Source organism: Dendrobates tinctorius, unplaced genomic scaffold (genome assembly GCF_039654945.1).
Source record: "Dendrobates tinctorius isolate UK_male_01 unplaced genomic scaffold, ASM3965494v1 ptg000322l, whole genome shotgun sequence".
Lineage (NCBI taxonomy): Eukaryota > Metazoa > Chordata > Amphibia > Anura > Dendrobatidae > Dendrobates > Dendrobates tinctorius.
In genome coordinates, this window is record NW_027361989.1 from 586,456 (window position 1) to 658,544 (window position 72,089).

Consider the following 72,089-nt stretch of genomic DNA (forward strand, 5'->3'; position numbering starts at 1 on the left):
CATTCTCAGGTGGCAGATCTCCAGCGATCAAATCATCCTCACTACCTCCTGTTACCACCAGAGGGAGTCTGGAAGGAGAACTCACAACTGGTGAACCAGAGAATGAACTCACAACACCACCCCTCTTATTTATTGTATTACGCTGCCTTTGAAACTAAATAATTACCGCATGATGAAAATCAGCTTAAAGTTTCATGGAGCAATGTATACCTTTCCCTCTTACCCCCCCTTAGTTCGTATGATCCCTATTTTTTGTGCTTCAGTTTTCCTTGTTTTTCCTTTTCTCTAGGAGCCAAGTCATATGTGATGCCCCTATCACCGACTCTATGGTCTCTGCGCTGACTGTAGGACTTGTAGCTGTTTAACATTTAATAAAAATTCATTGGTTATAAAGAAGCTGTCCGGTTGAGTTATGAAACGAGCCGTGTCCTCCTGATTCTCCCCTTCTGAATTCAGGTCTGACAATGACAATTTTACTTGTCCCTTGTTTCTACGATATCTACAAGTTTTCCTTTTACCGCTACATGTTATTGATACATAATAGTTTCAGGACTCGGAAACATTATTTTTGCAAATATAAAGATGCGTAATATTTTGTTAGGCCAATTGTCTGATACTTAGAGGAAGCTTAGCAGCAATTCCAATATCTAAGACATATCTAAACACTATTACGGATTACACACAGTCACAGAAATTGCATTATAAGCTGTGGCCCTCATTCAGTGACGGCTCTTTTTCTTGTGTCTTGTACTCCTGCACCGGGTCATCTCTTACAATGGTCCAACGTTATCTACAAGCATTGATGGATTCCATTGTCCTTGATCTCTTTTTTCCATAGGTGCAATATCTTGGTGAAATCTCTCACCGTGCTCATCGCTCACGACTTCACAGTTTGGTTGAAAAATGTCGATGCGAATGTAAGAAATGAATCTTTAATGACCTGTACAGCCAAGATCCTGACACAGTGCGGAAAATAAGTATTTGATACGCTGCCGGTTTGCAAGTTTTCCCTCCTACAAAGAATGGAGAAGTCACAGTATTTATCACAGGTACACTTCAATGGTGACAGAAAATCTAAAAATAAAAAACAGAAAATCACACTGTATGATTTTAAAATAATGAAATTGCATGTTATTGCATGAAATAAGTGTATGATCCCCGATACTTGCGGTATCGGAATGCTCAACACTACTGGCCACACTGGGGCAAGGAATACAGGTTTAGGACACTAGCCAAACTAGGACCAGGGGACCGCATAACTCACTAGTAGTACACCTTACTGACTAATGATTCTACACGTCGCATGGCGAATCCCTAAGGGAGAGGGAGTCTTTTATATAGGATGACTCCCAGCAATTAGCTGGAAGCCATCTTCCAGGCGTAGTAATTATACTAAATATCTCTGAGTAACAAGCTAAGGGTATTTAGTATATACTTGCTCTGCCCCTTTAGTGCGCGCATGTGTGTACTAGGTGCACCGCTGGGAGCTGCGGGGCTCACACAACCAGGAAGCAGGAGAGCGCTGAGGATTGTGCCGAGGGTCTGAGGCAGTGAGTAAGCTGGCGTCCCACCATGCAGGGGTTCCGGTAATAGAGCTACAAGCACACTATGCCATCATGGATTAACATCTTCCAGGGCACGCAAGGTCCTGCTACTCACACCAGCATATGTCAAGGCCCATTAGAAGTTTGCCAATGGCCATCTGTATGTTAGGAATCTGGTTTCTACCATGCCTATGCAGGAATCCAGATTCTCACATTTATCTCCAGAGGCTAAGTCCTTTGTGCCATCTTCTGAGCATGCTCACGAGATGAGCTCCCACTGGAGTTCAGGAGTCAGGTGCTCAGGTCCTGCTCCGGATCCTATTGGCTCCTTTTGGAGACCTGGAGATTTCTGGCAGGTTCCGTACGCTATAAAAAGTGCTCATGGCCGTTCCGCCATGCGCTAGTATTTTCAAGGGAGAAAACAAGGGGAACTGCTACCTTGGATCTAATCCTTATAAACAGGGAGGAAATGGTTGAGGAGGTAAAAGTGGCTGGGACCCTAGGAGGTAGCGACCATGCTATTTTAGAATTTTGGATAACTAGAGGCGGAAGACCTGTGAAGACTCAGACGTCAAGGTTAGATTTCAGAAAGGCAGATTTTAAGGGATTCAGAAAGAGAATTGGAGGGATCCAATGGCTGGATATCCTTAAAGACAAAAATGTCCAGGAAGGATGGGAAATCTTGAAAAATGAAATTCTCAAAGCACAGTTTTTAACAATTCCGAAAAGAGGGAAGCAGGAAGATAAAGATAGGAAGCATTTAAAGAAACCAGGATGGATGAACACAGAACTTAAGCACATGCTAAAAAGGAAGAAAAAAATGTTTATAAAATGGAAAGAGGGAGGCATATCTAAAGAAGAATATAATGCTGTCTGCAGAACCTGCAGGGCACAAATCAGATTATCCAAAGCTGAAAATGAATTGAGGCTTGCAAGAGATGTCAAAAGCAATAATAAAGGATTTTGGGGATATGTCAAAAGTAAAAGAAAAGTCAAAGATGCTATAGGGTTTTTACAGGATGAAAATGATGAAATGGTAAGACAGGATGTTGAGAAGGCTGAACTTTTAAATTCCTATTTTGCATCTGTTTTCTCTCAGAAAGGAAATGTAACATCAACTGTTATTCACTGTCCTATTAAGGGAATAGAAGAATCCAGGATATCTATAAACAGAAAGATAGTGAGGAAACACTTAGCTAACCTAAATGAATTCAAGTCTCCAGGTCCAGATGAATTACACCCCAGAGTACTGAAGGAGATAGCAGAAGAAATTTTTGAACCCCTCTCCATAATCTTTGAAAATTCTTGGAGAACAGGAGAAGTGCCAGAAGACTGGAGAAGAGCAAATGTTGTTCCTATCTTCAAAAAGGGGAAGAAGGTGGACCCAGGCAACTATAGGCCGGTGAGTCTGACTTCTATACCAGGAAAGATCTTTGAACAAATTATTAAACAACATGTATGTCAATACCTGGATAAGAATGAAGTGATTAAACAGAGTCAGCATGGGTTTGTAACTAATAAGTCATGTCAGACTAACTTAATTTCCTTCTATGACGGAATCACTGATTGGGTGGATCAGGGAAATGCTGTAGATATAGTATATCTTGACTTCAGCAAAGCATTTGACAAAGTCTCTCATACAATCCTTATTGAAAAAATGACTAAGTATGCAATGGACAAGGCAACTGTTAGGTGGATTCATAACTGGCTTAGTGATCGGACCCAAAGAGTGGTCGTAAATGGCTGCACATCCAGTTGGAAGAATGTCTCAAGTGGGGTACCACAGGGCTCTGTCCTGGGCCCTGTATTGTTCAACATCTTTATCAACGATTTAGATGAAGGAATTGAGGGTAAACTGATTAAATTTGCTGATGACTAGTGTTGAGCATTCCGATACCGCAAGTATCGGGTATCGGCCGATACTTGCTGTATCGGAATTCCGATACCGACTTCCGATATTTTTTCAATATCGGAATTCGGCATCGGAATCGGAAGTTCAGTTGATTGACGGCCTGACGTCATCATGATGCGCGGTGTGTGCGCATCATGATGCGCCGTCATTTCGGGCCTTCCGGGGGTCTCTGCCGGCCTGCCGGGGGGCTGTGCCGGCCTGCCGGGGGGCTGTGTGGACTGCCCGGGGTCTGTACCGGCCTGCCGGGGGGCTGTGCCGGCCTGCCGGTGGTCTGTGCACCCTGTGGGGGTCTGTACCGGCCTGCCGGGGGGCTGTGCCGGCCTGCCGGGGGGCTGTGCTGATGTCCGGGGGTCTGTGCAAGCATCGTCCGATGGGACTACAAGTCCCATCGGGCGATGCCTGCTACCATGACAGTGATTGACACATTAGCCAATGATGGGACAGTAGTAGTCCCATCATCCGGCTAATGTGTTAAATGTTAAAAAAAAAAAAAAAAATACTACATACATACTACATGCATGCTACATACATACTACATGCTACATACATACTACATATATACTACATACATACTACATACATGCTACATACATACTACATGCATGCTACATACATACTACATGCTACATACATACTACATGCATGCTACATACATACTACATATATACTACATACATACTACATACATGCTACATACATACTGCATGCTACATACATACTACATACATACTACATACATACTACATATATACTACATGCATGCTACATACATACTACATACTACATATATACTACATACATACTACATACATGCTACATACATACTGCATGCTACATACATACTACATACATACTACATACATACTACATGCATGCTACATACATACTACATGCATGCTACATACATACTACATGCTACATACATACCACATACATACATACATACTACATGCATGCTACATGCTACATACATACCACATACATACTACATACATACTACATACATACTACATGCTACATACATACTACATATATACTACATGCATGCTACATACATACTACATGCTACATACATACCACATACATACTACATACATACTACATACATACTACATGCTACATACATACTACATATATACTACATGCATGCTACATACCACATACATACTACATACATACTACATACATACTACATGCTACATACATACTACATATATACTACATGCATGCTACATACATACTACATGCTACATACATACCACATACATACTACATACATGCTACATATATACTACATGCATGCTACATACATACTACATATATACTACATGCATGCTACATACATACTACATGCTACATGCATGCTACATACATACTACATGCTACATGCATGCTACATACATACTACATACATACTACATGCTACATACATACCACATATATACTACATACATACAATACATTCATACAATACATACATAGACATACAGTACATATAACATAGAGTAACATACTTACCAATACTTGTCACATTGTTCCCCGAAGCCATTGTCGTTTCTGGAATAAATATTAACATAACAAACCACAAAAATACTCACCCACGATCCGAAGCAGTCCACGAGTGTGTCCCACGACGATCTTGGGTAGAGAACTGCAGCATCAGATGATGCTGCCGTTCTCTACGGGCTGCAGGAATCCAATGACGGAAGGTAGGTATCCTTCCGCACTGTATTCCTCCGCCACTTAAAAAAAAAAAGTCCCTAGTCTCACTTTATGCCATTGCTGCGTGGGAATTTCCCACACAGCAATGGCATAAAGTGAGACTAGGGACTTTTTTTTTTTTAAGTGGCGGAGGAATAAAGTGCGAAAGGATATCTACCTTCCGTCATTGGATTCCTGCAGCCCGTAGAGAACGGCAGCAACAGCTGATGCTGCAGTTCTCTACCCAAGATCGTCGTGGGACACACTCGTGGACTGCTTCGGATCGTGGGTGAATATTTTTGTGGTTTGTTATGTTAATATTTATTCCGGAAAAGACAATGGCTTCGGGGAACAATGTGACAAGTATTGGTAAGTATGTTACTCTATGTTATATGTACTGTATGTCTATGTATGTATTGTATGAATGTATTGTATGTATGTAGTATATATGTGGTATGTATGTAGCATGTAGTATGTATGTAGTATGTATGTAGTATGTATGTAGCATGCATGTAGCATGCAGTATGTATGTAGCATGCATGTAGTATATATGTAGTATGTATGTGGTATGTATGTAGCATGTAGTATGTATGTAGCATGCATGTAGTATGTATGTAGCATGCATGTAGTATATATGTAGTATGTATGTAGCATGTAGTATGTAGCATGCATGTAGTATATATGTAGTATGTATGTAGCATGTAGTATGTATGTAGCATGCATGTAGTATATATGTAGTATGTATGTAGCATGTAGTATGTATGTAGCATGCATGTAGTATGTATGTAGCATGCATGTAGTATGTATGTAGCATGCATGTAGTATGTATATGGTATGTATGTAGCATGTAGTATGTATGTAGCATGCATGTAGTATATATGTGTTATGTATGTGGTATGTATGTAGCATGCATGTAGCATGCATGTAGTATGTATGTAGTATGTATGTAGTATATATGTAGTATGTATGTAGCATGTAGTATGTATGTAGCATGCATGTAGCATGCAGTATGTATGTAGCATGCATGTAGTATATATGTAGTATGTATGTAGCATGTAGTATGTAGCATGCATGTAGTATATATGTAGTATGTAGCATGTAGTATGTATGTAGCATGCATGTAGTATATATGTGTTATGTATGTAGCATGCATGTAGTATGTATGTAGTATATATGTGGTATGTATGTAGCATGCAGTATGTATGTAGCATGCATGTAGTATATATGTAGTATGTATGTAGCATGCATGTAGTATATATGTAGTATGTATGTTGCATGTAGTATTTATGTAGTATGAATGTAGCATGTATGTAGTATGTAGTATGAATGTAGCATGTATGTAGTATGTAGTATGAATGTAGCATGTATGTAGTATGCATGTTGTATGTATGTAGCATGTAATTTTTTTTTTTTTTTTACATTTAACACATTAGCCGGATGATGGGACTACTACTGTCCCATCATTGGCTAATGTGTCAATCACTGTCATGGTAGCAGGCATCGCCCGATGGGACTTGTAGTCCCATCGGACGATGCCTGCACAGACCCCCGGAGCCTGCACAGCCCCCCGGCAGGCCGGCACAGCCCCCCGGCAGGCCGGCACAGCCCCCCGGAGCCTGCACAGCCCCCCGGCAGGCCGGCACAGCCCCCCGGCAGGCCGGCACAGCCCCCCGGAGCCTGCACAGACCACCGGCAGGCCGGCACAGACCACCGGAGCCTGCACAGACCCCCTGGCAGGCCGGCACAGCCCCCCGAAAGGCCCGTACAGACCCCAGAGAGGCTGTACAAGGGCAGGAAAGGGTTTTTCTTATTCCGATACCGGAAGTCCCATAGACTTGAATGGGACTTCCGGTATCGGAATCGGCGATACCGATACTTTTTTTAAAGATCGGCCGATACCATCCGATACGATACTTTGAAGTATCGGACGGTATCGCTCAACTCTACTGATGACACAAAGCTAGGAGGGATAGCTAATACTAGAGAAGAGAGAGAGAGGATTCAAAAAGATTTAAATAAACTGGAGAAGTGGGCAGCAACTAACAGAATGGTTTTTAACAGGGAGAAATGCAAAGTACTACATCTGGGCAATAAAAATAAAAAAAGCATATATAGTATGGGAGGAATAGGGCTAAGTGACAGCACATGTGAAAAAGACTTGGGTATACTAATAGATCACAGACTGAATATGAGTCAACAGTGTGATGCAGCAGCAAAAAAGGCAAATGCAATTCTAGGATGTATTAACAGAAGCATACAGTCTAGAGCACGTGAAGTCATTATTTCCCTCTACTCCTCTTTGGTCAGACCTCATCTGGAATATTGTGTCCAGTTTTGGGCACCACATTTTAAAAAAGACATCAACAAACTGGAGCAAGTTCAGAAAAGAGCGACCAGAATGGTGACCGGTCTGCAAACCCTGTCTTATGAGGAAAGGTTGCAGGATTTGGGAATGTTTAGTTTGCAAAAGAGAAGACTGAGAGGAGACTTAATAGCTGTCTACAAATATCTCAAGGGCTGTCACATTGTAGAAGGATCAACTTTATTCTCATTTGCACAAGGAAAGACTAGAAGCAATGGGATGAAACTGAATGGGAGGAGACACAGATTAGATATTAGAAAAAACTTTTTGACAGTTAGAGTGATCAATGAGTGGAACAGGCTGCCACGAGAAGTGGTGAGTTCTCCTTCAATGGAAGTCTTCAAACAGAGGCTGGACAGACATCTGACTGGGATGATTTAGCGAATCCTGCTTTGAGCAGGGGGTTGGACCAGATGGCCCAGGAGGTCCCTTCCAACTCTACGATTCTATGATTCTATGATTCATACGGCTGCTGTATGTATGGTGATGGATGCTTGGACTGGTGACTGACTTATTAAGAACCCCTTCCCTCTGATAATACGTCTGTGTGAGTGTTTGGGCGTCTGTCAGTATTAGCGTCAGCACCAGCGCACTCCAGCTTCATCTTTGCCAGCAGCTAGCGTCCTGCATCGCGCTTGCAGCATAGCGGTGCTTTCTCTGCGGCTCAGTTCACGCCGCGCTGCGGTTGCAGCCTGTCGGGCGTTCGCAGTTGTGACGTTCCGCATCCTATTTTTACGGTAGGTCTAGAAGGAGTAGTCCTGGTGTTTAAGGCTACTTCCGTGACCTTTAATACCGTATCTGCATCACTGGAAGTCTGTGACCCTGTACAGACTCAGCGTTATTTATGCTTTTGTTTGCAGCTCTGTGCATATAACAGTCTGCTTCAGTGCACTGGGTACAGCTAAAACCCTGTGCACATTACCGCCTTAGTGCTCTGCCTCTTTTAGCAGCGGTTATTCCATCCACCGCATGGTGGACCCTGAGTGACGAAGGCAATTTATTTATTTTTTATTTAGTGTCTTCCTTCACTCATAACAATGGATGATCCAGAGGAGGCAAGCGAGAATGTCACTTGGTCAGATAAGACCAAAATAGAACTTTTTGCTATCATCACCACCCGCCATGTTTGGAGGAAGAAGAAAGATGAGTGCAAATCCAAGAACACAATCCCAACCATGAAGCACGGTGGGCGGAAACATCATACTTTAGGGGTGTCTTTCTGCAAAACAGACAAGATGACTTCACCATATTTAAGGGAGGATGGATGGGTCAAGGATCGCGAGATTTTAGCCAAAAACCTCCTTCCCTCAGTTGGAACATAGAAAATGGGTCGTGGCTGGGTCCTCCAGCATGGCAATGACCCAAGACCCAAAACACACAGCAAGAGGAACTAAGAAGCATTTCAAGGTCCTGGCGTGTCTCAAATCCTGAACCCAATAGAAAATCTTTGGCGGGAGCTTAAAATCAATGTTGCCCAGCGACAGCCCTGAAACCTGAAAGATTAGGAGATCTGTATGGAAGTATGGGTTAAAATCCCTGCTGCAGTGTGTGCAAACTTGGTCAAGAACTACAGGAAACGTCTGACCTCTGTAATTACAAACAAAGGTGTCTGCACCAAATATTAAAACAGTTATCCACTACCCTAATTCGTTTAATTTTGTATTCATTAATCTTACTATTATGTGCCAGTAATGGATCCATACTCTTATTATAGTAATATATACCTTTATAAGGCAGATAGCATCACTTGGTGTCTGCCAGATGCAGCTCTGATGTTTATCAATCACTTCTTGTCCCCCGGCGTACTGCGCTCTAATACTACAAGCTCCGCTATGCGTTGCAGTGGCCTGTGAGCCAGCACTTAGCACGCCTTCTCCATTTTCCACACAAACTCCTCCCTGCCTCCTCACCATCACCATATATACACACACACTGTATATATGTATACATAGACATATGCATACACATTTCCTATTCTTTGGCATGTTTGTCACACTTACATGTATCAGATCACCAAACAAATGTAAATATTAGCCAAAGATAACACAAAATGCAGTTTTTTAATGAAGATCTTTATTATATGGGGAAAAAGAAATCCAAACCTTCAGGGCCCTGTGTGAAAAAGTGATTGTCCCTAAACCTTATAACTGGTTGGGCCACTCTTAGTAGCAACAACTGCAATCAAGCGCTTGCAATAACTGGCAGTAAGTTTCTGGAGGAATTTTGGCCACTCATCTTAGCAGAATTTCCGAGCATGGACCGCCTTGTTAAGGTAATGACACAACAGCGTTTCAATTGCATAGCTCCCAACCATCCCAGATTCAGCTGGACTGTCATGTCCCATCTCAGCTGTTCTCCCAACCTCTATATTCCTCTCTCTGACATTTTCATTGCTCCTGTAGCTCTTCCTGCTCGGAGGGATTGGCCGCTTCTCTGCTAAGTGCATAAATTAGATTATAGATTCACTTCCTCTCCCTTCAGTGATTGGTCTCCCCAGGAGTATGAGCTTCCATCTCAGTCTCCACAGGCTGCTGTTTTACCAGTGAGCCACAGCTCACAATGCTGGAGATGGGAGAATTTGGTCATATTGACCGCTATATTGCCGGCAATGAACTCAGAAGCAGAGTATACATATCCATAGCAATACATTGTGTATAAGAATGCTTTTTTTATGGTGCCTGTATACTGAGGGGAAGAAAAATATATATTTTTGTTCCTATAAAAGTATTTAAAATAATATTTTTTAATGTTACACTCCCAGATCCTGAACCCACAGCCTCAACATTACTGACAGGCACTGTAAGCTGCTGAGCCACAAGCTCCGGTGAAGTGACTGCAGGATTGTGTGCACTTGATCCATATTCCAGGCTCTGACTACAGGCAGATTATTCTGATAGAAATACACTGCTGTGTACAATGGATGTTTCTGTATTCTAGGAGAATAAGAGATTTTTTCATCCTATAACATTACTAATAATAATGAAAAACACTTGATAATGAAAAAAAATGTCATTTTAATGCGTTTTTTAAATAATAAGCATCACAAATCAGTGAATAACCCGGACATAGTTGTGCCAATATAACTGTAGTGACCCGCAGAACACAGCGATCAGATTATTTACAGGAATCGGTAAATTACGGGAGAAACAAAATGTGTAATTGATATTTTTCTCTATAAAACCCATAAAATAATGTGATAAAGCTGTGATGCGGAGGACGTGTTCACACGTAGCGTAAATGCTGCGTTCTTTCTTCTGTAAATGTCTGACCCAGATGACGTAGTGACAATCCTCCCTGATTATTGTGCGTTTGCTGCGCTTCTTCTTTTTTGCATTTTCCTCCATATTTGATGTTTTTTGGCAGATATGAAGCCGCATTTAACACTCTTTTATTAGTACAGAAAAGCTTTGATTCTGCGCTTATAAATGTGATGGCGGTTTTCTCTTCATACATTTTTTTCTTAATATGTTTTTTTCAGAAGAAGCCTATAATGGGAAAACGCATCAAAGCCCCAGAGGTCCGCAGGGTCTTCAGACCACAGAGAGCGCAGATTTCATGAGAACTGCGGCGCTATCAGACTCCAACACTCAGTATCTTCCATGGTGTAACAGTCAGTATTCCTCTAGATTCTCGTCTCTCCGCCTGGTTACAGCTGTTCTTCCTTTCTCCCCTTTTCTTTCCTCGCCTTTCCCATTCCTTCTCTTCCCCTCCCGCCTCTTAAATGTTTTATATATAAGGTATTACATGTGTCCCGTAACCCCTTTCCCGGCCTATCCGGTGCAGACCAATCTTTTTCATTTTCTTTCTATCCCTTTCATTTTTCCCTTTTCCCCATTTTCCTTAACCCCTCCATGACCGTACTAGTACGGTGCAGGTAGCTTCTCTCCCTTTGATGTCGGCTCCGGTGGTGAGCCCGCATCTTTCCCAGCACACGTCTGCTCAGGTGATGTATTCTGCTACATACAGGTGACCTGATCATCGCCTGTACGTAGCAGAGCCGATCGAGTTATGGCAGCTTCTAGTCTCCCATGGAAACTATTGAAGCAGGCCAAAAGTGAAAAAAAAGTTTTTAAAAATATAAAAAAATATAAAAGTTTAAATCCCCCCCTTTCACCCCACTCAAAATAAAACAATAGAAAAACCAAACATACACAAATTAGGTATCGCCGCGTTCAGAATCGCCCGATCTATCAATAAAAAAAAGGAACAACCCGATCACTAGACGGTGTAGTGAGAAAAAAAGGCAAAATGCCAGAATTAAGGTTTTTTGGTTGCTGCGACATTGAATTAAAATGTAATAACGGATGTTCAAAAGATCGTATCTGCACCAACATGGGATCAATAAAAACATCAGCTCAGCGCGCAAACAATAAGCCCTCACCCAATCCAAGATCATGAAAAATGGAGACGCTACGGACCTCAGAAAATGGCGCATTTTTTTTCCAACAAATTTTGGATTTTTTTTCACCACTTAAATACAAAAGAACTGAGACCTGTTTGGTGTCTATGAACCTGGAATGACTTGGAGAATCATAATGGCAGGGCAGTCTTAGCATTTGGTGAATATGGTAGAAAGTAAATCCAAAAAAATTTTTGGCATTACACTTTTTTTTGCAATTTCACCGCACTTGGAATTTTTTTCCCATTTTTGAGTACACGATATGGTAAAACCAATGATGTCGTTCCAAAGCACAACTTGACCCGCAAAAAACAAGCCCTAACATGGCCATACTGACGGAGACATAAAAAAGTTATGTCTGTGGGAAGAAGGGGAGCGAAAAACAGAAACGCAAAAACGAAAAAGGGCAAGGTCTCCAAGGGGTTAACAAACCCTATTTTTTCTTCCCCAGTCTCCTCCTTAACCCTTTCTCCCCTTTATTCTGCCTCTGTCTTTCATGACTTTACATTTCTCTTTTTTGCTGTTGTTTGGTTCTTCTCTGTATTACTGGGTATTTATAATCTGTCTCCACTTTTTCTTTACCCCATTTATGTAAATAAATCCTTAATAAAAACTACTTTACCATAAAAGGCGCCTGCTGTGCGCCCAAGGCACGCGGCTGATCTGTGCGGATTTGGGGCTTTTCTCACTCTAATAAAATCGCAGGTAAAAAACTGCAGAAACTTTATTAAGTGCAGAATCAAAGCTTTTCTGTCCTCTAAAAAGCGCAATAAAAACGCGGCTTCACATCTGCACCAAGAAAGCATCAAATAAGGGAGAGAAGATCGTTATTGTAGACGGTGCGGATCCTGCAGAAAACAAAAAACACCGTATTTCTGCAGTGTGTGAACACGGCCTTACAGACACAAATAAGCCGGGTGTCGTATAGTGACGCTACATAAAGAGGAGAACGTTCTGGAGGCTCCGACTGTGAATGACGGCACAAAAAATAATCCCCAGGTCCCACGCACGCTGGACCAGAGACCCATGAATCCACCTGCTCATCTGTACTCCCAACTGTCCCGGATACAGCGGTCAGTCCCGGATTTGGGTCTACGCCCTGCAGTCTCAGGCGTCTGCTGAATTTCCCTCACTACCAGCGCCCCTCTGACAACTCCTCCTGCCGGTAGAGAAAGCAGTGGTAAATGGCCATGGATTAGGGTGAGGCCAAAATTTGCTGCTATGTGCGCCGCATGATCTGTGCCTCTATCTGTGCTTCAAAAGTTGTGAGGTGTGCACAGTTACTTGGTGTAACACTGGTGGATGTGGACCCACTGCACCATCGGCCAGGCTTACCCTAGAGAGGTGTAAGTAGGTGTCCACCAGGACTTCACTAGAGTTACTGGTGGAGAGGATAGGCTGGACAGCTGGTAGACACCAGGAACTACTCCAGGGTAGTCCCCAAGACTACCTCAGCTGATTGGTGGGTCAGAGACATAAGTGTGAGGTGCAACAGGCAAAGTGAACTGCCTAGGAACCAACATCCAGCAGAAAGCGGATGGTGGAGCTGCCTAATATAGGATCTGCCGGCACGGGATAGGCTGGGGAACCTAATTTGTGAAGGACACAGCAGGGTTAAATTCCTGTAGAGACTGGCCAATCCCCCAAGGCTAAATGGAAGCAACATGCTGAGAAGCTGCAGTGGCCATAGTGAGTAGGGAGGCGCTGAGAGGGCATGTGAGGGACCACCATAACATCTGGTTAGGAGCCCACTCAGATGTCCCTGCGCTGAACCCCGCGCTGCACCTCGGAACAAATGTAATATTATCTTCACAGCAAGTGGTAAAGAAATCAGTGACACCTGTAAAATAAAAATGCCCATTACACCCTTAGATGACTTCCCTGATGGGTACAGTGTCTGAAATGGGGTCACTTTAGGGGATTGTATGTTGTCTACAATCATTGGGGGCCTTACAATTGGCCCCACAAGCGAGGACTGCCAAATTGCTCCAAAAGCAAAACAGTGATTCTCCCCATTGGAGCCCGGCCGTGTGCAGTCATTCCTGGCCTCAGGTTTGGGAGAAATTTCTGTGTAAACTGTGGCTCCATTTTACTCTCTGTGAAATTGAAAAATTTGATTCTAAAACATTACACCTTACACACGCGGCTCCGCTCCGTACACCTCGTACACACGCGGCTCCGCTCCGTGCACCTCGTACACACGCGGCTCCGCTCCGTGCACCTCGTACACACGCGGCTCCGCTCCGTGCACCTCGTACACACGCGGCTCCGCTCCGTGCACCTCGTACACACGCGGCTCCGCTCCGTGCACCTCGTACACACGCGGCTCCGCTCCGTGCACCTCGTACACACGCGGCTCCGCTCCGTGCACCTCGTACACACGCGGCTCCGCTCCGTGCACCTCGTACACACGCGGCTCCGCTCCGTGCACCTCGTAGACACGCGGCTCCGCTCCGTGCACCTCGTAGACACGCGGCTCCGCTCCGTGCACCTCGTACACACGCGGCTCCGCTCCGTGCACCTCGTACACACGCGGCTCCGCTCCGTGCACCTCGTACACACGCGGCTCCGCTCCGTACACCTCGTAGACACGCGGCTCCTCTCCGTGCACCTCGTACACACGCGGCTCCGCTCCGTGCACCTCGTACACACGCGGCTCCGCTCCGTGCACCTCGTACACACGCGGCTCCGCTCCGTGCACCTCGTACACACGCGGCTCCGCTCCGTACACCTCGTACACACGCGGCTCCGCTCCGTACACCTCGTACACACGCGGCTGCGCTCCGTACACCTCGTACACACGCGGCTGCGCTCCGTACACCTCGTACACACGCGGCTCCGCTCCGTACACCTCGTACACACGCGGCTCCGCTCCGTACACCTCGTACACACGCGGCTCCGCTCCGTACACCTCGTACACACAGGGCTCCGCTCCGTACACCTCGTACACACGCGGCTCCGCTCCGTACACCTCGTACACACGCGGCTCCGCTCCGTACACCTCGTACACACGCGGCTCCGCTCCGTACACCTCGTACACACGCGGCTCCGCTCCGTACACCTCGTACACACGCGGCTCCGCTCCGTACACCTCGTACACACGCGGCTCCGCTCCGTACACCTCGTACACACGCGGCTCCGCTCCGTACACCTCGTACACACGCGGCTCCGCTCCGTACACCTCGTACACACACGGCTCTGCTACATCCACCCTGTAAACCCCTCCTGACCCCACACAGAAACTTCCCCTCATCCAGCACCATGACAACCAGCACAGCAGAGTCCTGCACACACTGAGGCCCCTGATCATGTGACCCCTGACTCCTCCCCTCCTGTGACCTCATCACAGGTCCTGTGCGCACAGAGCAGCCATATATGTGGAGTGCGGCTCTGCAGGTTAGTGATGGGCAGTCCGGCTCTTCTGGCTCCTTTCTCCACTTTTCTCCCTCCTGTCCCTTCACTATAAAGCCTGGGCCTCATTATACAGCTGTACAGGGGACTAGTGAAGGCTTTTAGCCCTTTCCTCAGACTGTAGCTCCTGGGCACAGGCCCTCACTCCTGTCCCTTCACTATAAAGCCTGGGCCTCATTATACAGCTGTACAGGGGTCTAGTGAAGGCTTTTTAGCCCTTTCCTCAGACTGTAGCTCCTGGGAACAGGCCCTCACTCCTGTCCCTTCACTATAAAGCCTGGGCCTCATTATACAGCTGTACAGGGGTCTAGTGAAGGCTTTTTAACCCTTTCCTCAGACTGTAGCTCCTGGGAACAGGCCCTCACTCCTGTCCCTTCACTATAAAGCCTGGGCCTCATTATACAGCTGTACAGGGGTCTAGTGAAGGCTTTTTAGCTCTTTCCTCAGACTGTAGCTCCTGGGATCAGGCCCTCACTCCTGTCCCTTCACTATAAAGCCTGGGCCTCATTATACAGCTGTACAGGGGTCTAGTGAAGGCTTTTTAGCCCTTTCCTCAGACTGTAGCTCCTGGAAACAGGCCCTCACTCCTGTCCCTTCACTATAAAGCCTGGGCCTCATTATACAGCTGTACAGGGGTCTAGTGAAGGCTTTTTAACCCTTTCCTCAGACTGTAGCTCCTGGGAACAGGCCCTCACTCCTGTCCCTTCACTATAAAGCCTGGGCCTCATTATACAGCTGTACAGGGGTCTAGTGAAGGCTTTTTAGCTCTTTCCTCAGACTGTAGCTCCTGGGATCAGGCCCTCACTCCTGTCCCTTCACTATAAAGCCTGGGCCTCATTATACAGCTGTACAGGGGTCTAGTGAAGGCTTTTTAGCCCTTTCCTCAGACTGTAGCTCCTGGGATCAGGCCCTCACTCCTGTCCCTTCACTATGAAGCCTGGGCCTCATTATACAGCTGCACAGGGGTCTAGTGAAGGCTTTTTAGCCCTTTCCTCAGACTGTAGCTCCTTGGAACAGGCCCTCACTCCTGTCCCTTCACTATGAAGCCTGGGCCTCATTATACAGCTGCACAGGGGTCTAGTGAAGGCTTTTTAGCCCTTTCCTCAGACTAGCTCCTGAGCACAGGCCCTCACTCCTGTCCCTTCACTATAAAGCCTGGGCCTCATTATACAGCTGTACAGGGGTCTAATGAAGGTTTTTTAGCCTTTTCCTCAGACTGTAGCTCCTGGGCACAGGCCCTCACTCCTGTCCCTTCACTATAAAGCCTGGGCCTCATTATACAGCTGTACAGGGGTCTAGTGAAGGTTTTTTAGCCCTTTCCTCAGACTAGCTCCTGAGCACAGGCCCTCACTCCTGTCCCTTCACTATAAAGCCTGGGCCTCATTATACAGCTGTACAGGGGTCTAGTGAAGGCTTTTTAGCCCTTTCCTCAGACTGTAGCTCCTTGGAACAGGCCCTCACTCCTGTCCCTTCACTATAAAGCCTGGGCCTCATTATACAGCTGTACAGGGGTCTAGTGAAGGCTTTTTAGCCCTTTCCTCAGACTGTAGCTCCTGGAAACAGGCCCTCACTCCTGTCCCTTCACTATAAAGCCTGGGCCTCATTATACAGCTGTACAGGGGTCTAGTGAAGGCTTTTTAGCTCTTTCCTCAGACTGTAGCTCCTGGGATCAGGCCCTCACTCCTGTCCCTTCACTATGAAGCCTGGGCCTCATTATACAGCTGCACAGGGGTCTAGTGAAGGCTTTTTAGCCCTTTCCTCAGACTGTAGCTCCTTGGAACAGGCCCTCACTCCTGTCCCTTCACTATGAAGCCTGGGCCTCATTATACAGCTGCACAGGGGTCTAGTGAAGGCTTTTTAGCCCTTTCCTCAGACTAGCTCCTGAGCACAGGCCCTCACTCCTGTCCCTTCACTATAAAGCCTGGGCCTCATTATACAGCTGTACAGGGGTCTAATGAAGGTTTTTTAGCCTTTTCCTCAGACTGTAGCTCCTGGGCACAGGCCCTCACTCCTGTCCCTTCACTATAAAGCCTGGGCCTCATTATACAGCTGTACAGGGGTCTAGTGAAGGTTTTTTAGCCCTTTCCTCAGACTAGCTCCTGAGCACAGGCCCTCACTCCTGTCCCTTCACTATAAAGCCTGGGCCTCATTATACAGCTGTACAGGGGTCTAGTGAAGGTTTTTTAGCCTTTTCCTCAGACTGTAGCTCCTGGGCACAGGCCCTCACTCCTGTCCCTTCACTATAAAGCCTGGGCCTCATTATACAGCTGTACAGGGGTCTAGTGAAGGTTTTTTAGCCTTTTCCTCAGACTGTAGCTCCTGGGCACAGGCCCTCACTCCTGTCCCTTCACTATAAGCCTGGGCCTCATTATACAGCTGTACAGGGGTCTAGTGAAGGTTTTTTAGCCCTTTCCTCAGACTGTAGCTCCTGGGCACAGGCCCTCACTCCTGTCCCTTCACTATAAAGCCTGGACCTCATTATACAGCTGTACAGGGGTCTAGTGAAGGCTTTTTAGCCCTTTCCTCAGACTGTAGCTACTGGGCACAGGCCCTAACTCCTGTCCCTTCACTATAAAGCCTGGGCCTCATTATACAGCTGTACAGGGGTCTAGTGAAGGCTTTTTAGCCCTTTCCTCAGTCTGTAGCTCCTGGGAACAGGCCCTCACACCTGTCCCTTCACTATAAAGCCTGGGCCTCATTGTACAGCTGTACAGGGGTCTAGTGAAGGCTTTTTAGCCCTTTCCTCAGACTGTAGCTCCTGGGATCAGGCCCTCACTCCTGTCCCTTCACTGTAAAGCCTGGGCCTCATTATATACAGTCATATGTAAAAGTTTGGGCACCCTTATTAATGTTAACCTTTTTTCTTTATAACAATTTTGGTTTTTGCAACAGGTATTTCAGTTTCATATATCTAATAACTGATGGACTCAGTTATATTTCTGGATTCAAATGAGGTTTATTGTACTAACAGAAAATGTGCAATCTGCATTTAAACAAAATTTGACCGGTGCAAATGTATGGGCACCCTTATCATTTTCTTGATTTGAACACTCCTAACTACTTTTTACTGACTTCCTGAAGCACTAAATTGGTTTTGTAACCTCATTGAGCTTTGAACTTCTTAGCCAGGTGTATCAAATCATGAGAAAAGGTATTTAAAGTGGCATTTGCCTTTTTTGCTGCTGCATCACACTGTTGACTCATATTCAATCTGTTATCTATTAGTATACCCAAGTCTTTTTCACATGTGCTGTTGCTTAGCCCTACTCCTCCCATTCTATATATGCTTTTTTCATTTTTATTGCCCAGATGTAGTACTTTGCATTTTTCCCTGTTAAAAACCATTCTGTTAGTTGCTGCCCACTGCTCCAGTTTATTTATATCTTTTTGAATCCTCTCTCTCTCCTCTCTAGTATTAGCTATCCCTCCTAGCTTTGTGTCATCAGCAAATTTAATCAGTTTACCCTCAATTCCTTCATCTAAATCGTTGATAAAGATGTTGAACAATACAGGGCCCAGGACAGAGCCCTGTGGTACCCCACTTGAGACATTCTTCCAACTGGATGTGCAGCCATTTACGACCACTCTTTGGGTCCGATCACCAAGCCAGTTATGAATCCACCTAACAGTTGCCTTGTCCATTCCATACTTAGTCATTTTTTCAATAAGGATTGTATGAGATACTTTGTCAAATGCTTTGCTGAAGTCAAGATATACTATATCTACAGCATTTCCTTGATCCACCCAATCAGTGATACCGTCATAGAAGGAAATTAAGTTAGTCTGACATGACTTATTAGTTACAAACCCATGCTGACTCTGTTTAATCACTTCATTCTTATCCAGGTACAAACATACATGTTGTTTAATAATTTGTTCAAAGATCTTTCCTGGTATGGAAGTCAGACTCACCGGCCTATAGTTGCCTGGGTCCACCTTCTTCCCCTTCTTGAAGATAGGAACAACATTTGCTCTTCTCCAGTCTTCTGGGACTTCTCCTGTTCTCCAAGAATTTTCAAAGATTATGGAGAGGGGTTCAAAAATTTCCTCTGCTATCTCCTTCAGTACTCTGGGGTGTAATTCATCTGGACCTGGAGACTTGAATTCATTTAGGTTAGCTAAGTGTTTCCTCACTATCTTTCTGTTTATAGATATCCTGGATTCTTCTATTCCCTTAATAGGACAGTGAAGAACAGTTGATGTTACACTTCCTTTCTGAGAGAAAACAAATGCAAAATAGGAATTTAAAAGTTCGGCCTTCTCAACATCCTGTCTTACCATTTCATCATTTTCATCCTGTAAAAATCCTATAGCATCTTTGACTTTTCTTTTACTTTTGACATATCCCCACAATCCTTTATTACTGCTTTTGACATCTCTTGCAAGCCTCAATTCATTGTCAGCTTTAGTAAATCTGATTTGTGCCCTGCAGGTTCTGCAGACAGCATTAGATTCTTCTTTAGATATGCCTCCCTCTTTCCATTTTATAAACATTTTTTTCTTCCTTTTTAGCATGTGCTTAAGTTCTGTGTTCATCCATCCTGGCTTCCTTAAATGCTTCCTATTCTTCCCTCTTTTTGGATTGGTAACAATTGTGCTTTGAGAATTTCATTTTTCAAGATTTCCCATCCTTCCTGGCCATTTTTGTCTTTAAGGATATCCAGCCATTGGATCCCACCAATTCTCTTTCTGAATCCCTTAAAATCTGCCTTTCTGAAATCTAACCTTGACGTCTGAGTCTTCACAGGTCTTCCTCCTCTAGTTATCCAAAATTCTAAAATAGCATGGTCGCTACCTCCTAGGGTCCCAGCCACTTTTACCTCCTCAACCATTTCCTCCCTGTTTATAAGGATTAGGTCCAAGGTAGCAGTTCCCCTTGTTTTCTCCCCTACGTTTTGGAAGATAAAGTTGTCAGCAAGAGAGGATAAGAATTTCCTTGACCTGTTAGTTTTGCCTGAGAGAGATTCCCAACAAATGTCTGGATAGTTGAAATCTCCCATGACAACTATGTCATATTTCCAGGACGTCCACCTGACAGCACCATGGAGGACGTCCTCCTCCTCCTTACAGGGACAGGAAAGCACACGGGAGGTTAAAAGCCCATGTCCCACCCCCTTTCCCTCAGTGTTTTCCTGTCCCTGCATGGAGGGACACACGAGAGCTTACCGGAGGGGCTCAGGGGATCGTGCGGCCGGTCCAATCCTTCCACTGTCAAGAGGTCCCGGGGCCGAAACTCCCCGATGGGGAGTCCCTCTGCTCCAAAGGCCAGGAGCAGGACGACGCTCCTGGAGGGAGCCGTTCCTCCCGGTGGGAGGCTCTCGGCTCCAGGACGGGTCGGCTCCCTGCAGGCGGCTGGCCGAGCGGGCACCGACAGAAGAAGGCGCAATTGGGGCTGCCAGCCTGACTACCCGGGCAGAAGAGCCGGGCCCCGCGGCGGGCCGAGTACCCGCAGGATGGCGCCGACGACTGGCGCGCTGGGAGCCGCCAGCGGAACGCCATGGCAGGCGGGGAGGTGGTTTCCCTGCAGGCGGCGGGCACCGGGGACCGAGCGCGGTCGCGTGCAGAAGCCCGACAGGAAGTGGAGGCGCGGCTTACCAGCGTCACATCCGATGACGTCAGACGCCGGTTTCAAATCCAGGGCGCGTGCGCTCCTGGACCACAGCGCCTCCAGGGTCGCCACAGGCATTCTAGGCTGTGTGACTGCATTTGTTGGTGATTGGATACTCAGCAGCTTGAGCCTGGAGCAGGATGGAAGGCAACGCTGCAGCCGGTGGAGGGGTAAGTGCGCATAGCGCAGACCACCCTCCCCTCCCATCCCCGCAGCCCAGATCTGAATAGGTGCCCCTTATATTACTAGGAAAAGGGAATCCCGGCAGGATCCCCCTCAGGGAAGGATCCGGCAAAGGCCACCTCCAAATCGGTCAGATGTCCGGTGTGCAGAGCAAAGCTGCCAGACACCTATTGCAAGACCCTATGCGGACCCTGTACCTCCAGGGTCATAGGCGAGGAACAGCCATCCCTCCTTTCCGAAATGAGGTCGCTGATAAGGGAAGAGATTCAGGCCTCTACAGCCCGGCGTCAGTCCCCCAGCCCTGGGCCAAGTCGCAAGCGTCCAAGGTGGGAACCTGATCCAGTATCAGAAGTGAGCCCTAGCGAGGAATCCGACTTCTGGGACTCAGACCAGGAGGAAGAAGGCGAGATCCTGGGGGATAGACAGGATCAGAGCAGGAAGTACCTATTCAGACTGGAGGATACGGACGAGCTGGTTCACGCAGTCAGAAATACCATGCAGATGGAAGAAGTCCCTAAACCACAGTCCAGACAGGACTTAATGTTTGGAGGACTGGTGTCCCGCAAACAGGTGGTGTTCCCTGTAAGCGAACATATCAAAGCAATGATCCAGGAGGAGTGGAAGTAAGCAGAACGTTGGTTGACACTCTCCCGAGACTTTAAAAATAGACTGCCTTTCGATCCCGAGGAAACTCGGGCGTGGGAAGAAGTCCCTAAGATAGATGTCCCAGTCGCCAAGGTTACTAAAAAGACTGCTATCCCATCCGAGGACTCATCAGGTCTTCGAGACCGATGGATAGAAAGGCGGACGTCTTGTTAAAAAGAGCATGGGAGACGTCGGCGGCCCTGATTAGAGCCAACATAGCAGCCACCTCGGTGGCCAGGTCTGTGTTCTTGTGGATGGGGCAGTTGGAGGAACACCTAACCGACAAGACCCCGAGGTCAGAGATACTAGCATCTCTTCCTCTCTTAAAATCAGCCACGGCATTCCTGTCGGATTCGTCGGCTGAATCAGTAAGGTTCGCGGCCAGAAACAGCTCCCTCTCTAATGCGGCCCGGAGAGCAGTCTGGCTTAAGTCCTGGTCGGGGGATAGCTTTGATTTAGAAGGGTTATGTGCCATCCCTTTCTCAGGCCTGAGGGTGTTTGGTCCAGCCCTTGATAATATCCTAGAGCTGGTGTCCGATAAGAATAAGGGATTCCCGGAGGGAAAACCCAGGCGGCCCCAGTCCTTTCAGAGAGGCTCCTTCTTCAGAGGACAGTCGGAGTTTAGGGGTCGGGTGAGGTCTAATAGAAGCTCCTACAAAGGCCCCTTCAGCCAAGGTGGGAGGAACAGAGGTCCCCCATTTGCATCAACATCTAGGTCGAGGAGACAATGACGCCATAGGCATTGGGGGGAGACTTCGCCACTTTGCAGCAAACTGGTCCCGAGTCACCAACAATCAGTGGGTCCTCAGAACCATCAGGGAAGGCTACAGGATAGAGCTCTATTCACATCCCCCCCGACAGATATATTGCCCCCACCATGATCCGGGAGGACTCCGCAATGTGGTCGGATCTTCAGGACATGTTAAATTCAGGGGTCATAATGCCAGTTTCACCGTCAGAAAGAGAGAGAGGGCACTACTCTTCCCTGTTTGCAATCAGGCGAGGCCCGCACCATCATAAACCTGAAGCCACTAAATACTTGGGTCAGATACAGGAGGTTCCGGATGGAATCCATCCGGTCCGCAATTCCCCTAATAGACAGGGACGCAGTTATGTGCACCCTAGACCTAAAAAAGGCATACTACCAGGTCCCTATCCATCCCTCCTCCCAAAGCCTACTAAGGTTCGCGATCAGCTCACCAGCCCGGACCTGCCATTTCCAGTTCCAGGGTCTTCCATTCGGGCTGGCCTCAGCTCCCAGAATCTTTACGAAACTGGTGGTAGAGGTGGTGGCCTACCTGAGAGATCAGGGTATCGTGATTGTTCCATACCTGGACGACTTCTTGCTGGTGGCAAGATCCAAAGAAGCGCTCATCCGAGACAGGATCCGAACAACTACCGTAATGGAGTTCCTGGGCTGGGTGATCAACTGGGAGAAGTCGGACCTCACACCAGACACCAGAAAAGTATTCCTGGGAGTCCTCCTAGACTCAGCCGACAGAATATCATGGCTACCCGAGCAGAAGCAGAAGACCATTCAGGCCAGAACCAGAGGCCTGTTGAAGCGTCAATGCTCCATAAGAGAAGCAATGGAGGTCCTGGGCCTCATGACGGCCTGCATCCAGTGTGTCCGATGGGCCCAATTCCACTCGCAATCGTTACAAAGAGAAATCCTCGCAAGGTGGGACAGAAGTCAGGCGTCACTAGACAAACCCCTAAGGCTGCCAGAACGAGTGAAAGAGTCCCTTCGCTGGTGGACACAGTCCAGGAACCTTCAGGTGGGCGTGCAATGGACAACCTCTCCATACGTGGTAGTCACCACAGACGCAAGTGCGTGGGGATGGGGAGCCCACATAGAAGGAAAGATCTTCCAGGGGAAGTGGCCAGCAAGCATCAAGGCCAGATCCTCCAATTTCAGGGAACTCTTCGCGGTCTGGGAAGCGTTGCGAAGAAACCGGTCGGCACTAAAGAGTCGTCATGTCCGCATATTATCCGACAATATAACAACAGTGGCATTCCTGAAACACCAGGGAGGAACCAGACATCAACCGCTACAGGCACTGGCGGAAAAGATATTCACGTGGGCAGAACGAACAGTCCGATCCGTGACCGCGGTACACCTAGAAGGTTCCCAAAACGAAGTGGCAGACTACCTGAGCAGACAACAGATCCACCCGACGGAGTGGGAGTTGAACATAGAGATCTTCGACCAGCTTTGTCAGCGCTGGGGGACCCCCAGTATAGATCTTTTCGCAAGCCGGAAGAACTCGAAGGTTCCCAGATTCTACTCCCTAAATCCGATGGACCATCCAGAAGGCGTAGACGCCCTGAGTCAGACTTGGGGAGAATCCCTCTCTTATGCATTCCCACCACTGGCCCTCATACCGGCAGTGCTCAGGAAGATACGCGAAGACCATGCAAGAGTGATGGTGATAGTGCCGTACTGGCCGAGGAGAAGCTGGTTTCCCCTTCTAGGAGCCATGGCAGTAGAAGGCCCTGTCGAATTACCCCCGTGGAAGAACATCATCCACCAGGGCCCGATCCACCACCCAGACCCAGCAAGACTCCATGTATCGGCTTGGATCCTGAGAGGGACATCCTGAAGGCAAAAGGACTGTCGGATCAGGTCATCTCCACCCTTCAGGCCAGTAGGAAGCCGGTAACGTCGGCAATTTATCGGAAGATATGGAAAAAATTCTGTCTGGAGGGGGGCAGGTCCGAGCTCGTGGCAGGCACCCCTGATCTCCCTAACATACTAGGGTTCCTGCAGGCAGGTTTTAACAGAGGCCTCAGGCCCAGCACTCTAAAAGTCCAGGTTTCAGCTTTGAGCGCCTTCTTCGATTACCAGTTAGCTGCACATCCCTGGGTAATAAGGTTTATAAGAGCCACACAGCGCCTGCGCCCCACGATCAGGCAGCTCACCCCGCCATGGGACCTGGGCCTGGTACTTCGGTTCCTCTGCTCAGACACTTTCGCCCTTAGTGAGAAGATAACCATCCCTGCTCTCACTCGTAAAACGGCCTTCCTAGTAGCCATTACCACGGCCAAAAGAATAGGGGAGATCCAGGCCCTATCCACTAAGGACCCATACCTCCAGATAAGAGAGGACCGTATAATCCTAAGATTAGACCCGGCATTTACCCCGAAGGTAGCCTCTACAAAAAATCTGAACCAGGAGGTAGTGTTACCCTCTTTCTGCGATAACCCCCGAAATAAGAAGGAGCAGCGGCTCCACTCGCTAGACGTGAGGCGCGCAGTTATAGGCTACTTAGAGGCCACCAATAGTTGGCACGTCGACCCAAACCTGTTTGTCCTCTTTGGGGGTAAGAATAAGGGGAAGAAGGCCTCTAAGGCGTCCATCGCGCGTTGGATTACCTCAGTAATCTCGGATGCCTACCAAGCTGAAGGCGCCAGCCCGCCAGACTCCATAAAAGCCCACTCTACGAGGGCGGTATCGGCCTCATGGGCCGAGCAGGGGCGTCAGTTGATCAGATCTGTCGAGCGGCAACCTGGGCTAGTCTTAATACCTTCTGCAAACACTACAAGCTAGATGTGTTAGCTGGTCAACAAACCGCATTTGGGAGGAAAGTTCTCCAGGCGGTAATCCCACCCTGAGGAGGTGCTTTGGTACTCTCCATGGTGCTGTCAGGTGGACGTCCTGGAAAATAGGTATTAGACCTACCGGTAATGATGTTTCCAGGAGTCCATCCTGTCAGCACGGGTAGTTCCCTCCCGGTTGTGTTATACTACAATGTATTATGTCATGTCATATGCTGTAATATGATCGTTTCATTAAACCGTTTCTAGTATCATCCACCTTGTGGTACTTGTCAAATCACTGAGGGAAAGGGGGTGGGACATGGGCTTTTAACCTCTCGTGTGCTTTCCTGTCCCTGTAAGGAGGAGGACGTCCTCCATGGTGCTGTCAGGATGGACTCCTGGAAACATCATTACCGGTAGGTCTAATACCTATTTTTTTGGAGAACTTGGCCATTTGATGCATAAAGAGTTCATCCATATCTTCAGCTTGAACAGGCGGCCTGTAGTAAATGCCTACAATGGTGTCCTTTCCATTGTTCTGTACTTGTATTCTTACCCAAACAGTTTCCACAGAACTCCCAGTCTCTGAAGCTTCAATCTCTGTGCAGATATACGCGTTTCTAACATACAATGTGACACCTCCTCCTCGTTTAACAAGTCTGTTTCTTGCAAATAAGTTGGATCCTTCTAGTCTTGTATTCCAATCATGTGTATTGTCCCACCAAGTGTCAGTGATTCCAATGACATCATATTTCTTTTCCTGTGTTAGTAGTTCCAATTCTCCTTGTTTGTTGCCCATGCTTTGTATAGAAACATTTTAGTTTGTGATTGGTTTCTCTTTCTCCAATATTTTTATTATTTAGATTCTTTTGTCTTTGTTCTTCCTTTCCACTTCTAATAGCAGAGTTCTCAATAGCATTTGTCAGGTGTATGGCTTTTTCTGGTCTATCTAACATGACAGAAGATTCCAGTGCGGGGAAGACGGGAAACCTTCATATAGACGGCCGGTGGGGATGGAGGCAGTGACCGACTCTGGCCAAATCTGTCTCTAGAGCCGTAGTAGAAGATGGAGATGTCGTCCTCATCATGAAGGAGTTATTTCTCATGTCGCGTGTAATGAATATCTCCTGCAGTATCGCTAATGCCGATTCCAGTGTCGGTAATGAGACGAGAATTAGCGTTATGGAAGATGAGTCTATGAGGAACGTGTTCAGCTGCCGACTCCGAGGAGGAAACTGCTTGTTGTCTGTGGCCTAAATATATAGGTTTTATTAGTAGATGTCAGGGAAGAAAACTAAACCCTGTAAAATAATAAATCTCCTCATATGTTTCCCTTATTATCTCCAGTAATTGTATTATTACACAGGATTCTTATGATGTTACATCGGATCATCTTCTTCTCATTCAGGTCTCTACAATATCGGATCCTCTCAGGGAAGATCTTCTACAGAAGAGAATTTTCCTGATTTACCCATCAGGGATGGATATGGACAGAGACAAGATGGCGGAGAGGATGTTACACCTCACCCTAGAGATCCTCTTCCGTCTCACTGGAGAGGTGAGAGATTCTGATGACGTCACATTACATCATTCTTATCTATGGGAAAAACAGATGGACAGAACTGGAGAGGTGAGGACTCTGGAAATGTCTGTAGTGAGATTTATTAATGTGTCTCTCCATAACCAGGATTACACAGTGGTGAAGAAGACCTCTAGTGATCGCTGTCAGGACCCTGTGTCTGAGGGATGGGGAAGACTCCTGAGCCCAATCACGGGGCCTCCACCTCAGCCCCTGATCCATGAGGACATCAATGACCAGAAGATCCTAGAACTCACCTACAAGATGATTGAGCTGCTGACTGGAGAGGTGACACTGCTGGGAATGCTGGGACATTATACAGTAACACTATGAAGGGATCGGGGGATGACGGTATCATTGTATGTGTCAGGTTCCTCTAAGGTGTCAGGATGTCGCCGTCTATTTCTCCATGGAGGAGTGGGAGTATTTAGAAGGACACAGAGATCTGTACGAGAACGTCATAATGGAGGTTCCCCAGCCCCTCACATCTCCAGGTAATAGACAGGACTAAATACACACGGCCTATAATTATCTGTATGTAGAGAATGAATTCAGTCCCTGTATGTGTTTCCTCCAGATCTATCCAGTAAGAGGACAACGCCAGAGAGATGTCCCCGTCCTCTTCTTCCACAGGACTGTAACCAAGAAGATCCCAGTGCTCCTCAGGATCATCAGGTAGATGGAGAGAAGGTGTCAGGAGATCGCCCCTATGATGTGTAGACGGCTGTGAAGGTCTTGTGCTCAGTCTTGTTTTATCCACCAGTATTATATGTTTTATACTTGTGTAATGAGAGCGGTGGAGATGGCAGGATTAGTGCTGATCATAGATGGGACTTCTCCATCTGTCGGTGACTTTACAATATTTGTTTCAGGGTGAAGATCTGACCCATATTAACACTACAGAGACATATGTGAGGGGTGATGAGTGGTGTAAAGAGGAGATTCCCACATATGACTACTCAGGTGAGTAGTAACCACTGAATGCAGAGAAGTCACAGATTCCTCTCAGTCACCGGCTGTGGCTGCTTTATCGGTGGTGTAGTCCGGCCGTATTACCATGATCACCATTTTGCCTCTAGACCACAACATTCTCCTCCACCCAAAACTGTTCAAATGACTTTGGGCATTGAAAGCTCTTTTCTATAGAACTTACAGCCAATTACATTGTTTTTGATCCTAAGGAATTCAGATTACTGCACAATCTCTCCTGAAATGGGGAGCAATATTATTTTCTCTAATCTTCTGGTCAGGATCCATAGTAGCTCCAATGATCCACCATAAATGAGGGCAACTCTGGTTTACTGTTGTGTAATCTGTATTTGTAGTTTTCAGTAATGAGATTCTCGTGCTCTGGGGCGGGGCTGTGGGCGGGGCTGTGGGCAGGGCTTTATGTGGTGCTCTGATTACATATTCATCTGTATTGGCTTATGACAGGTCGCTGACCCCTCACTGACCTGCCCCCCATTTTTACATAATGCATATAATAGTGTTGATATTATTGTTGATACTATTGTGACTATTGTGAGGCTTAGAAAAAAATTACATCCAACAAAATGTCACTGGTGATGGCGGTTCCTGCGCAGTAGCCTCTATATCAACTATATCAAATTTTTTGGTTAGTAAGTTATAAGGGTTAAAAGTTAAACAGCGATTTCTCATTTTTACAACAAAATTTACAAAACCATTTTTTTAGGGACCACTTCACATTTTAAGTGAGTTTGGGGGGTCAATATGACAGAAAATACCCAAAAGTGACCCCATTCTAAAGACTGCACCCCTCAAGGTGCTCAAAACCACATTCAAGAAGTTTATTAACCCTTCAGGTGCTTCACAGGAATGAATGGAATGTGGAAGGAAATAATAAACATTTACTAATTTAATAAAAATTTTCATTTGCACCTAATTTTTTTTTACTTTTGCAAGGGTAACAGGAGAAAATGGATTATACATTTTGTTTTAGAATTTCTCCTGAGCATGCCGATACCCCATAAGTGGGGGAAATCTACTGTCTGGGTGCACGGCAGGGCTCGGAAGGGAAGGAGCGCCATTTGACTTTTTGAATGTAAAATATGCTGGAATAATTAGCTGTTGCCATGCCACGTTTGGAGAGCCCCTGATGTGCCTAAACAGTGGAGACCCCCAACAAGGGACCCCATTTTGGAAACTAGACCCCCTAGGGAACCTATCCAGATGTGTATTGAGCACCTTGAACCCACAGGTTCTTCACAGAAGTTTATATCGTAGAGCCGTGGCAATAAAAAAATAAGATTTTTCACAAATCTTTTGAGCTCCATATTTTGCATTTTCATAAGGGTAACAGGAGAAATTGCTCCATACAGTTTGTTGTGCAGTTTCTCCTGAGCTCGCCGGTACCCCATGTGTGGGAGAATACTACTGTTTGGGTGCATGGCAGAACTCAGAAGGGAATGAGCACCATATTGGAGAGCAGATTTTGCTGGAATTGTTTGTGGGTGACATGTCACATTGTCAGAGCCCCTGAAAATCCCATCCCAGCTGGTGCGGCAGCAGTGCTCTGTGCTGGAGCGGTGGCAGCACTGTGTTCTGTGGCGGCGGCAGCGCTCTGTGCTGGGGCAGCGGCTCTCTGTGCTGCGTGGGGTGGCTCCGCCGCCATTTTGTCAAAGGCGGAGGCCGCTGCAGCTCCATTGTTGCGATGCGGTGGCCTCCGGGAGAATGGCAGCTGGGGGCGGCGCATGCTCAGATTCAGATCTTGGCAACGAGATCTCGGGGCGAGTTCTGAATCTGAGCATGGGCCGTTCACAGCGGCCATTTTTCTGGAGACCACCGCATCGCAGCAATGGAACTGCGGGGATCTCTGGACTTTGACAAAATTCCGGTGGAGCCCTCCACGCAGCACAGAGTGCCGCCGCCACAGCATTTGTAAGTATATTCCTAATATAAGACACACCCCCATTTCCCCACAAAATTTTTTGGGAAAAAGTGCGTCTTATAGTCCGAAAAATATGGTACGTTTTTACGACTAAAATGTTGTTTTAACCCCAGATATTACATTGGAAATTAGGTAGATAGGTAAATGGTCACTACAACCATAGATGAATTCACAGAGGGGTGTCATTTCCAATTCCCAGAGGGGTGTCATTTCCAAAATGGGGTCACTTCAGGGGGGATTCTGCTGTTGTGGCACTTTGGAGAGCCGCTAAGTGCCAGAACAACAGAATCCTCTCTGAAGTGACCCCTTTCCAGAAATTACACCCCTCTGAGAATTCATGTATGGATATAGTGACCATTTTCATTTAGGTCATTATAGTGACCTAAATAACTCACCGCTTCCACTCTCTGACCACAACATTCTCTCCTTCACGCTCACAAATCCTCGCCCACCCCAGCTCACTCCTACCTACCACACAGCCAGAAATCTACAAGCCATTAACCCTCAGACACTTTCAGACTCCCTACACTCATCACTGTCCCCAATCTCCTCTTCTTCCTGTCCTAATCTGGCTGTTCATCACTACAATGACACTCTTAGAAGCACCCTTGACCAGGTAGCGCCCCTCACCCTCAGAACCTCCAAGCACAGAGTAAAACAGCCTTGGCTCACATCGCAAACTAAACTTCTCCAGTGATGCTCTAGGAGTGCTCAACGCCTATGGAGAAAAACCCGCACACCAGAAGACTTCATCCACTTCAAATTTATGTTAAGAACCTATACCGCTGCCCTTCACCTTGCCAAACAGACCTACTTCACCACCCTGATCTCCTCACTAGCCAACAACCCCAAGAAACTTTTTGACACTTTTCACTCCCTCCTCAGGCCAAAAGCACAAGCCCCTATCACAGACATTTGTGCTGATGACCTGGCCTCCCACTTTACAGAAAAAATAGATAATATCCGTCAAGAAATCTGCTCCCAACCACCAAGTGCTGTGACTCCCATCCCTTCCTGCATCTCCCCTGGCTCACTTTCCACATTTGATCCCATTACAGAAGAAGAAGTCTCCAGACTCCTCTCTTCTTCTCGTCCGACTACATGCACTACCGATCCTATTCCCTCACATCTCCTCCAGTCTCTCTCTCCAGTCGTCACAACCCACCTAACTACAATCTTTAATCTCTCCCTCTCCTCGGGCATTTTCCCATCCTCCTTCAAACACGCCATCGTTACTCCAATACTAAAGAAACCCGCTCTCGACCCATCCTGCACATACAACTACAGACCAGTCTCCAATCTCCCCTTCATCTCTAAACTTTTGGAGCGCCTTGTCTACTCCCGCCTTACCCGTTACCTCTCCACTCACTCCCTTCTAGACCCTTCACAGTCCGGCTTCCGCCCCCTTCATTCGACTGAAACTGCACTCATCAAAGTGACCAATGACCTTCTGACAGCAAAACGTAATGGTGACCACTCTCTGCTCAATCTTCTTGACCTATCTGCAGCTTTCGATACTGTTGACCACCGTCTCCTACTCCATAGGCTCCAGTCACTAGGCATTAAGGACACTGCTCTCTCCTGGTTCTCTTCCTATCTCTCTGACCGCTCCTTCAGTGTTTTGTTCTCTGGCTCCACTTCATCTCCTCTTCCTCTTGCTGTCGGGGTACCTCAGGGCTCAGTCCTTGGCCCCCTTCTCTTCTCTCTCTACACAGCCCCAATTGGACAGACCATCAGCAGATTTGGCTTTCAGTACCATCTTTATGCTGATGACACACAACTATACACGTCATTCCCCGACCTTACCCCCGCTGTACTACAGAACGCCAGTGACTGTCTGTCCGCAGTCTCCAATATCATGTCCGCTCTCTATCTGAAACTCAACCTCTCCAAAACTGAACTTCTGCTCCCGCCGTCTACTAACCTCCCTAAATCCGGGAGGGGGGGGGGAGGGGGAGGGGAGTTCATTCTAGTTGGGAAGTTGAGATAGGGGCTGGAGGTGGGAAGGTGGGGGGGGAAGACCGAGATTCTAGTTATAACGTGTCTAATGTTTACATGAAGCCTAGGTGGGTCATGCACAGAAATAATTCAGCAGAAAATCAGAAGTATCTTAAAGCAACATGGTCCTATTATTCAGCAAAGCCACTATATAGTGGTACAGTTTTGATTCTTGTATATATTCATGTGCCATATATTCTCCCCTTAACAGCATTGCAACATATCATGGGGGATAAGATTAAGATTCTGAGCTGGAATGTTAGGGGTCTCGCTAACGCTTCAAAACGGGGTGCAATTTTACAATATATGCTGAAACTGAGGCCCTCAGTGATTTGCCTCTAAGAGACGCACCTGGTAAATGATAAAGTAGCTATGTTACAAAAAAGATGGGTGAGGAAGGCGTATCATTCGACGTACTCGGCCTATGCAAGGGGAGTGTCGGTGTTAATCCACAATTCTACTCCATATGAAGAAGTGGAGGCTATAATAGATAGGGACGGGCAATACGTGTTTATTGTATGTAAAATTTTGAATAGATTATTATGTATTGTGTCCTTGTATATCCCTCCACCATTCTCTAGAAAAAAGATACAGGAAATTCTGGACTTATCTGGGAAATGGATGGGAGTCCCGCTGCTCGTAGTAGGTGATGTGAATAATATTGCAAATGATCATTGGGATAAAGGTAAACACACGGGGGGTGGGAAGGGGGGAACGTGACACCTTTTGGACATTACATGAGGGAAATTGGTTGGTTAGACTTGTGGAGAGTTCGGAATATGGAGAAATATATTTATTCGTGTTACTCGGCGACATATGGATCATTGTCTCGCATCGATGTGGCTTTGGGAAATGAGGGAATGAATGATTTGGTACAGGAAGTGGAATATCTGCCCAGGGTCCTATCGGATCATTGCCCACTGTTGGTGTCTCTACAATTGGGAGGACGAGGAAGGTTGACAGGAATGGGATGGAAGATTCACCCCTTTTGGTTACGGTTGCTGGATATGGAAAAGGTAGGAGAGGAATTGGGAGAATTTTTTAGGATAAATGAAGGTAGTGCCGAGTGCCATATAGTCTGGGATACTATGAAGGCCTTTTTGAGAGGGATTTTATTCAGAGAAGTATCTAGATATAAGACCAAGTCTCAAAATCAAGATAAAGCAGTGATGGAGGAACTAAGGGCAGCGGAGGAGGCATTGAGTGCGCAGAGTAATGCAGATACGCAGACCCGTATGAAAGTGGCCCAATCGGAAGTTAATAAACTTCATATCCGTAAGGCAGAGAGACGGCAGGCATTTCAGAATGAGGCATTCTACGCGGAGGGTGAAAAAGTGGGGCACCTGTTCTCGGTGGTGGCGTCGGCACAGCGGGAATCCTCCCATGTATATGCAATTAAAAATAAGAAAGGTATCGTGGTTTCACAGGGGGATCAAATCTTGGAAGTATTTAAACAGTTTTACAGTGAGTTATATTCCTCACAGGTACATAAAGGTCAAGAGGAGATGGATAGTTATTTGGGGGCGATTGAGTTTCCTAGATTGGGGGATGAAGATAGAGAGTGGATGGATAGGCCGCTTACGGCGGAGGAGCTGAGGGTGGCATTGGCGGACATGGTGGGTAATAAGGCCCCAGGGGCAGATGGTATTCCGACGGAGGTCTATAAAATACTTAATGAAGAAGTAATAAATAATTTGGTGACGGTATTTGATGAATCGTTGGGGAGGGGACTGTTGCCTACTTCTATGAGAGAGGCCATAGTTGTGGTCATTCCCAAAGCCGATAGAGACCCTTTGGATCCGGAGTCCTACAGACCGATCTCACTCCTTACGGCAGATATAAAGATTTTGGCAAAGGCCTTGGCCAACAGGTTGACCCGTGTGGTGGCTAAAATAATTCACCCAGATCAATCGGGTTTTATGCCCAATAAATCTACAGCAATCAATCTAAGAAGATTATATTTAAATATGCAAATTCCGGCCGATAATGCGGGAAAAAGAGTGGTGGTGTCTTTGGATGCACATAAGGCTTTTGATTGCGTAGAATGGAAGTACTTGTGGTCGGTCTTGTTGGGCTTCGGATTCGGGCCTAGGTTTATGTCTTGGGTGGGGTTGCTTTACTCCTCTCCAACGGCAAAAATCAGAGTAAACAATAAATTATCTGACAGTTTCTCACTACATAGGGGTATGAGACAGGGATGCCCATTATCTCCGTTGCTGTTCGCCCTCGCCGTGGAGCCTCTGGCCATTAAAATAAGGAATACACAAGAGATAAAGGGATTTGTTTATGGTGGGAAGGAGGAGAAGGTGTCTTTGTACGCTGACGATATTCTGTTATACCTGGGGGACTCTGGGGAGAATTTGGATAATGTGATGACATTAATTGAGGAATTTGGGGAATTTTCCGGACTCAAAATTAACTGGGATAAATCGTGCATTATGCCCATTGATACGGTGGATGGAGATATTGGGGAGATTGAAATATCACCGAAATTGAGAGTAATTTCGAGATTTAAATATCTGGGGATACAGATCGCCCTTCCTTTGAGTAGTTTTGAAGAACTCAATTTAAGCCCTCTGTAACAAAAAATTCGCTCTAAGGTCTCGGCGTGGAACAAATTACATCTCTCGGTGATTGGAAGGGTGAATCTTCTTAAAATGATTGTGATGCCGCAGCTGCTATATGTATTGCATAATTCTCCAATTTGGATCCCACAGAGTAGGTTCGGTAAAATTAAATCGTTGTTCGGCGACCTAATATGGGGGGGAAAAAGCCCACGGTTTAAACAAGAAACGTTGCAGAGGCCAAAAGAGGACGGGGGGTTGGCGCTTCCTAATCCCTGGGTGTATTTTCTAGCGGCACAATGTCAGCATATGGGAGGATGGGGGGAGGAGACGGGACAGGATCAATCGCCCAGTAGTTTGAGAAAGCTGTTTGGGAAATGGCCTCTGGGAGAGAGCTTGGAAGGGGGGCGGTTTCTTAAATTTGGCTCTAGGTTTCCTACGGTTTTCCTTATTCATAAGGTATGGGAGAAAGTTAAACAAATTAGGGGGGTCACGGGCCTTACTAAATACTCTCCAGTATGGGATAACATTAATTTGCAAGAGTTCCAACGAATGGAGGGATTTGGGCTTTGGAGAAAGGCAGGAATCAGAAGGATGAGTCAGCTTGTGGATCAGGGGAGACTAAAATCATTCATAGAGCTACAATCGGAGTTCCAGCTTCCACATTTTAATTTGTATCAGTATAAAAGAATTCAGCATGCATATCGGTCACAGTGCCAGGTGAGGCCTGTTGAGATCCAGACTGATGTCGCGCTGGCCTCCATTTTGGGGAACAGCGAGACGAAGGGGGCAATCTCGGAGGTGTACAGAGATTTACTTTTTACTTTTCTAGCTAGTCATCCCATCAAGGCTAGAGCGAAGTGGGAAGCTGAACTGGGAGATATAGGGGATGATAGATGGGAATCTATTTTAGAATATGTGCCTAAGATATCTATGAGCGAACCTGGGAGGATGTCTCAACTGTATGTAATTCATAGAGCTTATAGAACTCCTGATAGATTGTTCAAGATGGGTTTGAGGTCTGATTCCGATTGTCCACGATGTTCGCAGGAACGGGCAGATATGATGCACATGCTGTGGTGTTGCCCCAGATTGTCTACATACTGGACAGTTGTACTGAATCGGATCAAATGGATATATAGATGTGAAATCCCCAGGGACCCTTTGATTTGTATTCTAGGTTTTGTTGAAGAATTGGAAGTGACGGCTATGGTCAAATTGGCGATTGCCAGACTGTTGTTCATAGCAAGGAAATTGATTGCCCGGTTTTGGATCAGGGAAGAGCCCCCGACTAGACGGGAATTTCTTGTGCAGGCGGAGCATATAATTTCATTGGAAAAAAGTATCTATACTAAGAGAAATAAACTTGAGGTGTTTCACAAGATATGGCAGCCATGGGTAGATTGGAGTTAGAGGGGTGGGAGGGTGGCATTGGCTATGGAAGATACGCACATTGCATAACTATATATATGGATGATGGAAAGTGTACTGGACGAGGATCGGGGAAGACACCGAAGGGATCTCGGGGGGGGGGGAAAGGGAGGGGGAAGTTTTGTTAATATAAACATGATTGTATGTTAAAAAAAATTGCTTGATGTCATGCATATGATGTAATTGGTAATATTAATAAAAATTTATCTGATTAAAAAAAAACCTCCCTAAATCTGACATTTCCCTCTCCGTCAGTGGCACCACAATAACACCCCGGCAGCAGGCGCGCTGTTATGTTTGACACCAATCTCTCCTTCACATTCCATATACAATCTCTTGCCCGCTCTTGCCGCTTACACTTAAAGAACATCTCTAGAATCCGCCCTTTTCTCACCATGGGAACGACAAAAACCCTCACTGTTGCATTGATCCACTCCCGCCTGGATTACTGCAATGCTCTCTTAATTGGCCTCCCCGTCACTCGACTATCCCCTCTCCAGTCCATACTTAATGCAGCGGCCAGGATCGTCCATCTGGGTAATCGGTACTCGGACGTGTCCTCTCTTCGCCAGTCCTTACATTGGCTGCCCATTCATTATAGGATCCAATTCAAAGTGCTTGTTCTCACCCACAAAGCTCTCCACGGGGCGGCACCCCCCTACATCTCCTCCTTCATTTCTGTCTATCGGCCCAGCCGATCGCTGCGCTCTGCAAGCGACTTTCGACTAATCTCTGCACTAATCCGTACCTCCCACTCCCGACTCCAAGACTTCTCCCGTGCTGCTCCTATCCTCTGGAATACTCTACCCCAAGAAATTAGGACTAACCACAATTTGCACAGTTTTAGGCGCTCCCTCAAAACACATTTGTTCAGAGCGGCCTATCACATTCACTAATCAAAGTCATTCTCTGTGTAAGTGTGCGTGCGTAGCCCATTCACTATCTCCATCCATCCTTCACTCCTTCAAGATGGCTGGACCATCATTATAAATACACCATTGTAAATACACCCCTGTACTCTGTGTCTCCCCCACCTCATTGTAGAGTGTAAGCTCTCACCAGCAGGGGCGACTTATTTCGTCTTATTTTGCTTTATTTATTGTATTGTTAATGTTGTTACTTATGACTTGTGTTTTGAAACTGTTAAACTGTAAAGCGCTACAGAATATGTTGGCGCTATATAAATAAAGATTATTATTATTATTATTATTTTCACTACATGGATGATTTCCAGAAACTCGTAGTAGAAGTTTCAGAGCAAAAATTGCAAAAATGTCATTGTAGTGCCCAACATATTGTGCCCAGCTTGTGTCTCTGGAGACCTCCCCCCACCTACCCCCGGAAATTGTTAAGTCAGCTCTACTCAAATGTGTCTGTTACCAAATAATCCAAATGCTTGAATGTCAAAACAGTTCAAAAACGTGGTTCTGTGTGGAAGATTTTAACCCCTTTCTGCCATCTGATGTACTATCCCATCCATGGGACCCGGGCCCCTCTGCCCATGGACGGGTTACTACGTGGTGAGTGCCGCTGATCGCGGCCGGGTGTCAGCTGATTATCACAGCTGACACCCGGCACTATGTGTCGGGGGCGGTCACGGACCACCCCCGACATGTTAACCCCTGGCACACTGCAATCAAACACGATCGCAGTGGACCAGGAGTTTAGGGAAGCATCGGCAGGGAGGGGGCTCCCTCCGTGCTTCCCTGAGACCCCCGCAGCAGCGCAATGTGCAGTGCTGCTGCGGGGGCCTCCTTCCCTGCACGTCCCCGGATCCAAAATGGCGGCGGGGACCTTCGGGGGCCTGCAGGGAGCTGACTTCCTCAGAGCCTGCAAAGCGCCAGCATGAGGAAGCCTGCAGCACTGACTGTGACAGATCGCTGATCTGTCACAACGATCTGTGATGTGACAGTTATGTCCCCCCTGGGACAATGTAATAAAGTAAAAAAAAAAAAAAAAAAAGAAGTGTAAAAATAATTTGTAAAAAAATCACTAAATAAATTAAAAAAAATATATATATTCCCTAATAAATTCATTTTTTGGAAATAAAAAAAAAACCCAAAACAATAAAAGTACACATATTTAATATCTCCGCGTCCGTAACGACCAGTCCTATAAAACTGTCGCCCTAGTTAACCCCTTTAGTGAACTCCTTATAAAAACAAACAAGGCAAAAAACAATGCTTTATTATCATACCGCCGAACAAAAAGTGCAATAACGCGCAATCAAAAAGACAGATATAAATATCCATGGTACCGATGAAAACGTCATCTTGTCCCGCAAAAAACGAGCCACCACATAGTATCATCAGCGAAAAAATAAAAAAGTTATAGCTCGCAGAAAAAAGCGATGCAAGAATAATTATTTTTTATATAAAATTGTTTTTATTGCATAAAACCAACAAAACATAAAAAAAGACATAAATGAGGTATCGCTGTAATCGTACAGACCCGAAGAATAAACCTGCCTTATCAATTTCACCGCACGCGGAACGTTGTAAACGCCCCCCCCCCCCCCCCAAAAGAAATTCTTGAGATGCTGGTTTTTGTTCATTTTGCATCCCAAAAATCGGAATAAAACGATCAAAAAATGTCACGTGCCCGAAAATGGTACCAATAAAACCGTCAACTCGTACCGCAAAAAATAAGACCTCACATGACTGGGTGGGTCAAAATATGGAAAAGTTATAGCTCTCAATATGTGGTGATACAAAAACTATTTTTACAATAAAAAGCGTCTTTTAGCGTGTGACAGCTGCCAAACATAAAAACCGCCATAAATAGTAAATCAAACCCCCCGCTATCACCCCCTTAGTTAGGGAAAAATAATAAAATTAAAAGAAAATGTATTTATTTCCATTTTCCCATTAGGGTTAGGGTCTGGGCTGAGATTAGGGTTAGGGGTGTGTTGGGGTTAGGGTTGGAGTTAAAATTGGGGGTTTCCACTGTTTGGGCACATCAGGGGCTCTCCAAACGCAACCTGGCATCTGATCTCAATTCCAGCCAATTCTGCGCTGAAAGAGTCAACGGTGCTCCTTCCCTTCCAAGCTCTGCCATGCGCCCCAACAGTGTTTTACCCCCACATATGGGATATCAGCCTACTCAGGACAAATTGCAAAACAACTTTTGGGGTCCAAATTATACTGTTACCCTTAGGAAGATAGAAAATTGGGGGCAAAAACATAATTTTTGTGGAAAAAAATGATTTTTTTATTTTCACGCCTGGGTGTTATAAACTTCTGTGAATCTCTTGGGGGTTCAAAGTGCTCACCACACATCTAAATAAGTTCCGTGGGGGGTCTAGTTTCCAAAATGGGGTCACTTGTGGGGAGTTTCAATAGTTTAGGTACATCAGGGGCTCTCCAAACGCACATGACACCAGCAGACCATTCCATCAAAGTCTGCATTCCAAAACGTCACTACTTCCCTTCCGAGCCCCGACGTGTGCCCACATATTGGGTATCAGCGTACTCAAGAAAAATTGGATAACAACTTTTGGGGTCCAATTTCTCCTGTTACCCTTGGGAAAATAAAAAAATTGGGGACTAAAAGATCATGTTTGTGGAAAAAATATGATTTTTTTATTTTCACGCCCGGGCGTTATAATCTTCTGTGAAGCCCTTGGGCTTTCAAAGTGCTCACCACACATCTAGATAAGTTCCTTGGGGGGTCTAGTTTCCAAATTGGTGTTATTTGTGGGGAAAATTGGTGTCATTTGTGGGGGGTTTCCACTGTTTTGGCACATCAGGGGCTTTCCAAATGCGACATGGTGTCCGATCTCAATTCCAGCCAAAAAAGCCAAATGGCGCTGCTTCCCTTCTGAGCTCTGCCATGCGCCCAAATAGTCGTTTACTCCCACATATGGGGTATCAGCGTACTCAGGAGAAATTGCACAATAACTTTTAGGGTCCTCTTACCCTTGGGAAAATAAAAATTGGGGGTGAAAAGATCATTTTTGTGGAAAAAAATATGATTTTTTTAATTGTACGGCTGTACATTATAAACTTCTGTGAAGCCCTTGTGGGTTCAAAGTTCTCACCACATATCTAGATAAGTTCCTTGGGGGGGTCTAGTTTCCAAAATGGGGTCACTTGTAGGGGGTTTCCACTGTTTAGGTTCATCAGGGGCTCTCCAAACGTGAAATGGTGTCCGATCTGAATTCCAGGCAATTTTACATTGAAAAAGTCAAACGGCGCTCCTTCCCTTCTGAGCTCTGCCATGTGCCCGAACAGTGGTTCCCCCCCACATATCAGGTATCAGTGTACTCAGGATAAATTGCACAATAACTTTAGCAGTCCAATTTATCCTGTTACCCTTGGTAAAATAAAAAAAAATTGAACCTGACGTAATTTTTTTATGAAAAAAAGTTAAATGTTCTTTTTTTTAAACATTAAAAAAATTCATGTGAAGCACCTGAAGGGTTAATAAACTTCATGAATGTGGTTTTGAACACCTTGAGGGGTGCAGTTTTTAGAATGGTGTCACTTTTGGGCATTTTCTATCATGTAGACCCCTCAAAGTGACTTCAAATGTGATGTGGTCCGTAAAAATAAAATGGTGTTGTAAAAATGAGAAATCGCTGGTCAACTTTTAACCCTTATAACTTCCTAACAAAAAAAAATTTTGGTTCCAAAATTGTGCTGATGTAAAGTAAATATGTGGGAAATGTTACTTATTAAGTATTTTGTGTGTCGTATCTCTGTGATTTAAAGGCATAAAAATTCAAATTTGGAAAACTGCGAAATTTTCAAAATTTTTGCCAAATTTCCATTGTTTCACAAACACAAGTTATTTGAATAAAATTTTACCACTAACATGAAGAACAATATGTCATGAGAAAACATTGTCAGAATCACCGGGATCCATGGAAGCGTTTCAGAGTTATTAACTCATAAAGGGACAGTGGTCAGAATTGTAAAAATTGGCCCGGTCATGAACGTGGAAACCACCCTTGGGGGTTAAAGCAGACATGGAGGCATAAGGCTGGCAATGATGGGCATTGTGGGTAATAATAGCGGGTATCATGCCTCATTCCTCTCTTGGAACATACACGACATCTTCTCTGGGGGTTCTTTCTTGTTTCAGTCCCTGGGATGAGTACAATAAAATGTCGCTCAGTGAGTCTTCTGACATCTTCACATTCTAAAGGGTTGGCGGGGACAAAATTATCAAAAACAAGATTTTCAGTGACCTTTTCCTGATAATCAAGGAAAGTATCTGCATTTCCTGCTTTTTTGTATAACTCAAAAGAATTATATGTGGCCACCTGAAAAAAAATACATGACTAACTTTTTATGCCAGATATATGATTTTCTTGATACCTGGTATGGCTGTAGAACCTGATCTGCAAGGTCCACACCCCATATATTTGTTGTAGTCAATGACAGACACAGGTTTTGGAGTAGTGGATCCCTGTTGGTCTGCAGTGGCGCTTGTGGCATCTGTGTGGATCGAGCTCAGGATAAAAATATCTTTTTTTATCCTTATACTTAAGCGCAAGCAGCTCTCCATTGTGTAAAGCCCCTGACTGCCCCTTTCGGAAATTTTCTTTGACCAATCATTGTGGAAACCCCTGACGGTTTTTGCGAATGGTCCCACAAGTCCCTATGTTTTGTTCAACCAGACTTTTAAATAGGGGTATACTGGTGTAGTAGTTGTCAACATACAGATTGTAGCCTTTTTGTAAAAATGGAGTTATCAGCTCCCAAACGATTTTTCCAGATGTCCCCAGATAAGTAGGGCCTCCTGGTGGGTTTAGTTCGCTGTCTTTCCCCTCATAAATGTGAAAAGCTGATGTGTATCCGGTTGAACTCTCGCACATTTTATAGAGCTTTATTCCGAACCTTGCCCTCTTAGAAGGAATAAATGGCTTGAGGTGCAGTCTTCCTTTGAATTTTACAAGGGACTCATCAATGGAAATGTTTTCTGTTGGGGTGTAAAGCTTTAAGAACTTTTATGTCAAGTCTTCGATGATAGGTCTGATTTTGAATAGTCTGTCATGTTCTGGGGCATTTCTGGGCAGGCATTGACTATTGTCGTTAAAATGCCAAAATCTCATGAGCATTTCATAACGGGTCCTAGGAAGAACAGCAGAAAACATAGGGGTGGCTTGAACAGGGCGGTTGGACCAATAGGACCGAATGCTCGTTTATTTAACAAGCCCCATAGCGAATATAAGTCCTAAAAATGTTTTCATTTCTAGGACATTAGTTGGTTCCATAAATGTGACCTAGCATAATAGGATTGTGGATTCTGGCTGATGAATTGGGACGCTTATAAATTTGTAGGACAATATGCTCTAGCAAGCTGTCTGTCAGAAACAAATTAAAAAAATAATTGGTAGATAAAAATAATATTAGGCGCATGCAACTCGGATACCGGCTCCAATAGCAGCAAAATGTAGACAGTGCCACTAAAAAAGTCCCAGGGTAAAAATCAAAAATACATAAAATTAATTTGCGCTTACATGGAAAGCCGAGGGTATACTCAGTACATGTGCCTCTTATTCATATAAATTGATAGTAAGGTTTGGATAAATTAAAGTGATTAGTGACTACTAAAAATAATTTTTTATAAAAAATGGTGTTTTTGGTCCTAATTAGAAGTATTAAAGATAAAAAAGGCAACAGTCCAAGGAATCCTAAGCAGCTGAAAGATATGTCTTAATTGGTGACAGGACTGGTGGTTTTGGGAGCTAAATGTTCACATCAAAATGCAAATTAATGAATGCAAGCATAGAGCCATACCTGAGATCATGAATAGTAGCGGTTGGAAAGAGTGAGAAATGTAGGTAACTTGGTCCTTTTTTCAACGGTGATGATAGCGCTGAAAGTTCCCGTCCACAGACAGATGTCTGAGTCTCCAATCACATGTAGTTACTGCTGATGCCGTAAATCCTGAGATCAAGGCTGTCTTCCAGCGAAGAGTGCACGTGGACGTGCTGTCAGGAGCAAAGTCTGAAGAGCAACGATGGATAATCTGACACAATGGGTTCTGTCACGGCCAATGACAGATAGCCCACCCGCCGCGTAATCGTCGTTGCAAGACGGTAATTTAGGCAGCGTGTCTGGATAGTAAACCAACAGGGTATGCCTGGATAGTGCAGGACCCTGCGTGACGTCACGGCCACGTGTAAAAGCACGTGAATGGTTAGCAGGCACTGGTTGGACCTGACAAATTTCTGACGCGTTTCAGAATCAGCGGATTCCTTCATCAGAGAAGGTCCGTTAGAGTTCTATCAGTGCTTATATATCCACGGCTCTCCTATGACTAAGTTCAGACATTAAAAGCGAACAGCTCAATTTCACTGTTTAGGCCATTCGGGATCAAGGTGTTCATCTCAAAAATAATTTTACTCTCCTCCCTGGACATTTGCTGAATAAAGTTCCCTTTCCTCCAGCTCCTTTTAACTATTCATATACCAGTGGTTATAATGCCCTTAATAGAACCCCCATGGTGGGTAAGGAAATGCTGAGAGAGTGGGTGGCCAGTAAATCTGTTAGTAATATTGCGCAAATGCTCAGCTATTCGAATATGCATCGGGCGTATAGTACGGCCAATGTATATCTTGCCACAAGGGCAAGTAATACCATATATAACACCAGTTGAGTTGCATGTGATAAACTCCTTTATGTGTAGCTCTGCAAATTTATTGGCAATTGACTTTTGTTTCTTATTGGCCAGTTTTTTGCAAGGTCCACATTTTTTACAGGGAAAAAAACCGGCTGGTAGTGTAACCTCATTATTACTGCCCGTTTCGAAAGGTTTAGAAATAGAGGGGGCTATCATATTGCCCAGGTTTTGCGCTTTGCGAAAAATAAATTTAGGATATGGTGGTAAAGATTCTCCTATAATCCTATCATTTCTCAAAATATTCCAATTTCTCTTAACAATTTTCTTGAGAATTGCACTATTTGCATTGTATTGTATGATTTTAGGTATGTCCTCTACAGCTGCATATTCATTTTTCTGCTTGCATGGTTGTAACAGCTGTTCCCTCAGTATTTTCTCTACTGTTTCTTTCGTTTTTTGTAAAAACTCTCGATCTTATCCCTTATTGGCAAACCTATCTATCATAGCCACTGCCTCTTGATTAAAGTCCTCTTTTTTGGAGCAGTTCCGATGTGCTCTTATTAGCTGACTTTTCGGGACGTTCAATAGCCAGCTGGGTAGATGGCAGCTATCCAATGATATAAAGTCATTAGAATCAGTGGGCTTATGGTATGCTCGTGTCATTATTTTATTATCTTCTGTAAAGATCTTTAAATCAAGAAAGTTGATCTCACTAGTGCTGGTGGTCATAGAAAATTTTAAAAAATACATATTTTTATTAAGTTCATTAAAAAATTGTTTCAGTGAATCAGGACCACCAGACCATATAAATATAATATCGTCTATAAAACGATGCCAAAGTACCAGGTTCGCCCGTAGCTTGCCTCCCGGATAGATGGTTTCATGTTCCCATCGTCCGACATACAGATTTGCATAGCTAGGAGCGAACCTGGTACCCATGGCTGTACCCCACTGCTGGGAGTAGTAGTGCATCCCGAATTTAAAATAATTATGAGTTAAAATAAAATTAATACATTCTAAAATAAAATCAATTTGGTCATGGGGTAATGTGTCTACCATCCCCAAAAAGTACCTAACCGCTTCACAACCTTTCTGGTGCTGAATGACAGTATATAGAGAGGTGATATCCATTGTACCTATAATGTAATGTTCACGCCATTTTACATCCATTAGAATATTTAAAATGTGGGTACTGTCTTTAAGATATGCTGGAAGTTTCGGTATCAATGGTTGTAAATGACAGTCCACAAATTTAGATAAATTTGATGTTAGACCCCCAATAGCAGAAATAATTGGTCTCCCGGGTGGATTTTTTAGGTCTTTGTGCACTTTCGGTAAGTAATAAAAATAGGGAACTTTTGGACATGGAGTATCTATAAAATCAAATTCTTGCTTGTTGAGGAGCCCATTCATAAGGCCCCTCTTAATCAAGTCACGCATTTCTATTAGATATATATCAGAGGGGTCATTAACCCCTTCCTGACATGAGACGTACTATCCCGTCCACGGTACCCGGGCCCGTATGACCGGGGACGGGATAGTACGTCTACCGCGATCAGCGGCGCCCACGTGGTGAGCGCCGCTGATCGCGGCCGGGTGTCAGCTGATTATCACAGCTGACACCCGGCACAATGTGTCAGGGGCGGTCACGGACCGCCCCCGACACGTTAACCCCTTGCACACCGCGATCAAACGCGATCGCGGTGTACCGGGAGTTAAAGGGAAGCATCGGCAGGGAGGGGGCTCCCTCCGTGCTTCCCTGAGCCCCCCACGGCAGCGCAATGTGCAGCGCTGCTGCGGGGGGCTCCTTTCCTCCAGGCCCCCGAATCCAAGATGGCGACGGGGGCCTGGGGAAGCTGGCTTCCTCAGTGCCTGCAAAGCGCAGGCATGAGGAAGCCTTGTGCACTGCCTGTGACAGATTGCTGATCTGTCACAGTGATCTGTGATGTGACAGATCAGCGATCTGTCACAGGACAGTGATGTCCCACCTGGGACTATGTAATAAAGTAAAAAAAAAAATTAAAAAAAAGTGTAAAAATAAATTTAAAAAAATCGCCAAATAAATTAGTAAAAAAAAAAAAAAAAAAAATATTCCCCAATAAATTCATTTTTTGAAAATAATAAAAAAAAAAAACAATAAAAGTACACATATTAGGTATCGCCGCGTCCGTAATGACCTGCCCTATAAAACTGTCCCATTAGTTAACCCCTTTAGCGAACCCCTTAAAAAATAAAAATAAAAAACGAAGCAAAAAATAATGATTTATTATCATACCGCCAAACAAAAAGTGCAATAACGCGCGATCAAAAAGACGCATATAAATATCCATGGTACCGCTGAAAACGACATCTTGTCCCGCAAAAAACAAGCTGCCACACAGCATCATCAGCGAAAAAATAAAAAAAAGTTATAACTCGCAGAATAAAGCGATGCAAAAATAATTATTTTTTATATAAAATAGTTTTCATTGCATAAAACCGACAAAAACATAAAAAAAGACCTAAATGAGGTATCGCTGTAACCGTACTGACCCGAAGAATAAAACCGCTTTATCAATTTTACCGCACGCGGAACGGTGTAAACGCACCCCCCCCAAAAGAAATTCATGAAACGCTGGTTTTTGTTCATTCTGCGTCCCAAAAATCGGAATAAAAAGCGATCAAAAAATTTCATGTGCCCGAAAATGGTACCAATAAAAACGTCAACTCGTCCCGCAAAAAATAAGACCTCACATGACTCGGTGGGTCAAAATACGGAAAAATTATAGCTCTCAATATGTGGTGATGCAAAAACTATTTTTACAATAAAAAGCGTCTTTTAGCGTGCGACAGCTGCCAAATATAAAAACCGCCATAAATAGTAAAATCAAACCCCCCGTTATCACCCCCTTAGTTAGGGAAAAATAATAAAATAAAAAAAATGTATTTATTTCCATTTTTCCATTAGGGTTAGGGCTAGGGGTGTGTTGGGGTAGGGTTGGGGTAGAGTTAGGGCTAGGGTTAGGGCTAGGGTTAGGGATAGGGCTAGGGTTAGGGCTAGGGTTAGGGCTAGGGTTAGGGGCGTGTTGGGGTTCGGGTTGGAGTTAGAATTGGGGGTTTCCACTGTTTGGGCACATCAGGGGCTCTCCAAATGCAACATGGCGTCTGATCTCAATTCCAGCCAATTCTGAGTTGAAAAAGTCAAATGGTGCTCCTTCCCTTCCAAGCTCTGCTATGCGCCCAAACAGTGTTTTACCCCCACATGTAGGGTAGCAGCCTACTCAGGACAAATTGCAAAACAATTTTTGGGGTCCAATTTCTCCTGTTACCCTTAGGAAAATAAAAAATTGGGGGCAAAAATATAATTTTTGTGGAAAAAAATGATTTTTTTATTTTCACATCCGAGTGTTATAAACTTCTGTGAAGCACTTGGGGGTTCAAAGTGCTCACCACACATCTAGATAAGTTCCGTGGGGGGTCTAGTGTCCAAAATGGGGTCACTTGTGGGGAGTTTCAATAGTTTAGGTACATCAGGGGCTCTCCAAACGCACATGACACCCGCAGACCATTCCATCAAAGTCTGCATTCCAAAACGTCACTGCTTCCCTTCCGAGCCCCGACGTGTGTCCATACAGTAGTTTTCTCCCACATATGGGGTGTCAGCGTACTCAGGACAAATTGGACAACAACTTTTGGGGTCCAATTTCTCCTGGTACCCTTGGGAAAATAAAAAAATGGTGACTAAAAGATCATGTTTGTGGAAAAAATACAAATTTTTTATTTTCACGCCCGGGCGTTGTAAACTTCTGTGAAGCACTGGGGGGGTCAAAGTGCTCACCACACATCTAGATAATTTCCTTGGGGGGTCTAGTTTACAAAATGGTGTCATTTGTGGGGGGTTTCCACTGCTTAGGTACATTAGGGGCTCTCCAAAGGCAACATGACACCCGCAGACCATTCCATCAAAGTCTGCATTCCAAAACGTCACTACTTCCCTTCCGAGCCCCGACGTGTGCCCATACAGTAGTTTTCTCCCACATATGGGGTAGCAGCGTACTCAGGACAAATTGGACAACAACTTTTGGGGTCCAATTTCTCCTGGTACCCTTGGGAAAATAAAAAAATGGTGACTAAAAGATCATGTTTGTGGAAAAAATACGAATTTTTTATTTTCACGCCCGGGCGTTGTAAACTTCTGTGAAGCACTGGGGGGGTCAAAGTGCTCACCACACATCTAGATAAGTTCCTTGGGGGGTCTAGTTTACAAAATGGTGTCATTTGTGGGGGGTTTCCACTGTTTAGGTACATTAGGGGCTCTCCAAAGGCAACATGACACCCGCAGACCATTCCATCAAAGTCTGCATTCCAAAACGTCACTACTTCCCTTCCGAGCCCCGACGTGTGCCCATACAGTAGTTTTCTCCCACATATGGGGTAGCAGCATACTCAGGACAAATTGGACAACAACTTTTGGGGTCCAATTTCTCCTGGTACCCTTGGGAAAATAAAAAAATGGTGACTAAAAGATCATGTTTGTGGAAAAAATACGAATTTTTTATTTTCACGCCCGGGCGTTGTAAACTTCTGTGAAGCACTGGGGGGGTCAAAGTGCTCACCACACATCTAGATAAGTTCCTTAGGGGGTGTAGTTTCCAAAATGGTGTCATTTGTGGGGGGGTTCCACTGTTTTGGTACATCAGGAGTTTTCCAAACGCGACATGGTGTCCGATCTCAATTCCAGCCAAAAACGTCAAATGGCGCTGCTTCCCTTCCGAGCTCTGCCATGCGCCCAAATAGTGGTTTACCCCCACATGTGGGGTATCAGCGTACTCAGGACAAATTGCACAATAACTTTTAGGGTCCTGTTACCCTTGGAAAAATAAGAATTGAGGGTGAAAAGATCATTTTTGTGGAAAAAATATGATTTTTTAATTGTATGGCTTTATGTTATAAACTTCTGTGAAGCCCATGGGGGTTCAAAGTTCTCACCACACATCTAGATAAGTTCCTTAGGGGGTCTAGTTTCCAAAATGGTGTCATTTGTGGGGGGTTTCCACTGTTTTGGTACATCAGGGGTTTTCCCAAACGCGACATGGTGTCCGATCTCAATTCCAGCCAAAAAGTCAAATGGCGCTGCTTCCCTTCCGAGCTCTGCCATGCGCCCAAATAGTGGTTTACCCCCACATGTGGGGTATCGGCGTACTCAGGACAAATTGCACAATAACTTTTAGGGTCCTGTTACCCTTGGAAGAATAAGAATTGAGGGTGAAAAGATCATTTTTGTTGAAAAAATATGATTTTTTAATTGTATGGCTTTATGTTATAAACTTCTGTGAAGCCCATGGGGGTTCAAAGTTCTCACCACACATCTAGATAAGTTCCTTAGGGGGTCTATTTTCCAAAATGGTGTCATTTGTGGGGGGTTTCCACTGTTTTGGTACATCAGGGGTTTTCCAAACGCGACATGGTGTCCGATCTCAATTCCAGCCAAAAACGTCAAATGGTGCTGCTTCCCTTCCGAGCTCTGCCATGCGCCCAAATAGTGGTTTACCCCCACATGTGGGGTATCAGCGTACTCAGGACAAATTGCACAATAACTTTTAGGGTCCTGCTACCCTTGGGAAAATAAAAATTGGGGTGAAAAGATCATTTTTGTGGAAAAAATATGATTTTTTAATTGTACCGCTGTACGTTATAAACTTCTGTAAAGCCCTTGTGGGTTCAAAGTTCTCACCACATATCTAGATAAGTTCCTTGGGGGATCTAGTTTCCAAAATGGGGTCACTTGTAGGGGGTTTCCACTGTTTAGGTACATCAGGGACTCTCCAAACGTGACATGGCGTCCAATCTGAATTCCAGCCAATTTTGCATTGAAAAAGTCAAACGGCGCTCCTTCCATTCTGAGCTCTGCCATGCGCCGAAACAGTCGTTCCCCCCCACATATCAGGTATCTGCGTACTCAGGACAAATTGCACAATAACTTTTGCAGTTCAATTTCTCCTGTTACCCTTGGTAAAATAAAAAAAATTGAACCTGAAGTATTTTTTTTATGAAAAAAAGTTAGATGTTCATTTTTTTTTAAATATTCAAAAAAATTCCTGTGACGCACCTAAAGGGTTAATAAACTTCTTGAATGTGGTTTTGAGCACCTTAAGGGGTGCAGTTTTTAGAATGGTGTCACTTTTGTGTATTTTCTATCATATAGACCCCTCAAAGTGGCTTCAAATGTGATGTGGTCCTAAAAATAAAATGGTGTTGTAAAAATGAGAAATCGCTGGTCAACTTTTAACCCTTATAACTTCCTAACAAAAAAAAATTTTGGTTCCAAAATTGTGCTGATGTAAAGTAAACATGTGGGAAATGTTAGTTATCAAGTTTTTTGTGTGCCGTATCTCTGTGATTTAAGGGCATAAAAATTCAAAGTTGGAAAAGTGCGAAATTTTCAAAATTTTCGCCAAATTTCCGTTTTTCTCACAAATAAACGCAAGTTATTTGAATGAAATTTTACCACTATCATGAAGTACAATATGTCACGAGAAAACAATGTCAGAATCACCGGGATCCATGGAAGCGTTCGAGAGTTATGACCTCATAAAGGTACAGTGGTCAGAATTGTAAAAATTGGCCCTGTCATGAACGTGCAAACCACCCTTGGGGGTGAAGGGGTTAAGTAATACTTTATAGGTATTTGTATCACCAAGAATGCGGGAAGATTCGTTCTCATAGTCTGAAGTATTAAGTATCACTATACCCCCGCCCTTGTCTGCCGGTCATATTGTTAGTTCCTTATTCCACTGTAATTGTCTCAGAGCTTTGGTTTCTTGATAAGACAAATTGCGTTTAAATTTATTGCATCTTTTTTCAGATACTTTTCTGATCTCATGTATAACATTACTTTGGAATGCTTCAAAGGCTTCTGAATATTCTTGAAGCGGGTTAAAGTTCGATTTTTTTCTTTAAAGCAGTATGCTGATAGGGGTCGGTTACGCAAGGGGAGATGTTGGGATTAATTCCAATATTATTCTTTTTCATATAATGCTTTTTCAAAGCCAATTTCCTCATAAATAATTTGATCCCAATAAATGCCTGAAATTTGTTGAACTTGGCACTGGGAGCATACTTCAAACCTTTCTTTAGTAAACAAAGTTCATTGTCTTGTAGAGGGTGTCGGCTTAAATTAAATATTTTCTGTTCAGATATTAGTGTTTGGTTGATTTTTGCTGAATATGTTGACTGATTCTTTTTTTTGGTAAATTGCCCGCCCCTACATCCCCTTTTGGGTTTCGTTTTAGTCCCACCTGAAAAAAAGGAAGGTGGCTCTGTTTTGTTTTTACTGGTTGTTTCCTCTGTAATTTGGGACCTGGTTTATCAGTGATTTTCCGTGGTTGCTTGTCCCTAGATGTAGAGGGGGTATTATCTAAATTGTCCAGAACTGTAAATCTATTCTGAGAACTTATAGAGGTTACTGGTGTTGATATATTAGGAGGTTCTTCCATATGCATTGTTGCCAATACTTCTTCAATGGGTACTTCATTGCATGTAGGGTTTTCCATATCTGAGGTCAGGTGAATGGAGAACCTCTCACTGGAGGTGAAGAGAGTAGTGTCCCCTCCTTGTATCTCATCCAAAGTCAATAATTTGGAAGATTGGCAGTCCCCATCCCGATTAATACTTTGTTCATTTCCATGTTCCGATACTGTTACTAATGTAGTTTTATCTATGATGGTGGTAGAAAAATCCCTCCCAAATTTTTTACGTTTTTCTCCATAATTTCATTTTCCTTATTGCGTAACCTCTTTTTGATATTATCGGAAAGATGTATGATTTCTGGATGAAATTCATAAGGCTTAATCTCCTCAAATAGATCAATAATTTCTTTACGCACCCTCATTAATTCTTTCCTCCTTTTCTCTATAATAAAGGAGACTGCTCTTTTCGAAAAATCGTGAAACATGGCATCCCATTCCATTAAGATTTCTGGGTCTCCAATATCTCCTGTTAGTGTTTTGTGTACCCTCAGTCCCTTTGGTACACAGTTAAAGGTCAGATATTTTTCCAATGTGTAAATTTCCCAAAGATCCAGACACACTGCCTAAATTACCGTCTTGCAACGACGATTACGCGGCGGGTGGGCTGTCATTGGCCGTGACAGAACCCACTGTGTCAGATTATCCATCGTTGCTCTTCAGACTTTGCTCCTGACAGCACGTCCACGTGCACTCTTCGCTGGAAGACAGCCTTGATCTCAGGATTTACGGCATCAGCAGTAACTACATGTGATTGGAGACTCAGACATCTGTCTGTGGACGGGAACTTTCAGCGCTATCATCACCGTTGAAAAAAGGACCAAGTTACCTACATTTCTCACTCTTTCCAACCGCTACTATTCATGATCTCAGGTATGGCTCTATGCTTGCATTCATTAATTTGCATTTTGATGTGAACATTTAGCTCCCAAAACCACCAGTCCTGTCACCAATTAAGACAGATATCTTTCAGCTGCTTAGGATTCCTTGGACTGTTGCCTTTTTTATCTTTAATACTTCTAATTAGGACCAAAAACACCATTTTTTATAAAAAATTATTTTTAGTAGTCACTAATCACTTTAATTTATCCAAACCTTACTATCAATTTATATGAATAAGAGGCACATGTACTGAGTATACCCTCGGCTTTCCATGTAAGCGCAAATGAATTTTATGTATTTTTAAAAAAATAATTGGTCCAAAATTTTCCACCTCCACATTTATACCAGGAATGGCATTAAAATGAGGGATGAATGGAGTAGCAGAATCCGAAGCCTCCCATCTGGGAAATGCTGCATCAAGAGGCAAAGCCCCTTGGACATTGGTGTGCGCCAATTCACGAGCACTAGGGACAGCGCTAGTACTGGGCATTGCTCCCTGAGTTGGAGACATTTCTCCAGAAGCGCTATTTGTCCTTCTTGTTGTACTGGTCCTTGTGTGAGGATGGACCAGAATCACTGCTCATTTCTGAGCTATCACTGTCGCTGCTACTAAAGCCCTCGAAATCCACATCGCCATCTGACACTGCACTTTCTTCACTGTCAGAACATAAAAGTGCATAAGCCTCCCTATAATACTGACCGGCCATTTTATTTGTTTTTATTTTTTTTTCCGGAAACAAAACTCTGACGTGACTGACGTGATTAAATTATTGGGTAAACAATTGAGAAAAGCAAAATTCTTTAGCCTAACCCTAACTTTAGAATAAACCCTGACTTTAGCCCCAACACTAACCCTAACTATAGCATTGACTGTAACCTGCCTTATCTGTTTTTCTATTGACAGATGATGGACCTGAGTGGGGTCTTGTTTTTCTGAGATGAGAATTGGTATTATTTTCGCCTACATTGATTGGTTTCTTTTTATTCGATATTTGTGAGGCAGAATGAACAAACAGTTGAACACCACACACTACTGGCTCATCCAACAAGGTTTTCTATTAGACTGTGAACTGTCATTGTCTTGGTAAATAATCAAAGTTTTTTACATAGCTTGCCATTTTTATGGACAGTTTAAGTAGAAACATTCAAAAATATAAAACTCAAGGATATTTTATTAAAAAAATTTGTTTTTTATCTTAGCAGATGACTGTACCAGGAGATCAGAGGGACAGCTGACATCTTCAATTTTCAAATCTGATGATCTTGAGATCCTACAAGATACAACTGAAGTGATTGCTATTACTCCAGATATATCATCATCCATTCACAGCAAAGTTCTGTCATCTGATCCTATGAAACAGGCCCCATCTTCTGATTCATTACTGACTACTAAGGAAAATCAAAGTCAAAAAAGAGGCAATAAAAAACAAACTGCTCCTAACACAAAGAAGTCATTTTCATGTTCAGAATGTGGGAAATGTTTTGCATATAAATCACTGCTTGTTAATCACCATAGAACTCACACAGGGGAGAAGCCTTTTTCCTGTTCAGAATGTGGAAAATGTTTTAACCGGAATTCAAGTCTTGTTACACATCAGAGAATTCACACAGCAGAGAAGCCATATTCATGTTCAGAATGTGGGCATTGTTTTAACAAGAAATCTCATTTTGTTACTCACCAGAGAACTCACACAGGGGAGAAGCCTTTTTCCTGTTCAGAATGTGGGAAATGTTTTATCCAGAAAGGGAGTCTTGATGAACACCAAAGAACCCACACAGGAGAGAAGCCTTTTTCATGTTCAGAATGTGGGAAATGTTTTACTCAGAATTCAAGTCTTGTTAGACATCAGAGAATTCACACAGCAGAGAAGCCATATTCATGTTCAGAATGTGGGAAAGGTTTTAAATGGAAAACAAGTCTTGATCGCCATCAAAGAACCCACACAGGGGAGAAGCCTTTTTCCTGTTCAGAATGTGGGAAATGTTTTAACGAGAAATCACGTTTTGTTAGACACCAAAGATCTCACACAGGGGAGAGGCCTTTCTCCTGTTCAGAATGTGGGAAATGTTTTAACCAGAAAGGGAATCTTGATGAACACCAAAGAACCCACACAGGAGAGAAGCTTTTTTCCTGTTCAGAATGTGGGAAATGTTTTAACCAGAAATCAGATTTAGTTAATCACCATAGAGCTGACACAGGGGAGAAGCCTTTTTCCTGTTAATGTGGGAAATATTTTACTTGAAAATCAACCGTTAATAAACATCACAGACGTCACATAGGAGAGAAGCCTTTTTTATGTTCATAATGTTGGAATAGTTTTAACCAAAACTGAATCTTCTCAAATGGGTTGTCTCTTGTCATTCCTCATGTTTGCTGACAAAAGGATAAAACTAAACTTTATTAATTCCAAATGTAAAACTATACCCATAATTCACCCCCTGAGGGTTAGTCAGTAGGTGACTAATAGTAAAAACATGTACCCCACAGTTCAGTACATAGGGTGAGGTGACGTATACACACTCACTCTCCAACCTCTCATTTCTATGGGCTTCATCGTCCTCAAAGGCGACTCATCAGGAGACTATTTAATATTGACCTATATTCAAGCGAGACTAGACAAAAAAAACTAAAATCATGTTATCCAAAACAGTCAGAAAACCAGCCCCATATTGGCAGATTCCAGACCTCAGACTATATACTGTGTAAGTTTATAAGCCCCTCCAGTGTCAGGAATAGATAGTATGTGACAATACAGTATAATTCTTGGGTTTTTCTCCTATAGGGACTGCCCTAGTTTGGTAATGTAACTGCTGTTAATTAGTAGTGCAGACAAATTGTCCTAGACTAAACTCAGTCTTCAGACGGCCCAATATGTACCACTCAGGGAAAACTTACCTGCTCCAAAGATCATTAGCAGCTTCTAACTAATGGCCATGCTGCGGTCTGTCAGGGAATGAGTGCAATATCGGTATAAAGACTAGGGATATGTGCAGTCATAATGTCTGGGAGATCTGTGCCATTATTTAGTATGAATATGGAAATTATCTCTGAAAGGTAAGTGTTCCCTGAGCGGTATATACGGGATTGTCACATACTATCTATTCCTGACACTGGAGGGGCTTATACGAGGGGCGATCCAAAAGTAATGATAATGAATAATAAACACAATGAATATAGTAAAAAAAAAAAAATTTATTTTTCTACATAGTCTCCTAACAAGTCTATACATTTAGTCCATCTCGTAAACTTACACAGTATATAGTTTGAGGTCTGCGGTCGGCCAATATGTGGCTAGTTTTCTGACTGTTTCAGATAACATGATACATGGTTTTAGGGTTTTCTTCGTCTAGTCCCGCTTGAATATGGTTCAGTATTAAATAGTCTCCTAATGAATGAATGATGAATCCAATGAATATTCATTTCTCTTAAGTAGCGGCACACGTGACCGCCGGCAGCAGCAGGAAGCCGGTGGCTGACACTGCGCGCTACTGAAGAGGAATGAATACTCACTGCTCTCTGTGCGCACAGTCCCGGTGAGTACTCCGGCAGCTGAGCTCTGCTTGTGAGCAACGTATGACATCCATGCCATGTGCTGCTTATAAGCATAAAGCAGTTGCTGACATCGGAGCAGGACGCTATGAAGGAGCGCCGGGTAGGTAATTGTAATTTTTTTTTATGTTTTCTGATGGGGCCATGCATACCAGGACCGGGATGGGTGCCAATCATACCAGAATAAGGATGGGGCGCTGCATACCAGGACGAGATGGGGCCCTGCATACTACGACGAGATGGGCAACCTATATACCAGGGCGAGATGGGGCCATGCATACCAGGTTAAAGATGGGGACCATGCATACCAGGATAGGATAGTGATGAGGGTGATCATTCCTGCCAGGATAGGGATGAGGGATCCATGCATACCAGGATATGGATGAGAGATCCATGCATACCAGTATAGGGATGAGGGGGGCCATGTGTATCGGGGGATTTGGATGTTTCGCCCCCGGGTACATTTCGCCCCCCCCACATTTCGTCCCCAGCATTTGGCCCCCAGGATGTTTCCCCAGGGGCGAACTGCTGGGGGTGAAACATCCGGGGGGAACTGCTGGGCGAGAAACTGCTGGGGGCGATATGTGCGGGGGCACAGCCGTTCGCCCCTAGATGTTTCGCCCAAGGATGTTTCACCCCAGCAGTTCGCCCAAGGATTTTTCACCCCCCTCAGTTCACCCCTGGATGTTTCACTCCCAGCAGTTTTCCCCCGGATGTTTCACCTACAGAATTTTGTCCCTGGATGTTTTGCCATCTGATGTTTTGCCCCTAGCATTTTGACCCCAGATGTTTCACCCTCAGCTTGCAGGGAACAAAACAACATGCAGGGAACAAAACATCTAGAGCTGAACATACCTGGGGGTAAAATATACAGGACTCCAATTGCTGGGGATTCTTGTGGCTGCCTTTTCAGTAGCTCTTCTGGCTGGCCTTAAAGGAGTATTATCACCCTAGAACACAAAAAAAACTCACATACTTCCCTGTCGCAACTGCAGCTCCTTGGGTCCCGGAGTACAGTCTAGCGGTTCCCTGTGTCTTCTTCTCCTGCTTCCGGCTGTCTTTTCATCTTGCCTGGATCACTGATCCATGAAACATGAAGAATGTCGTGGAAGTGAGGCCAAATGTCTCCTGGCCACTCACTGACATGACGTCACTCCTGTCCCATTCATCAGTCAATCCAGGGGGCAGGATGCCTCTCCTGTCACCATGACACTGCTGCGCATGCGCAGTGCTGCAATGAGATCAGGCAGAAGAAGAGGATGCTGGAAAGAAGAAGAGGACTCGTGGCCTCCAGATCCAGCATGGCGATCGCCAGCCCACACAGCCAGGAGAAGATCAGGCAAAGATGAGCAGAAGACCTCTAGGTAAGTACTAGGAGGAGAAGATCATAGTAACATAGTTTTGAAGGCTGAAGGAAGACCTTATGTCCATCTAGTTCAGCCTATTTTTAGTGCAGCTGTTCTGCATTGTTGATCCTGGGGAAGGCAAAAAAACGCACAGAGTAGAAGCCAATTTTCTCCATAGGGAAAAAAATTCCTTCCCCTAAGCTGGGTCAACCATCTACCTATAATATTCTGTTATTCGTAACCTTCTATACTGTTACTCACAAGAAAAGCATCCATTCCTTTCTTAAATTCATTCAGTGAGTTGGCCATCACCACTTCCTCAGGAAGAGAATTCCAGAGCCTCACTGCACTTACCGTGAAGAACCCTCTTCTATGCTGGTGCAGAAATTGTCTTTCCTCCAAACGAAGAGAATGCCCCCGTGTTCTTGTCACAGTCCTTGGTACAAACAGTGCATTGGAGAGATCTCTGTATTGCCCTCTGATATACTTGTACATATATATTAGGTCTCCCCTAAGTCTTCTCTTTTCTAGAGTAAATACCCTTTCTGGGTATTGTAGTGAACCAACTCCATTTATCATTTTAGTAGCCCGCCTTTGAACCCTTTCAAGTTCAGTAAAGTCTTTCTTGAGCACTGGCGTCCAAAATTACACACAATACTCCAAGTGTGGTCTGACAAGTGATTTGTACAGAGGGAGAATTATGTTTTCATCTCGTGTCCCCAGACCTCTTCTAATGCATCCCATGACCCGATTTGCTTTGGTGGCAGCTGCCTGACACTGGGCACTCCAATTTAGCTTCTTATTGACTAAGATGACTAAGTCTTTTTCCATGTCTGATTTCCCCAGCAGTTTCCCATTTAGTAAGTAATTATAGCATCTGTTTCTCCTTCCCATGATTGCTGAAAGCATGCTGCCTTATTTTGCTGTTCGGCATGAGAATACCCCTTTAATGCAGGCTATGTATTTAAGCAGGGGGACTGTTGACTGACTACAGGGTTAATCCCACCAACGATCGCTGCAGAACTGAGATATTGGCTTTGCTGAACTAAAGTGGTGGTTAACCAGCTTCTACAGAACCTGCAGAGTAACAAACGGCCCTTCGGGGACAACCATAAATTGGTGTGGCCCTTGGTGAATAACTGTGATATATTCCTGTTTAAAAATGCTTCAAAAATGTCACATTTTCAAAGTCGTGAAAGGATTAACGGCAGCAGAAACTAGCAAAATGCAGAATTCCATGAAAATAAAAGGTTTACATCAGGAAAAACAAGCAAACATGTAAGAAGTATTTGTGAAGAAAAAGCATGCTAACTCAACGGTTCATTAGGTTGGGGTCATATGCAGCATAAAGGTCTAAATCCCATCCACATGGATGCAGGGCAGCAGTGGCGTACCTACCATGTAGGCAGGGGACGCCACTGCCCTCGGGCCGTCGGGCCTGCCGCCGAGGGTTGTAATGCGCCCATGAACAGCGGGCCCCCTGTATCTACCATCCTCTGGTAGGTGCCTGTCACCTACTGGAGCCTGGCAAGGATAAATTAATACTGCCTGCTGCTGCAGGGTTGGGGTTAGATGCAGATCCTGAGATGTGAGCGATCACATGATTGCATACATCGTTCCAGGTCCTGTATCAAAGCAGAGGAACGCAGCGTGTGGCAGCAGGTGGTGAATATTAATTCACCCCCTGCCATGCTCCGGTAGGTGACCGGCACCTACCGGAGCACGGTGTACCCTCTTCCCAGCACTAATTCAGCATTGGAACTTCATTTCAGGCTGTTGGCAGGGGGCGTGGCAACAGGGGCAGGGCATCGCGGAGGAAGGGGGGCCCAGGCCCCTTCAAAACTTTTTGCACCAACAAGCTAATCCTCTAAATTTGAAGCTGTAGCTTCATAAACACAATCATGGGTATAACATATAACCAAAATGTGAGCACATATTCTATTAAATAGATATAACTATATAGAAATGAGATCACCATAAAAGGATTTTTTAATTCAGTACAAAATTTATTTAGTAAAATACTAACAATGTCTATGATAACAAGTCATAACAAAAAAAATACATATTTTTTTTTTGTGAGAATTGATACACAGCGTGAAACCTCATCACAGAACCCATAAAGGACTCACTGAACAATGAACACCTAGAAATGGCTGAAGGTTCAAATAAGTCAGCAACTGACTATATATTATGGAAGGCGCTTTAACAATGTAAGTATCTAAATATACCACCTCTATTCCAGTTACAAGGAACCTTAGTCATAAGTAGATATACACATGTCTGGACTGCATAGTCCGTATAAAATAGTAATAGAATAACAGTATAAATAACACTACCACTGAATGGCTAATAATCAGTCCAGACACATGTCTAAGGCTGGTTTCACACTTGCGTTTTTTTGCACACTTTTATAGCGCTGAAAAACGCATGCGTTTTTTTTCCCTATATTTTGCATGGGATGCGCTTATGTGAATGCGTTTTTTTATGCGTTTTTGCGCGCATGCGTTTTTTTACTGTGCGCTCGGGCGCACAAACTGCACCTTGTTGCATTTTTTGAGCGTCCAACTTGCCCCAAAAAAACGCATGCGCACGCATTGCGTTTTTTTACAGCAAGAAACCCATTATAAGTCTATGGGTGCGCATATTGCGCATATACATGCGTTTTTTATGCGTTTTTTTGTGCATGCGTTTTTTTTTGTACAATGGTTATGGTAAAGGTTAGGATGAGTTAGGGTTAGTAAAGTCAAGGTTTAGGGTTAGGTTAAGGGTTAGGGTTAGTTAGGGTTAGTATGGTCAGGATTTAGGGTTAGGGTTTGTAGGGTTAGGTTAAAGGTTAGGGGTTAGGGTTAGGTTAAGGGTTAGGGTTGGGTTAAGGGTTAGGGTTTGGGATAGTACTACTAACCCTAACTAACCCTTACCCTAACCCTTAACCCACCCCTAACCCTTAACCCAACCCTAACCCTTAACCTAACCCTAACCCTTAACCCTAAACCCTGACCATACTAACCCTTAACCTAACCCTAACCCTTAACCTAACCATAACCCCAACCCTAATAATTGTTATCTTGATTTTTTTGGTTGAGGAAAAAAAATGTAGAAAAAACGCAAACGCACTAAAAACGCATACAAACACATAAAAACGCTGCATTTTTTTCCAGCATGCGCATAAAAATGCTGGAAAAAACGCAGCATTTGTATGCGTTTGTATGCGTTTTTTTCATGCGTTTTTTTGCGCAAAAAACGTGCAGCAAAAAAACGCAAGTGTGAAACTAGCCTAACAAAGAGCCCAAATGAATTATCTAAGCATACCCACTAATGAGGGTGAAATATTATACCTGAAGTCATGGTGCCGACAGCAAAAGGTAGGTGCCCCTGCAGGAGTCCCACCCTGCAACCTCAACGTACGTTTCGCCCTAAACAGCTTAGTCAGGAGGCATAACTTTGTTATGGGGCCAGGGCCAAGCTACTTATGTCCCTGCATGTGAATGTATGCTGCCAGTATGCAAAGAAGATTCCAGCCATTCAGACAAGGGGCTAAAATCCTGCACTAAAACCTGCACCTAAATCCATAGAGCTAAATAGAGATTTTGGTGTAGAATTATCTCCACCAGAGTAGCTGTAGATCTACAGTCATGGACAATCCACAGAGGTTAGGAGACATGTTAATGAATCCTTAAGGTCCATTCACATGCACTAAGGAGTTGCAATAGATAATCTGCAGCTAATTTAAAGCAGAAAATTCTACACTAAAATTGACATCTATTGGTGCTGGTCTGATGCGACAACCTTGTCCTCTGGCTGTGATTGACAATGGCTGGATACCTGCAAATCATGGTTGGTGGACAAGGTTGCCACTCTGCTTATGAACATGGCAGACCACTGTATCTCAAAGGCAGGACTTCTACTTTGAAGCTGAGCAGAGACTCAGACTGCAAATAAACAAGTGAGGCATAGTTGGAATTATTAGGCCTCATCCTACATTATACTATCCTCAAAGTTTCCCTTTACCCCCTTCCGACCTTTGACGCCACATAGGCGTCATGAAAAGTCGTGCCAATATGACCCATCATGCCTATGTGGCGTCTTGAATTGATTGCCCCCCTGTGGGTCGGGTGACCGGGGTCACTGAAAGGTCACCCGACCCGCACACAGAGGACACTTTATAGTTAACCTCAGGGGGCATGGCTTAGCCCCCACATGCCTACGATCGCTCAGATTGGCTGGTAAAAGTGAAACAGCCAATCAGAGCGATTTGTAATATTTCACCAATGAAATTTGGTGAAAGATTACAATCCAGCCATGGCCGATACTGCAATAGCATCTGCCATGGCTGGAGACCGAGACCCGACCCCCCCACACCGACTGGTGGGGGCGATCGGCCCCCGCCACCGACAGACGGCTGCGATCGGTCGCCGCCGTCATCATCTGCCCCCCTTCCCTCCGCTCCCCCTCACCTTCCGATCCCCCCCTCACCCCCCACAGTACTTACAAAGTCCCTCTGGCCGTCCCGGTGTCCCGCCGTCTCGGATCATGGGCGCCGCCATCTTGGAAAACAGCTGTCACATGCGCAGTGCGCCTGTCGAATCTGCAATGCTGCAGATTCATTTTTTCATTTTGATCACTGTGATAAACTCTCACAGTGATCAAAATAAAAAAAAGTAAATACACCCACCCTTTATCACCCCCATAGGTAGGGACATATAATAATATAAAAATTTTTTTTTATTTTTCCATTACAGTTAGAATTAGGGTTAGGGTTGTAATTAAGGTTAGGGTTGGAATTAGGGTTAGAGATAGGGTTAGGGTTAGAAATAGGGTTAGAAATAGGGTTAGGGTTGGAATTAGGGATAGGGTTAGAATTAGGGTTAGGGGTGGAGTTAGGGGTGGCTTGGGGTTGGGATTAGGGCTAGGCTTGTGGTTAGGGTTAGAGTTGGGATTAGGGTTAGGGGTGTGTTGGGGTTAGGGTTATGATTAGGGTTGCGATTAGGGTTAAGGGTGTGTTGGGGTTAGAGTTAGAATTGAGGGGTTCCACTGTTTAGGCACATCACAGGGTCTCCAAACGTGACATGGCGCCACCATTTATTCCAGCCAATTTTACGTTCAAAAAGTCAAACATTACTCCGTCCATTCCGAGCCCCGACGTGTACCCAAACAGTGATTTACCCTCACATATGGGGTATAAGCGTACTCAGGAAAAATTGCACAACTTTGGGGGTCTAATTTCTCCTGTTACCCTTGGGAAAATAAAAAATTGAGGGCTAAAAAAAATTATTTTTGTGGAAAAAAAATGATTTTTTATTTTCACGGCTCTGCGTTATAAACTTCTGTGAAGCACTTGGGGGTTCAAAGCGCTCACCACACATCTAGATAAGTTCCTTAGGTGGTCTAATTTCCAAAATGGGGTCACTTGTGGGGGGGGTTTCCACAGATTAGGCACATCAGAGGCTCTGCAAACGTAACATGACGCCCGCAGACCATTCCATCAAGTCGGTATTTCAAAACGTCACTACTTCCCTTCCGAGTCCCGATGTGTGCCCAAACAGTGGTCCTCCCCCACATATGGGGTATCGGCGTACTCAGGACAAACTGGACAACAAATTTTGGGGTCCAATTTCTCCTGTTACCCTTGTGAAAATAAAAAATTGTGGGCTAAAAATCATTTTTTGAGGAAAAAAATGATTTTTTATTTTCACAGCTCTGCGTTATAAACTTCTGTTAAGCACTTGGGGGTCAAAATGCTCACCACACATATAGATAAGTTCCTTGGGGGGTCTAGTTTCCAAAATTGGGTCACTTGTGGAGTTTCCTCTGTTTAGGCACATCAGGGGCTCTGCAAACGTACATGATGCCTGCAGACCATTCCATCAAAGTTGACATTTCAAAACATCACTACTTCCGTTCCGAGCCCCGACGTGTGCCTGAACAGTGGTTCCCCCCCACATATTGGGTACCAGTGTACGCAGGACAAACTATACAACAACTTTTGGGGTCCAATTTCTCCTGTTACCCTTGTGAAGATAAAAAATTGTGGATTAAAATATCATTTTTTGAGGAAAAAAAGATTTTTTATTTTCATGGCTCTACTTTATAAACTGTGAAGCACTTGGGAGTTTAAAGTGCTCACCACACATCTAGATAAGTTCCCTGGGTGGTCTAGTTTCCAAAATGGGGTCACTTGTCAGGGGTTTCCACTGTTTAGGCACATCAGAGGCTCTGCAAACTTAACATGACACCCGCAAACCATTCCATCAAGTCGGCATTTCAAAACGTCACTACTTCCGACGTGTGCCCAAACAGTGGTCCCCCCAAATATGGGGTACCAGCATACTCCGGACAAACTGGACAACAACTTTTGTGGTCCAATTTCTCCTGTTACCATTGTGAAAATAAAAAATAGTGGGCTAAAAGTGGGGGTTCAAAGTGCTCACAACACATCTAGATAAGTTCCTTAGTGGGTCTAGTTTCCAAAATAGGGTCATTTGTGGAGGAGCTCCAAAGTTTAGGCACACAGGGGCTCTCCAAACACGACATGGTGTCCGCTAATGATTGGAGCTAATTTTACATAAAAGTCAAATGGTGCTCCTTCCCTTCCAGGCCCTGCCGTGCGCCCAAACAGTGGTTTATGACACATATGAGGTATCGGTGTAACCAGGAGAAATTGCCCAACAAATTTTAGGATCCATTTTATGATGTTGCCCATGTGAAAATGAAAAAACTGAGGCTAAAAGAAATTTTTTGTGAAAAAAAGGTCCTTTATTTTTTACAGATCAATTTGTAAAGCACCTGGGGGTTCAAAGTTCTCACTATGCATCTAGATAAATTCCTTGGAGGGTCTAGTTCCAAAATGGGGTCACTTGTGGGGGAGCTCCAATGTTTAGGCACACAGGGACAGTGACATGGCAACCGCTAAATATTCCAGCATATTTTCCATTCAAAAAGTCAAATGGCACTCCTTCCCTTCTGAGCCCTGCCGTGTGCCCAAACAGTGGTTTATGACCACATAGGTATTGGTGTACTCAGGAGAAATTGCCCAACAAATTTTAGGATCCATTTTATCCTGTTACCCATGAGAAAATGAAAAAATTGATGCTAAAAGAACATTTTTGTTGGAAAAATTAAAATGTCCATTTTTTCCTTCCACGTTGCTTTAGCTCCTGTGAAGCACCTGTAACCTTCTTGAATGTAGTTTTGAGTAGGCTGAGGGCTGCAGTTTTAAGAATGGTGTCACTTTTGGGTATTTTCTGCCATACACACCTCTCAAAGTGACTTCAAATGTGAGGTGGTCCCTAAAAAAAATGGTTTTGTAAATTTGTTTGTAAAAATGAGAAATCGCTGGTCAACTTTTAACCCTTATAACGTCCTAACAAAAAAAAATTTGTCTCCAAAATTGTGCTAATGTACAGTAGACATGTGGGAAATGTTATTTATTAACTATTTTGTGTCACATAACTGTCTGGTTTAACAAAATAAAATTAAAAAATTTGAAAATTGCAACATTTTTGCCAAATTTCCGTTTTTTTCACAAATAAAGGCAAAAATTATCGACCTAAATTTACCACTAACATGAAGCCCAATATGTCACGAAAAAGCAATCTCAGAATCGCTAGGATGCGTTGAAGCGTTCCTGAGTCATTACCTCATAAAGGGAAATTGGTCAGAAGTGTAAAAAATGGCCAGGTCATTAAGGTCAAAATAGGCTGGGTCATGAAGGGGTTAAGACAAAAAAAAATCACATAGTGTTCTATATCAGCACTGTGTAATATATAATTTTTCACATTTGTGCAACATAAACTTTGCAATGATTCTGCTTTATGGAAATGTTAAATGCTCACCAGAGTCAAGCAGAAGGAACTGCTGCTGGATACCATCAATACTGATCTCCTGGAACTCCTGGGGAATAACAAGTGGATCAAGGGTTTGGGGCAACCTTGGAATATTGCCAAGTCGCCTTGATCATTGCATTGTTCTCTTCAGTGATGCTTTCTTTGGGAGAAGTGCTACAACATTAGCATGGGCTCCTGAGATGCCTTCTGTGAGAATCTGTGGTGGTGTCTCCGGTGTGGTCCTTGCCCTGGTGACCGCCTCATTGACGAGTCGGATTGCGTCAGGTCCTGCTGCTTGTGCTGCGTGGTTGTGGGGATTGGTTACTTGCAAGTCGACCGTTTTTCACAGACCCAGATGGAATGGACATCGTCAGCCGTCCGTTTGGAACATACGTAAATGTGATTCTCGTAGACCAACTTCTTCCCACGTTTGGATAGAACTGACTTCATACTTGTAGACAGTGACTTGCTGTGGAAGCTTTGTAGAGATCATTGACACTGCTGTATTCTGATGTAACGATGGAATAAGAGCTCGTCTAATGTAACTTGCAGGACACCCGACATGAAAATTGTTACATCTGCAACAAAACTTGCAAAAAAGCAGGTCAGGGCTGGGTCAGGAAAAAGGTCACAAAATGTTTGGATTTTTGAGTGGTTTACATTCCCCACCTAAATCAGGCCTCATTCACACTACATTTTTTGAATCTGTTTATTTTTTTCGTGTTATGTTTTTGCAACACAAAAATGTTTTATATCCAAGAAGTATTGTTTCTCCTTGCGGAGAATGACATGCTAAACATGCCGAGATGAGGAGACTTAAAGCCGCAATGCTCCTCTGGGAAATATGTAAATTGTCTCTTCAGAGAGGAAGAGGGCTAGAACTCTAGTGCCACCTATTGGAAGTAGCAATCCTAAAAGTCAATGTCGACCCTTTAACGAGCCTTGTTACATGACTTAGGATAAAAGCCAAAATGAGAATCTCAATTTGCAAACACTGTGTTTCGGGGTACTGCCCCTCGTCAGTGCAAAGTGTGAGATCTGGTATGGCTGGGTTAGAGGCGTCTGACCGATATCCAAGAAGTACTGTTTCTCCTTGCGGAGAATGACATGAAACATTTTGGAAAATGGCTTGTTAAAAGTGCGGGCAAAATGCTCTGACACTATAATTCAATCAGTTGTGAGGTTTACAGATTTAACAAGTCACAAAAGTGCAGCACTCTGTACAGTACTTTTGTGACATGTGGATTGATGACGGACGGGAATTTATGAACCACAAGGACAAACTTGTGAAACATCCAAATGCAAAATTGTGGGGGCAAAACGGTACAAACATCCGAGGGCGAAGCATCCGGGGGCAAACTGCTGGGGGCAAAACATCCAGGGGTGAAAAATCGGGGGGCGAAACATCTGGGGGCAAACCATTTGGGATCGAACTGCCGGAACGAAAAAATACGGGGGCAAAACATCCGGGGGCGAACTGCTGGGGCGAAACATCCGGGGGCAAACTGCTGTTGGGGACGAAACATCCGGGGGCAAACTGCTGGGGGCGAAACATCCAGGGGCAAAATGCTAGGGGCGAAACATCCAGGGGCGAAATGCTGGGGGCGAATCTTCCTGGGGGTGAAATGATAGGGGTGAAATGTGAGGGGGTGAAATGTACCTGGGGGCGAGCTGCTGGGGGCGAAACTTCCTATAACCTATTAAAGGATAAGCGCACAATAAAAGTCAATATTTCAGGCTTACACAAACAAAAGTCTGTTTTCTTGACCAATTAGAAATCAACACTTAGATTTGAAAGCCAACATACAGATAACATTCTATTATTCTTCATTGCTAAAAAATAGTCATCTGGTTAATTAAGATACAATGCTGTATGTCTTCACAATGCCCCCTGAAGAAGGAGCATAGCGCTCCGAAACGCGCGTCGGGAAGACGCCTGTACTCTGACCGCTTCTATCTCTCCTCTCCTGCTGCCTGCTCTTGCAATAAGTGGATTCCTTAGGTATGTTTATCTCATTGATTGTTAACTTTCTATGCTAATATGAGTGCCCTTTGTTATAGGCACATACATTATGGTACATGATATGTCAATAGGCTCAGGAGAGATTACCTTGTCTTTATATGCAAAGCTATTAGACTCTTATTGGTCTTATATATGGGATATTTGTGTGATGAGTCAGCGTCATTAGTTTTGTAAGCTATAATCACGTTGTGGTGTTTTAGCCTTCTTTCATGTTCCTATTATAATAAAGAACTTTTTATGAATTTTTCACATCAATTGCTGGACTTTTGGATCGTTCTTTTTGTTCTGTGTGTATGACAATGCCAAAAGTAAAAAAAATATTTTTAAAAATATAAAAAAAAAATAAAAGTTCAAATCACCCCCCTTTCGCCACTTTCAAAATAAAACAATAACAAAATCAAACATATACATATTTGTTATAGAAGGGTTCAGAATCGCCCGATCTATCACTATAAAAAATAACTAACCCGATCGTGAAATGGCGTAACAAGAAAAAATGTCAAAACGCCAGAATTACTTTTTTTTGGTCGCCGCAACATTGCATTAAAATGCAATAAAGGACGACCAAAAGATCGTATCTGCACCAAAATGGTATTCATTAATAACGTCAGCTCGGCACACAAAAAATAAGCCTTCACCCAACCCGAGGTCATGAAAAATGGAGACGCGACGGGTATCGGAAAATGGCGCAATTCTTTTAAACTTTACCTAATAAAGAGGAGTTATTTTTACTGATACAGGGGGAATGGAAAGTATTCAGACCCCTTTATATTTTTCACTCTTTGTTTCATTGCAGCCACTTGGTAAATTCAAATTCATACTATCTATTCCTGACACTGGAGTGGCTTATAAGCTTCCGAAGTATATAGTTTGAGGTCTGGGATCTGCCAATATGTGGCTAGTTTTCTGACTGTTTCAGATAACATGATACATGATTTTAGTCTTCATTTTTTCGTTTAGTTTCGCTTGAATATACAGTTAGGTCTATATATATTTGAACTGAGACAACATTTTTCTAATTTTGGTTCTAGACATTACCACGATGAATTTTAAGCAAAACAATTCAGATGCAGTTGAAGTTCAGACCTTCAGCTTTCATTTGAGGCTATCCACATTAACATTGGATGAAGGGTTTAGGAGTTTCAGCTCCTTAACATGTGCGACCCTGTTTTTAAAGGGACCAAAAGTAATTGGACAATTGACTCCAAGGCTATTTCATGGACAGGTGTGGGCAATCCCTTCATTGTGTTATTCTCAATTAAGCAGATAAAAGGCCTGGAGTTGATTTGAGGTGTGGTGCTTGCATTTGGAAGGTTTTGCTGTGAAGGAAACAAGCGGTCAAAGGAGCTCTCCATGCAGGTGAAACAAGCCATCTTTAAGCTGCAAAAACAGAAAAAACCCATCCGAGAAATTGCTACAACATTAGGAGTGGCAAAATCTACAGTTTGGTACATCCTGAGAAAGAAAGAAAGCACTGGTGAACTCATCAATGCAAAAAGACCTGGGGCCCACGGAAGACAACAGTGGTGGATGATCGCAGAATAGTCTCCATGGTGAAGAGAAACCCCTTCACAACAGCCAACCAAGTGACCAACACTCTCCAGGAGGTCGGCGAATCAATATCCAAATCTACCATAAAGAGAAGACTGCATGAAAGTGAATACAGAGGGTTCACTGCATGGTGCAAGCCACTCATAAGCATCAAGAATAAAAAGGCTAGACTGGACTTTGCTAAAAAAACATCTAAAAAAGCCAGCACAGTTCTGGAAGAACATTCTTTGGACAGATGACACCAAGATCAACCTCTACCAGAATGATGGAAAGAGAAAAGTATGGTGAAGGCTTGGTACAGCTCATGATCCAAAGCATACCACATCATCTGTAAAACACGGCGGAGGCAGTGTGGTGGCTTGGGCATGCATGGCTGCCAGTGGCACTGGGTCACTAGTGTTTATTGATGATGTGACACAGGACAGAAGCAGCCGAATGAATTCTGAGGTATTCAGAGCCATACTGTGTGCTCAGATCCAGCCAAATGCAGCCAAACTGATTGCTCGTCGTTTCATACTACAGATGGGCAATGACCCAAAACAAAAAGCCAAAGCAACCCAGGAGTTTATTAAAGCAAAGAAGTGGAATATCCTTGAATGGCCAAGTCAGTCACCTGATCTCAACCCAATTGAGCATGCATTTCACTTGTTACAGACTAAACTTCAGACAGAAAGGCCAACAAACAAACAGCAACTGAAAACCACCTCAGTGAAGGCCTGAAAACCACCGCAGTGAAGGCCTGGCCGAGCATCAAAAAGGAGGAAACACAGCGTCTGGTGATGTCCATGAGTCCAAGACTTCAGGCAGTCATTGCCAACAAAGGGTCTTCAACCAAGTACTAGAAATGAACATTTTATTTACAATTATTTAATCTGTCCAATTACTTTTGGTCCCTTTAAAAACAGGGTGGCACATGTTAAGGAGCTGAAACTCCTAAACCCTTCATCCAATGTTAATGTGGATACCCTCAAATGAAAGCTGAAACTCTGAACTTCAACTGCATCTGAATTGTTTTGTTTAAAATTCATTGTGGTAATGTCTAGAACCAAAATTAGAAAAATGTTGTCTCTGTCCAAATATATATGGACCTAACTGCAGGTCAATATTAAATAGTCTCTTGATGAGTCGTCTTTGGTGAGGACGATGAAACCCGTAGAAATAAGAGGCTTGGAGAGTGAGTGTATATGTCACCTCACCCTATATACTGAGATGTGGGGTATATGTCACCTATTGACTAACCTTCAGGGGTGAATTATGGGTATAGTTTTACATTTGGAATTAATAAAGTTTAGTTTTATCCTTTTGTCTGCAATCATGAGGAATGACAAGAGACAACCCATTTAACCCTGCTGTACTGTTCGGGTCAATATGACCCAAAATGATTTTTGAGACCCTGCAGATTTTTTTTAATGAGGATTTGAAACTAGTGGTTCCTTGACTTCTCCTCATTTGTGGAGCTCTACATTTTGTTTTTTGTTTACTTTTTGCTACACACTGATTGTTACACTTGTACTGTTCGGGTCAATATGACCCGATAGCATTTTATACTGTTCTACAGGTCTCTGATTATTTCTGACTGCAAAAGTTATGTTTTTTTATGTGTACTTTTGTGACAGCAAAAGTTCATATGCTCTAAATGTTCAAGTGTATACAGGAAAAACCCCTGATGAAAGACCTGAAAAAAATCAGGGTATGCGTGTTGTTCTAGATTTGACTCATGGACTAAAAGGACAAAATGTCACATGTGACAACTTTTTTACATCCTATCAACTAGGCCAGATGTTGAAGAAAAAACAACTTACCATGCTGGGTACTATGAGAAAAAACAAACCTGAACTACCGCAAGGTATCCTTAGCAAGAGAGAGGTGTACAGTTCTACTTTTTATTTTTCTGGAAATACAACTGTTGTTTCTTATGTTCCAAAAACAAACAAACAGGTAATTCTAATGAGCACAATGCACCATGACAATGCCGTAAGTGATAGAGAAGACAGAAAGCCTGACATTATTTTGGATTATAATGCCACAAAGGGAGCAGTTGATACTTTAGACCAAGCAATATCAACATATACATGCAAACGCAAAACCAATCGGTGGCCAATGATTTTATTTTATAACATACTGGACGTTTCTGCATACAATGCATTTGTCTTATGGAGAGAAATCGACCCCGATTGGAACCGGAATAAGCTGTATAAAAGAAGATTATTTCTTGAGGAATTGGGAAAAACCCTGGTGAGGCCATATATTGAGAGCAGAAAAGTGACCCCCAGAAGTGACGGAGCAACAGCCATTGTAAAAAGTGTCCAGCATGCTCAAGAAAGACACTCCACATCCACGGCCTCCACCAGCACAGCTACCAGCAAAAAAAGGAAGAGATGTAGCTTCTGTCCATCTTCCTGTGACAATAAGACTAATCTGACATGTGCTGGATGTTCAAAATATCTGTGTAAAGGACATGTGTCTTATTATTGTGTAAAAACGCATGAACATGTTCAGTTTTTTCTTTTTTCTTTCTAAAATGGTTGAAGTTTTTATGATTTTTCATTTGTTGATTTATAAAATTTGTTTTCAAAAAGTTAAATTTCATGTTTTAGTAATAGTAATGCAAAGCTTCTTTATTATTTGTGTGCAGAATGTCAACAATCGAAGATAATTGCAAAAAGCCTATGTAACCTTTTTATGAAAAAAAAAAAAAAAATTAAGTTTGAATTTAAAATTTTCATTTGCTTATGATCAACCATGTTCACATACAGTATTTCAATGAAAAAAGTATTCAAATAAAACAATTAGAGTAGCGAAAAATCAAGAATTAATAGGTCGGGTCATATTGACCCGGGAACAGTACAAGTGTATAGCAAATGCGAACAGAACAGCAGGGTTAAGAAGATTCAATTTTGTTTAAAACTATTCCAACATTATGAATATAAAAAAGTATTCTCCCCTATGTGACATCTCTGATGTTTATTAACAGTTGATTTCCAAGTAAAATATTAAGAAAATGAAAAAGGCTTCTCCTCTGCGTGACTGCTCTGATGGCGATCAAGAAGCGCTTTCTGGGTAAAATATTTCCCACATTAACAGGAAAAAGGCTTCTCCCCTGTGTGAGTTCTCTGGTGCTTAACGCAAACTGATTTATTGCTTAAACATTTCCCACATTCTGAACATGAAAAAGGCTTCTCCCCTGTGTGAGTTCTCTGGTGGGTAACAAAACTTGATTTCTGTGCAAAACATTTCCCACATTCTAAACATGAAAAGGGCTTCTCCCCTGTGTGAGTTCTCTGGTGGGTAACAAAATTTGATTTATGTGCAAAACATTTCCCACATTCTGAACATGAAAATGGTTTCTCCCCTGTGTGAATTCTCTGGTGCTTAATACAATCTGATTTATTGTTAAAACATTTCCCACATTCTGAACAAGAAAAAGGCTTCTCCCCTGTGTGAGTTCTCTGGTGGGTAACAAAATTTGATTTTTGTGCAAAATATTTCCCACATTCTGAACAGGAAAATGGCTTCTTTGCTTTAGGAGCAGTTTGTTTTTTATTGCCTCTTTTGTGACTTTGATTTCCCTTAGTAGTCAGTAATGAATCAGAAGATGGGACCTGTTTCATAGGATCAGATGACAGATCTTTGCTGTGAATGGATGATGGTATATCTGGAGTAACAGCAATCACTTCAGTTGTATCTTCTAGGATCTGAAGATCATCAGATTTAAAAAATGATGATGTCAGCTGTCCCTTTCGATCTCCTGGTACAGTCATCTGCTAAGATAAAAACAAAACAATTACTTTTTATTAAAATATCCTTGAGTTTTATATTTTTGAACATTTCTACTTAAACTGTCCATAATAATGGCAAGCTATGTAAAAAACTTTATTGACCAAGACAATGACAGTTCACAGTGTAATAGAAAACCTTGTTGGATGAACCAGTAGTGTGCGGTGTTCAACTGTTTGTTCATTCTGCCTCCCAAATATCAATTAAAAAGAAACCAATCAATGTTACCTAGGCGAAAATAATACCTATTCTCATCTCACAAAAAACAAGTCCCC

At 44.0% G+C, this 72,089-nt stretch overlaps 1 protein-coding gene across 1 annotated transcript; it reads left to right on the plus strand.

Annotated features, from left to right (window-relative positions):
- Positions 1–26,950: 26,950 nt before the first annotated feature.
- Positions 26,951–54,019, plus strand: LOC141074051 (uncharacterized). The gene is made up of 5 exons (XM_073561569.1): positions 26,951–27,172; positions 27,255–27,378; positions 27,462–27,559; positions 27,757–27,847; positions 52,948–54,019. The coding sequence occupies exons 1-5, from the start codon at positions 26,951–26,953 to the stop codon at positions 53,964–53,966; spliced, it is 1,554 nt and encodes a 517-aa protein (XP_073417670.1). The 3' UTR covers positions 53,967–54,019.
- The last annotated feature ends 18,070 nt before the right edge of the window (positions 54,020–72,089 follow it).

Bases quoted from the DNA above. Each gene is read 5' to 3' on its own strand.
- LOC141074051 (XM_073561569.1), top strand. From the start codon at position 26,951: ATGTCTGTAGTGAGATTTATTAATGTGTCTCTCCATAACCAGGATTAC. The intron at 27,173-27,254 runs GTGACACTGCTG...TGTATGTGTCAG, and splicing joins TTGAGCTGCTGACTGGAGAG to GTTCCTCTAAGGTGTCAGGA. The intron at 27,848-52,947 runs GTGAGTAGTAAC...TTATCTTAGCAG, and splicing joins TCCCACATATGACTACTCAG to ATGACTGTACCAGGAGATCA.